The 72,089-nt window shown below is 34.1% G+C and overlaps 3 protein-coding genes across 34 annotated transcripts; 2 read left to right on the top strand and 1 right to left on the bottom strand.

The window, feature by feature from the left end:
* The first annotated feature begins 23,144 nt into the window (after window positions 1-23,144).
* LOC127831969 (hyaluronidase-1-like) lies at window positions 23,145-30,863 on the top strand. Its single transcript, XM_052357066.1, has 6 exons — window positions 23,145-23,400; window positions 24,066-24,316; window positions 25,849-25,986; window positions 26,905-27,112; window positions 27,484-27,898; window positions 29,043-30,863. The coding sequence occupies exons 1-6, from the start codon at window positions 23,167-23,169 to the stop codon at window positions 29,090-29,092; spliced, it is 1,296 nt and encodes a 431-aa protein (XP_052213026.1). The 5' UTR covers window positions 23,145-23,166; the 3' UTR covers window positions 29,093-30,863.
* LOC127831973 (uncharacterized) lies at window positions 30,296-36,375 on the bottom strand. Its single transcript, XM_052357073.1, has 3 exons — window positions 36,197-36,375; window positions 34,681-35,230; window positions 30,296-30,883 (listed from the first exon to the last, which is right to left on the bottom strand). Exons 1-2 carry the CDS (start codon window positions 36,279-36,281, stop codon window positions 34,692-34,694), a joined length of 624 nt encoding a protein of 207 aa, XP_052213033.1. The 5' UTR covers window positions 36,282-36,375; the 3' UTR covers window positions 30,296-30,883; window positions 34,681-34,691.
* Window positions 36,376-49,070: 12,695 nt separating this feature from the next.
* Window positions 49,071-68,011, top strand: LOC127831974 (uncharacterized). Of its 32 annotated transcripts, XM_052357090.1 has the most exons (10): window positions 49,071-49,212; window positions 52,842-52,966; window positions 53,636-53,835; window positions 58,126-58,198; window positions 62,666-62,790; window positions 63,916-66,922; window positions 67,038-67,095; window positions 67,154-67,298; window positions 67,357-67,385; window positions 67,531-68,011. In XM_052357090.1, the coding sequence occupies exons 2-6, from the start codon at window positions 52,855-52,857 to the stop codon at window positions 63,973-63,975; spliced, it is 570 nt and encodes a 189-aa protein (XP_052213050.1). In that variant the 5' UTR covers window positions 49,071-49,212; window positions 52,842-52,854; the 3' UTR covers window positions 63,976-66,922; window positions 67,038-67,095; window positions 67,154-67,298; window positions 67,357-67,385; window positions 67,531-68,011. The 32 variants fall into 32 exon arrangements, with proteins under 32 accessions (XP_052213050.1, XP_052213060.1, XP_052213045.1 ...); XM_052357100.1 differs by lacking the exon at window positions 67,038-67,095 and having other exon boundaries at window positions 63,916-66,893; window positions 67,212-67,298; XM_052357085.1 differs by lacking the exon at window positions 67,038-67,095 and having other exon boundaries at window positions 63,916-66,893; window positions 67,096-67,298.
* Window positions 68,012-72,089: the final 4,078 nt, after the last annotated feature.

Raw genomic sequence — 72,089 nt, 5'->3', positions numbered from 1 at the left:
ACAAATCAAATATAAAACACCAATAACGTGAATTTTACTGAAAAACTGTGCGCAGTTTACACTTGTTTGTGAACTAAACATGATCAACATCACAAATGCTAGAGTTTCTTTTAAAATGGCATATACATTTTATGTTTTCTTTACGAATTGTATAATTTTAAAATGAATTTAAACAAAAAAACTTCGGTGATCAATCGTTTGAATTTCATTTTCATTAAGATCACGTCGAATACCTATTGGTCAGTTTTGGTAAATAACGAGTATATTCCTTGAAAGTTACAGAATTAAATTTAAAGGGGGCAGGTGTGGTCAAGTTATCAAAACATATTGAGTATCACGATAAATGGATTATTCGTTCAGACAAAAATTGAACAAAAGTCAATTGTAATGCGGTCTATCTTCTACATATAATCTTTGGCTTTCGAGAGATGTCTTGAATTGTGCATAAAACCATCGTATTTTTTGCCTCGTGAAACGTTTCACACTGAGATAAAGATATTGTTCACGTTATGATTAGCAAAATAAAGAAAAACATCTATTAACAGTTCTGATTGTACATATATTAACATGTATTTCAATCAACGTGAGGAAACAAAAACATATACTCATTACCAAAATACTAATAGTCCATTTTCTCAAAACACTTGAGATTTTCAATATGTTTACTTTTGGATGACATACTGATTTAAAAAGGACAAGATATGTATATATTTGCCATTATGTACTACTCCTCCACACACATCAATCAAAATGTATTTGTGTGGGTTGTAATTCTTTCATGAAAAATGAACTTTAAGTTTGCTATTTAACACTTTATTTGTTACAACAACAGACAATCACAGCACAATATGAACACAGTATATTGCCTGTATTATCATCCACACACAGTCAAAACTGAAAATCAGATGTTAATCTGGTAAGCTAAGGTTCCACCAGAATCCACAAAATTCATTTTTGGACATCTTTAATTTTTACACAAAAAAATGAATGATTCCTGATCAGCGACCTTTTACAAACACATCAATAATACATCACTACAGAAGTGACTACAGACATTTAAACAACAAATTGAAATTGAAATCTATCTTACATGTTACCTGTGCATATAGTGATATTGTTTAATTAGACATACATGTAATCTTTTGGAAAATAACTAACCTAATCATTAATAAAATTTATTATCAATATAGAAAAAAACGATTCTTGTTTCATACACATTGACGGAGGCATAGTAAATATTCTCAATTAATATACTAATATTAGTTTAATGATTGTTTATTAATTTTGAATACACGTATTCATTGCCAGCACCTAAGTGTTGAAAATATGGATGCTCTAAGCTGGCTACACCGTTTTTCTTCCATTTTATGAGCGTTACCTTTTTTCAATCCATGTACAAAATAAATTTTCTTTAAATACAATATTCTTTTGTATCATCTTAAATGTAATATTTCTATTAATGCATATCACCTTCAACAAAAATTAATTTTGGTTAAAAGACTACCTACATGAGAAGATCCAGTGTGTTGTAATCGCCGGCTACCAATCTGACCCATTACCCAAAAATGCTGGTGTTCCTCAAGGGTCTATCTTAGGGCCCCTCCTCTTTCTTATATACATAAAAGACATTGTACGAAATATTCACTGTCCAATTCGCCTACTGGCAGACGATACTGCACTTTATATAATCGTCGACAACCCGATTGATGCAGCTAACCACCTTAACTCTGATCTTGCAAAAATCCATTCCTGGGCTGATAAGTGGTTGGTTACCTTCAATCCATCAAAAACCGAATCATTAGTAATGTCTAGAAAAGTCAACCGCCAAATCCATCACCTTCGTTTTCTCAACGACTGCCAACTCGCTGAGGTTTCGTCTCATAAACTTCTCGGCTTAATTTGTTCTGATTCATGTCCCATGCATGACTATATTGAATCAATCAAGAAGAAAGCATTACAGAGAATCAATTTAATGCGAACGTTTAAGTTTACGCTCGAAAGAAAGTCACTTCTATTAAACAATATTTATCAGACCAATTCTCGAATATGCTGATGTAGTTTGGGACAACATTACTACACAAGATGAAATAAAACTTGAAAAGATTCAACAGGACGCCTCAAGCATAATCAGCGGTGTAACACGTTAAGCGTTTTTGCAGAATCTATACAATGAAACGGCTCTCTAACCATTACACAAACAGGAGAACAAAACATAAACTTACCAATTTCTATAAAATGAATAATTCAATATGACCCCCCATTTGTGTACACTGGTCCCCTCTAGCGCTGGCGAAAGATCGGCCTATCACGATCTTTCCTACCATCAACTATAAACTTATGGAACAATCTACCGGAATCTGTAAGAACATCTCCTTCTCTCTCAGTTTTCAAAGCAAATCTAAAATAAGATATAAAAAAATAATTCCCCAGCATTCCTACGATGAAGAGCGGCAGTCTAATATTCTACATGCACGCTAACGAATGTATTGTAGCAGCTTAAATGAACATTTATAAGCGAAAAATATTGTACAAAGTCCATATTGTCAATGTTGTGAGATTGAAGACAATATCAATTTTTCTTCAACTGCCTTATTTATACTGTGAAAAGAGTAATCCTTTTTGACAATCTAACCAGTTTTCAACCCATAACTTTGCAACTACTTCTTTTTGGTGTTAAAGACGGATCATACGAAGTAAATTCATTAATATTCAAACATGTTCAGTCTTTTATCTTAGGAACAAACCATGTGTTGCTATTCCCGCAACTACTTCTTTTCTTATCGAAACTTCTCTTATTCTGAAACCCTACTCTTACACTTCTTTCCCTTTCCTTCTCAACTGATTAGCTTTTTATAAATTGTTTTATAAAAAATGTACACGTTGTTTACACCATAACAGCAGCGCTTCTAACTGACAAAAGAGAGACATAGCATAAGCCTCGAGCGTTTTTCTCAATTCTGTCAAATTGAATTCTACAGCCTTTATATTAAGCAATACTGCAATTTCTTCCTGCCTTGTATATTGTTCGAAAATAGTATGGTTGTTATGTATTGCTTATATGTACATTCTATGAACTAAATAAATAGTGTTTAAACCAAAAAAATTAATTAATCATATTACTGACATATTTATTAATGTTGTCACTACGAAAAGAGTTGTTATTGCTTACATGCCATTTAGAAATTTTGCAAAGACATGCAACACAATGCGACTATACACACATTTGAATTCCACTGTGCTTACATGCCATTTGCGTATTGTTTAAAGATTTGCAACACACATTTTATTATACAACCATTTTCTATTCAACGTATTCATTTGTCAACTGATCAACATTTTAACACATACTGTTGAAAACTTAAGGAAAATATTTTTTACAAACTCCACTATCTATACTGTGAATACTTTCCTTTATGAAAAGTTCAACAACAAAGTATATTTTAACAATAGCTTGAGATTTAACTTCCGCCACAATAGTCAAATAAATAGTGTATACAATCTTCGTCATCTCACCCAAAATGACTTATCAACCCATCATGATTGATGGAGTAGATTACATAAAATACTATCCCTACAGACAAACTTTGCCTTTTTTGTATACAAAATCCCAACTGAAAAAGCAGGAAGTTTATTCGAAAATCGACAATGTAAATGTGTGCCCTATCCTACTGTATTGATAATTTTATACGCTGTTTATAATTAACAACATTAACAATATACAAAAAGCTTAAATTTTTGTTCCAAGGACTAAATAATTTCGGTTTAAGTTTTACGCAATTAAAGAAAACTATTGTATGTTTCAAAAAAGGTCGAAACATATACTTCAAAAAAGGTCGAAACATATACCTGTTATTTAATGCTTCTGAAAGTTATATACTTTCTAAAAAGACCATGAGTAAATTTAAAGAACTTCACTCCGAATCGTCAAACTGTATTATAATATAAGCATCATTGGAGCAACTTAATGAATCTGTTCGAATTGGCCCAATTATAAGCATTAACATGATGTAAAACGTTTCCCTCTATAAATAACAATATCAAAAATACTTCTGTTATTTGTTTCTCCAACCTGATGGAATTTTCCTAATTTAGGATGATCTTGTTTCTGACACAATTGAGTACTGTATAATGAATTGAGCTATTTGATATCAATCATGAAATCCGAAGTTGACAGGGATTTGTTGATTTCATCATAATTACAAAGAAAAACTACAAGACCATGGACAGCTTATTGACCATGAAGTCCGGGAAGAAACCGTCCGAATTACCTATATTAATTTTAATAAACCGGTCCTATCCTCTAGGTATGAATAATGGTACTCTTCCATATCCTAATTTATATATATCTTTTCAAATAAGTAACCAATTAATTAAAAAAAATGCAAATACGACTAACACTTTTTACGGCTTATCAATTTTTAAGACTATGTCGTTCAATCCACAACACTGGAGTCGGAACTTGTTTTCATTAACTTTTAAAAATTAAGCTACACTGGCACCAGTTTTCATCGCAACGAATAATTGAATATCCTATAGAACGATAGCAAATGTCTACACACTGGTTCAAACTGGATTTTCAAGTGTTTTTTTATAACATGTCTTGTTTTATTCATGATATGCCTCATATCCCTCTATGCTTATGAATATAGATCTCTGAAATGACATCTAATGTTCAGAATACTTTAACACCATTTAAGAATGAATCGGACCCCGTTTTCAATTGTCGTGTCAAATTAAATTTTTAGCATAGCGGAATATACCGAGTAGTTACGATTGGATGACAAACAGTACTGTGCGATATAATATAAAGAAGTGAAACTTGTCGATCGTCGCTCATGTGCATAAGACATGAACTGCATTAAAAACTTCATGATTATGTGAAAAGAAAATAAGAGAAAATAAAATTAATAAGATACTTAAATGATTGAAATGGCTTCAAATAAGGCCGGGTAAACTTTTCTGCTGTAGATTCGCGAAACAACGGGCAAATTAAAAATAGTACGAATTTCGAAAACAATGGTATTCAGAGACCACTAATAGTTGCCACGTTTGGAAAACTTCCATATTCCTTAATATGTAGAGCTTACCATTGATGGGTTTAAATAGTCTATAGAAAATGTTTTGGTAATTTGTTAACAAAACCAATATATATTTGTCAAAATATTTTCATCATATTTATACTAATCCTAAGCAATATGTTGCAAAGAAGACTCTATAATAACATAAAATAAATGCGACCCGAACCATTGGTATTGTATATTAATATTGGATACTTTACAATATGTTATAGTATTGAAATTTCATCATGATTTTTCAGTGACACAAATAGCACGTTTGACAGAATGAAAAATACCTAACGTGCACGTAATTCGCTTCTTTTCCCGAAATTTTGATTCCGACCGTAATGATATGGCCCAGCCAGATAACACTAAGGCAAACTCATTGGCACATCTTCATATGAGAATTGTACGGCGAGTCTTGCGTTGCCTTCTGGAATTTCTTGTCACAAGAAATAATCCTCACAGGACCTTAGACGAATACATCAAACAGAATGGTGACCAAATTCTAGAATCGGATCTTGGACGACGCCACAGACAAATTTTATTCCCCAGAGGACATGCGGTAACGATAGATATGTTGCCGTTATATCTCATCGAGTTTCTCATATCACATGATTATGAGTCTTCTCTGATAAACCGTGAAATAAAAGATACTCTTCATGAACTCAATCAAAAACGAAAAGAAATGTATTCGGAGATTGTAACAGGCGTCGATGACTCATTCTTCAAAGAGCACTTGGAAAAAGTACAACAACTGTTGACAGCTCTGTGTCAGTTTATGGAGAACGATCCGCTGACAGTTGAATTACAAGAAGAAACAGCCAATATTCAACAGGCAAATGTTTACCACACGGATGATGTTTTGGATGAGTTTAAACATCAACAAGAACTGGAAAAATCTCACAGAAAATCTATAACGTCGTTCGGAGATGGTAGTATTGTTGTAGTTTTCAAAACGATATGTAAATATAAATGATTAAGAACTTAAAGATATAATTGTAACTATATGAATTAAAATGCACAATGAAGTTTCCGTATTATACAGTTGCATATTTAAACAAATAAAAAAAAGCACGTAAAATGCCGTTTTATCTGAAGTACATAAACTAAGAATTGGTTTCCATTTTAAAAGTATGTTCACTATTAACTAATATAAACGATGTAATCGAGCTGAAAAAAATATGTTTAAATTAAACAATTACTTAAATAACTAAACAAAATATGACGAACGAGTTGTAGTGGTTATTTTCTTTCAACAGAATTTCTCAGGCTGCATAGGATGTTTGAAAGAGACGTTAGTATCCGTGAAGGTATCAATCTATTTTTTTCATATAGTAATACATAATATAAGTAGTAGTAGTAGTAGTAGTAGTAGTAGTAGTAGTAGAAGTAGTAGTAGTAACAGAAGTAGTAGCAGTAGTAGTAGTAGTAGTAGTAGTAGTAGTAGTAGTAGTAGTAGTAGTAGTAGTAGTAGTAGTAGTAGTAGTAGTAGTAGTAGTAGTAGTAGTAGTAGTAGTAGAAGAAGTAGTAGAAGTAGAAGTAGAAGTAGAAGTAGAAGTAGTAGTAGTAGTAGTAGTAGTAGTAGTAGTAGTAGTAGTAGTAGTAGTAGTAGTAGTAGTAGTAGTAGTAGAAGTAGTAGTTGTAATAGTAGTAGTAGTAGTAGTAGTAGTAGTAGTAGTTGTTGTAGTAGTAGTAGTAGTAGTAGTAGTAGTAGTAGTAGTAGTAGTAGTAGTAGTAGTAGTAGTAGTAGTAGTAGTAGTAGTAGTAGTAGTAGTAGTAGTAGTAGTTGTTGTAGTAGTAGTAATAGCAGTAGTAGTAGTAGTAGTTATTGTTGTAATAGTAGTAGTTGTTGTTGTTGTAGTTTAAGTAGTTGTTGTAGTAGTGGTAGTGTAATACAAATATACGTATGCTGTCGTTGAATATCGGAGACGATATATAAAGAAATCATTCTAAAGTGATCAATATCAAACACAATATCGATGGATTGAGGAATCTTCGATATGCAGCGTGCTTGACAAAATTCAACGAATAATTTTCAAAACTTATACTTCAAGGTGAGAGATTTTGTTTTTAGAAGCCACCATTTTAAGGACTGCATATTTGGGGTTATAACACTAAATAGTGACTTACAGAATGAGCAATCGAACATGGTTGTGTATGCTAGGCGACGCTACGAAATGTGAATGATCTTCTTTCATATTATTTTCAATCTGTGCATGCGTCACTTATGATTCGACCAGAAGAAATGATATTAATGTGAGAAGCGTATTCTGCCGACCTCGCCATGTTGCCTTTGCAATATATATTGCTCATATGTGTTTAAATGCACTTAAGTGCAAAACCCTCTTAGCAAAGGACGATATAAACCAACACAGATTTACTATACTGAATTTCATTAAATCGTTTTGCATGCGCCAGATGGCCATATACTTATTGACTAACCCGGTACTTCTTTAGGTGCCGGTACTAGACTATTAATATTTCTTCCCAAAATCCCAAAAGTATATGACATGTAAAACTTTTTTTACAAACATATGCACACGTAACAGACTTATGCTGACGATTTTCTGAGTTTTTCGTATATACGAAGTTCGCATTAAACAATTAATCTAAAACATGTTGTATGCCTATATTCGCCCTGTATTATAAGCTGACGAACCAGGTCGTGATTCTGATGTATTGCCCCCTCGACCTGAAGACAAGTACCAGCAGCTGCAAGTTCCAGGTACGGTGCTTAAATTAACTTCATTATAACATTTATAAATGACTTGCAAAGTATAATTCTTTTATTAAACCAGCGTCATTTAATCATGAAAAAGATGAGTTTGTTGCATAGACAACAACTATAAAATTACGGGTGTTTGGACAGGGTAGCAAAGGCAACGCGCAGTAACATACGATAACAAGAAAGTATATCTTCAAGATAGTTCAATAACACCTGCACTATTTTTTTTCAGAGGTTGTTATCGAGATTACAGTACAAAACACTGATCAGACCAGAAATGTTCAAGTCGCGAGAGATATTGTGAATGCAATCAACAGTCGCGAGGAAGATATTGAGTCAATAACTAGGAATGACAATCGAGAGAAAGTCAGAGATACAGTTAAACAAACGTTTTCATACTACGGAGGTAGGTAATAAGAGCTGTATTAAGTTATTTATGTATGTAGATTGTAAGTATAATTTGTATACAATTAATTCCACTAATCATTTGCATAATTCATGTTTAATACTCATGCAATGAACACGTTCTTGTGTACTGTGTATTCGTAACTCAAATGAGGTAATCAAAATAACGGTACGTAAAAATCAGTAGATGTTTGAAAAAAATTGTATTGTTAATCGTTTACGCTTACTCAAAATCTTTATAAATTAAGTATTATGCGCGCCAAGGATGTATACAGATTTGGGTAAAACCCAAAACAATCAAACATTTGCTTGAACTGTTCGAAGACTGTGTGAGTGGAAGATAACGATGCAATTAAAACCAATTGAAGACATAATCCGAAGCATTCCGAATTGCGAAAACTACAGACAGAACGCTGTTCTGAAAAGTGATCACTATGCCTCGGTGATGAATGATATAGGTAGGTTTGCTCTAACTTATGATAAACATACAGCACAATGCGGTAATTGATAAACAGGTTATAACTGGATGCCTGAAATATAACCTAACAATACAACAAATTATATAATTATCCAATAACATACTTTATTATGGAAATATACTTAACACAAAAGCTTTTGAAATTGCACGCTGATTTAATCATGAGCTTCGAATACTCTCTGTACATGCCAATAAATGTCTGACAACATATTGATTAAGCGTATTCCTCAGGTGCAACATGTTTTATTTACATAGATAAGCATGTTTGTCAGAATAGTTAATTTTAATGATGAATACATAGTGCGACTTAAAATTAACAAACATAGGTCTTTGTAATCAACGTAGAAAGTCGTAGACTTGAGTACTTTAGTTTTGTACGTTTCTTTTATTTCGAAACAATCGCCGTGGCATTTTATTTTCATAACAGCTTCACAAATGTGTAAACTCATGAAAGGCAGGGGACTAACATTGCCAAATGACAACACACTACCAAAAGTCAATTTATCTGACAACGGAAACATTCTTGTAAGAGTCGCTTGTCCGTCTATAAATGAACGGGATGAGTATGCAAATGCCATAAAAGATGGAAAATTCAAGTTTTTGTTCAGAACCCTTGAAGACAATTGTCGAAACGCCTTTGATGCTCCCGATATAGTGTTGAATGCGACTGTTGTAGAGAAAACTTTGGAAGAAACAGGTGAAGATAATTTTCTATTTCAAAATATGTTTAATATATAAACACGTTCGTTTCTTTTATCTTACTGATGCATCATGCAAACATAACACAAAGAACATTTGTCTTTTTTGAAAACAGAAGTATTAACCCATTTATGCCTAATGGACTCTCCCATACTACTAAATTGGATCAATTTATTTCCAAATAAGGGATGTCTAGTATATGTATTTCTATATTTAGAATATTTCTTACAGAAATTCCTTTAAGCAAACAGCGTAGACCCTGATAAGACGCCGCATCATGCGGCTTCTCATCTGGGTCTACGCTGTTTGCCAATGCCTTTTTTCTAGACGCTAGGCATAAATGGGTTAAAAACTTGTTTTGCTGCATAATTCACTTCAATCTGATTCGCTGTAACGATTGAGTTTTAATCAGTATAACATGTACACTTATCAATAATATTACAATTATTCTTTTTCAAAGTTAATGTCGCAACACAGATTGAAGTCGCAACACCTGACGCAGTTTGCGTCTCAACAAAACTGGAGCGTTTAACGCGAACATGCTTAGGAAGAGGTAGTTACTCTTGATTGCATGAACCATCATGCGTTAGAAAGATTGCCAATGATAACAATTTAAACTAACTGAAACATATACAAAAAACTGTTGTTTTTTATTCAAATCGGTTCTTACTTTTATGTATGTGTTTTACAACTTTTATTTAGAATTCCGGAAAAGTTATGAATAACCTCATCTCACTGCAATTAACACTAATTATATAAAATGTCAAGGATACTACTTAATCACATTAAGATTTCAGCACGAATTAAGCATTAATTCACTAATTGCATGATGTTTAAAAATACAAAATATTATTATCAGTTTAGAGAAATTACGCCTCGCACACTTAAAATTTCAATATACATAAAGTGTTAATTACAGTTTGTACAAACCAGATCAAAACATCAAAAGGTAACATCAAAATAAATTTACTCTCCATTGTCAATTATTATTGTTAATATACTTGTCAAATCATTGTTCGTGCTTACGCAAATGACATTTCTAATTACCCAAATATTAAGCCAGGGACTCAAAATATCATTGCCTGTTGCGTCTATGGGACGTAGAAGAAAGATCAGAGTTAATTTCTGTAAACTTTCTATAAAAGCACTTTTGCAGACATACTTTTATCATTTTTGATAATACAAGATATTTAGAAGGAAAGCAGTAAGAATGCTTTTTAATCATTAACATAAATTGATGTTTATAACTTGATTCGAATTTTGGGACTCAACCATGTCCGTTTGGTGCTGAACATTTGTTAGCACTTGGTCCAAAGGACAGGAAAGTGCGAACACTTGTTAATTTTTATGACTCGTTTAAATAGCAGTACAATCTTAACTTCTGACCGAGTTTTCTCAGCTCGGGTTACATTGAATAAAATGAATGTAAATTGAACTTAACAGTCGTCGCAAAAGAATTAAAGGTGGAGAAATATGCAACTAATTTCTTTACGCATGCTTAACTTTTTTAGTCGTATGACTAGATTCGAATAATTAAGTATGCTTTTTTACATTTCATACCTGCCGTTTCTAACAACTGATTACATATTAAATTATTTTAAATATTAAATTGTCACCTTCCAGTTGTCATAAGGTTTATGCTTTTTAAAGGGAAAGAAAAAATCACATACCATAATTCATTGACTGTTAATACATTATTTAAAAAAGCATTGGTACAAATAATTCACTTTGACCAATTATATTGGATTGTTTATTGAGAAAGGTCAAAGATTTCGTAAGACAGCGGTTCCGAGATGCAAAACATGTGTGTGTTATTTGTTCAGGTACTCAAGTCCATCTGCCTTTAACATTGGTGAGAGATTATGTTTTTGACTCTGCGAAACTCTTCGTAAATTATGCTGTCGACTTGTAAGTAAAAGTTAAATGTATAAACTTTACACGAGAAATAAGGATCAGAAAGCTGTTGTAACGCTTTTTCGCACACGGTAAACATTGAAACAAGAAGATCGTTTAGGTACCTGTTTGATTTATTGCAAAAACACATGATCTTACTATAAAAGCGCACTGGATTCCGATATGTAATTCGTGTTTTTAGTTTTCTTGCAGGTGGATTTGGAATAAAATCTGAAAGTCTTGAGAACGAGTCTTTTACACCATATGCATCCAATAGCAGATCCTTTTTTTTAATTGGTATTTATTTAAAAACTCTTACTTTTTATATGTGATCTTTTTGATTATTGTGCTAAAGAGGCATGTTAAATCATGTTGCATTAATGTACTTTAATTGAAATAATTACGTAACTAATGTGCATTTTGTTGTCAATGACAAACGTTAAGAGGATTATGCAGTCTTTTACACACTACAAACTGGTCGTAGATGATTATGTGAGTATTGAGGTCTGTATTTTAAAACATATATATCTCATTAGAGGATGCATTCATTGTTCTCGTTTGATAAAAAGATGTACATAAATACTATTAACGAATTTTGTATTGAAAATATATGTTATGTTCTGTTGCAAATATATATAATCTAATTAAGGTATACATTTTGTATACATAAGTATATAGACTTAGTTCAGTTATTTACAGGTTAAAATGCATTTTATATATGTATGTCGACTAAGCCATTAACATTTTTAAGTATCTTTGATTTAATTTCAATGCAAAATATATATTCTCCTTTGTAACGCAAAACTTAGTATAACGTATGTAGTATTTTCTTCAACAACAATCTTATAACATTTTCTAACACTATACATGAAAGCATAATACGTCAGTTGTTGTTAAAAGAAGACAATAATGTGCGTAACATTCCTCACATTTCTATATATTTTTATTACGATTAACCCATTTTAAATGAAGTTTTACATACTTTCTTATCAAATTCTATGATTTTATATTCTATTCTTTTATAAGTACTGTATTTTATAGTTTTTCAAATGTTAACTTATACTTGACTTTATTTAAATTTAACTTAATTTTGTTTCTTTATGGTATTTTTTAATTAAGGGCCTGTTCGCGCTCTAGAATCAGGATTAATGTTTTCGCAGTGTTACGCTATTTAAATAATTCTCGTATCGTACAGAAAATCATTTGGTGTGTTTTATTAAACTGTATAGTATATTAAAATTGTGTTTGCCAACATGAAACGTGTTTTTGCTGTTTGTGTTCAATGTTTTTATAACCAACTTATACCTAGATGTGTCTACATATAAGTTATGACATATTGTTAACATGTTTCTGTAACATGTACCTTGTTTTGTTTCTTTATGGTATTTTTTAATTAAGGGCCTGTTCGCGCTCTAGAATCAGGATTCATGTTTTCGCAGTGTTACGCTATTTGAATAATTCTCGTATCGTACAGAAACTCATTTGGTGTGTTTTATTAAACTGTAAAGTATATTAAAATTGTGTTTGCCAACATGAAACGTGTTTTTGCTGTTTGTGTTCAATGTTTTATAACCAACTTATACCTAGATGTGTCTACATATAAGTTATGACATATTGTTAACATGTTTATGTAACATGTACCTTGTTTTGTCTTGATTTTAAGTTTTAGTTGGGCTTAAACAAATGTAAAGAGAGCAAACATTTTGCTGTACACAGTTTTTAACCTCCTGTGTAACGGTTCAATGTGAAGGCCACCGATGCTCGATAAATCAATGTATACTGTACAAAACTAGTAAGGTGATTCACGCGATGTCCACTGAAGACAAGAAACGTAAAAAGGAAATAAACTCCACTGGTAGCATCAGTGAAATTGAACTGTCAGAATCACCAGAATCACAGAATCACGGCTTCTACGTAACACAGTGCTCATGGAAGGTCGTATTCTCCGCCAATCAGGTATATTTATTAGAGAAGACCTCACGCCTCTCAATTATGAGGTCTTCATGAGTGTCAAAAAATGACTGACGAAGTATCCACTGTATGGACTCGTAATGGGGTTATTTTCTTCAAGAATGTACAGGAATAAGTGACCCGCGTCGACTTTGAGGACTACCAGGCCTGGTTAGACCTACCCTGGCCAAGACGACCTACTAAATAACGGCGATCAGTGTCGTCCTTATTTATCAGTGGACAGTATACATTTGTGTATAATTTGAATTTTGCTTCCATGCGTGACAAACCTTGTACAATGTATGTAGTTTAAACAGTTCATAAATAGTTTGACGTGTTTTATTAACTGTACAAAGTTAACGCTTGTCTTTTAAAATAAGGAAAGTAAGTTTCTTAGTAAATATTTACTAGAATATCTAACAAAATCAACGTTTATATTGTGAAAATTAAGATGAAATGTAAACATAGCTATACATAAATAAGAAGTTATACATTTGGTAAAAATAAATATTGGTCATTTCATATAAATAGTCTTTTCCCAATTTGTATAGTGCAAACTTATTGTTACAAATAAATTAATATGTATTGAAAATATCATATATGTGTTACATACAATTTTACTAATTTTTTTATAGTGAAAATATATATATTATATTAATTAGTTTGTATGAATATATAATAAATAATAAATACAATAACAAATATATTTAGATCACAATGTATACATTAAGTAGTTATAAATATATATAATATATATTTTATAATATAGTAAAACAATACAGTAGTAATAAAAGTACACTCATAAATATAAATTAATACAAATACATAACTTATTGTATATTTTATAGTGTAAATACATCGTAAACAATACCTTAACATGTATATATATATATATATATATATATATATATATATATATATATATATATATATATATATATATATATATATATATATATATATATATATATATATATATATATATATATATGGGTTTCACTGAAAGGGATACATGTTTTAAAATATGCAAATTATTTTACAGTGTAATTTAATTGTAAAACAATAAATAAGTAATATAACAATAACTATAAATATAGATCACTATATAAGGGTTATATATGTGTTTTTCTCTATATTGTAGAGTGTAAATTAATTGTAAAAACAATATATGTGTATGCATAGAAATATCATATATGTGTTTTACCAGATGTATTGAATATTCAAAATGTATAAGGCGTGTATTTATGATATACTTTGTATATATATATATATGTATGTATGTATAACAACATGTGAGAAAGAAAAAAGTGTGTATAATATACACAACATAATATAATGGAAATGTTTCTAATCCAGTATTAATTATATATCTTAATTTTAAATGGTATACTTTCCTAAACTACTTATCTTTTTTCGTTTTCGCTAAAAAGGGTAGCTACGAAAACGATTAATTTGCATAAAAAACAATGTGTAGTATCCCATATGTTTATTCTGTTGGAAGATTCATTCACATTGGGATCCATACATATTTAAAAAAAATATTGATAAGCTTCTTAATCTAATAATATTCATACTTAATATATATCTGAAATTTTAATAACATAATAACAATTAAACCTAAGTAATAGTGTATCGTATTCATTTTCGCGATTTAAAGCCTCACTCGCACGATACATCTACAATAAAAGATATGATAATTTTCACACTTCATTACATGTTGCAATTATTGTTTATCAATTATCCTTTTATAGGACACAATTGAAAGAAGTTATTACAATTCACAAAACCTTCCAATGTTATGCACAACATATTGCAATTATTGTTTTTCAAATATCCTTTTATAGGACACAATTGTAAGAAGTTATTACCATTCGCAAAACCTTCCAATGTTATTCTGTATTCATTAAATCACTGTTAATATAATAAGATTTGAACTTAACTTATACAATGCACTGCATATTGTAATATTATAGATGATATTGTACATTTTCTTGTATTAACACTTGGTATGTTTCCAGCTGCATATATATGCCTATATAGTTATGCATTGTCACAAATTGTATGTAATAGAGCTTTAGGCTGTCTGTCTAAGTGTTTATAGAGCAAATCTATGCTTAGGCTCTCTGTCTAAGTTGTCAGTAGTACTTTTTTTATTGTTTATTGTTTACACTTTTTGTTTCTTCCGTTCCATATATTGAGCTCCTGCTTTTTACGTTTGAATCGATGTTCATGCTTTTACTTATAACTATAATAAAACTGTTCCTATTTCTAGATAATGTGTTCCCTTAAAATATTACCTTTAAACTGCAGAGACATCCAGGGCAAGAAGAAAAGCTTACAAGTTTTTCAATATTTAAAAGATACAAATTGTGACAAAATCCAAGGGAAGTAATAAGCTTTAAAGGGAGATGATTTCTATACCTGCCAAATGATAAATATAATTTTATTTCAAAGCGGCGCAGTAGGGGGCATTGTGTTTCTGACGAACACCTCTCTTTTTTCCATATAAAACGTGGTTGCAGACAAGAGGATCCGCTCAGCTGTTATACCTTCATACTTTGCGCTGAAATATGGTCAATTAAATTAAGATCAAATACTAAGATTAAGGTAATTACAATTAATGACATATAATACAAATGTCACAATTTGCCGACGACACTTCTGTACTCCTGGATGGCTCTGCAGCATCGCTCAACGAAACTTTAGATTTAGTGTCACAATTTACGCTCTACTCAGGTTTAAAAGTAAATTTCGACAAATCGAAAGTAGTTTGGATAGGTCAAAATAAGTTTAGCTCCGAAAGCATCAAAACAAGATGAAAACTAAATTTGAACCAACAAGCATTTGACATGCTTGGATTAAAATTTCAGGTTGATCTTAAAACAATCATAGAATTAAATTATGTTGACAAAATAGTTAAAATAAAAGCCTTACTAAAAACTGGTCTAAAAGAATTTTAACACCGATAGGAAGAATTCAAGTAATTAAAACTCTAGCATTACTTTTGTTAAGTCATCTCTTTGTTTCATTGACAATCCACCCCCTAATTTGTTAGCAGAGATCAATAAACTATTTTTTAATTTTGTGTGGAATGGTAAACCAAAAACTAGCAAACATATTGTAATAAAAGAATATATAGAAGGTGGTTTAAAGATGATTGATATATTTGCTTTTGTAAAATTTCTGAAGTGCTCATGGATCCGTCACTTTATACAACTATGGCAGTCAATATCCTGAAAACCTAATTAACAAGATACAAAACGTATTTTGGAAAGATACTTTGTTTTTTTTATAATTTATTGAACTTTGTAAAAAAGAACCATCTGACAATCATCCTTTGCTTCAAAATCCAATATTCTATAACCCAGACATTACAATTGGTAACAAAAGTGTGTTTTTTAAATCATGGTTTGAAAAAGGCATTCACTTTGTTGGGGATTTGATAAAAAGCACTGAATGTTTAACCTTTTACACTTATGATGAGTTTTGTTAAGTATATAATTTCCATCCAAACTACTTATTTTTCCTAGGAATTATTAAAGCAGTGACAAGATATATGAAGCTCAGAAGCTCTTATGACACAAGTTTTATTTAGCCGTCTATCCACACTAGCCTACGGCCAATCTCGTTAAACAAAAAAGGTTCAACGCCTATGTATGAAATAATTTCCAAAAACGAGTCTTCACCAGTGTGTATAGATAAATGGTTGAACACTTTTAATAATAATGATACAAAATAATGGCGAACTGTTTTGATATGCCTTTTCGTATTACACAGAATACCAATATACAATGGTTCCAATATAGAATTGTACATAGAATTATAGGTACAAACTATTCTTTTTCTTCTTTTTCAAAAAAAGGATATGTCAATTCAGCCAAATGTACTTTTGGTGAAACTGAATGTGAAACCATTGAACATATGTTTTGGGAATGCGAGCATTTCAATCAGTTAATAACTGAATTGTTTTCTGAATGTAATAATATGTCGAACCTTCTAAATATGTCTTCTTTTATACTGGGACATTCAAACACAAATGTGTCTGTAAACTTAATATTTATTTTGATCGAAATATTTATTAATAATTGCAAAATGAACAAAAATATACCCACTCATAAAACTGCAAAATCTTACCTGTCATTGCATTGGCATGTACTAAATGAAATTAACTATTTTAATGATTCGTGTAACAGTCAAGAATGGGTACTACTTTTAACTCTTCTCCATATTTGAGTTATGGGACATAAGAAGTAGTGTACCGGTTACTCTTCTTAAAAGAAGCTATCGTTTATATTTTTTGTGTAAAAGCAATTGATTGTTTAATCTATTGAATGTGCTATAATATGCAAGATAAAATGTAAACTACGTACGGTATGGAGTGGGATGCCCTCGACCCTCACATACCTATTGACGATGAAAAATAAAATATGTTGAACGGAAAAAAATGTTGTTTTCCTTACAATACTATTTCTCAAGGAAAAATAGTACTATACGAGGAATTTTAAGCCTCATTAGAGAACCGACTTATGTTGTCAAACGTTCTTTGTCTTTTAAAATTAACTAAAAGTATCATTACCACCTAGTAGAGCAAAACATTATCATTTAAATATATATATAGAAAAACATCATGTGAAATTAGATAAAAAGTATTACTCGAACACTTGTAAAGAATGTTTATTTATGCTATCTTTTTGGTTTTCGTGAGAAGCTTTTATAAAATTTAACAGTATAGAGGATACTCTTTACTCGAAGTAAAAGCTCATGGCATAATCATGTTTAAAGAAAATAATTTACAAATGAAATTCAGAAACGTGTTTAATATATGGTTATTCATATATTATTTATACACACACGGTTGCAAGGCAAATAAGATCAAATGAAGGGAAACTGTTTTAGTATATGAATATTCAAGTATTATAAAAAAAAATCAAGATCTCACACGTGTTGTTTTTGTTCTTCTACTTTTTTCCTCGCCTATGTCATTTGTTTTGAATGTTTGTGTATTACCGGCGTACGGGTTTGAAATCACTTTCTAATTTCTCTATGAGGAAACAGTAATACTTTTTCCTTTTTTGAACAATACAGTTTATTTGCTCACGTTTTGATTTGGTGATGCATGTTTGTAATGCTTTTTGTTAGTTAGGATGAATATAACATATATGTTGTATTGACTGCGAAAAATGATAATGCCTTTGTTGTATGTCAACGAAAATGTAATCCTTCATATTGTGCAAGTTTGTCAGTTTAAATATTGTATCATACAACTGTTGTAGTCTGAATGATGTTGCAAAAAGATAAGATGTTTACAATTTTTTAAAAGTCTACATGCCTATATATATTGTATATGAGACTGTCGTGTTATTAAGTCAATGGAAAAACAGATTAACTCACTTTGGGATGTCGAATGCTATTTAAATTTTGGCACTTTTCATTGAAGATGAGTATGTTTTCTATTTAACAAATGTTTGACGAGCCTGTCCGTTTAAGTGCACAATCTAGAAAAGACCTCAATACCTAAAAATAAATAAGAATACTTTCACACTGTGCCCTTTTTGTGGACCAAGCTATTAAAGTCCTTTGTTTTATAGGACTGCTATGTTTTATGAAAACTGCTGAGCAAACATTTTATATAATATTGCCTTAAAATGCACATACAATTAACCGTGTCAATCGTTAACAACGAGACACTTTCGTTTTAAATCTTCGACAACTTTTTTTATTTTTGATAAAGCATCAACATAATTTATACCGAGGTAAAATGGATTTCAGTAGATCATCCTGCGCGTAAGTAAAATGTCCAATAACTGTGGTAAATGCACAAACCTTTCGAAAATTCCGATAAAAACATTCAAAAATCATCCGTTAACCGCCATTTTGAACAACAGTTACTATTTTGCTCACTTACGCCACGCTAGTTACTTGCGCACGATCGACCCCCTGCAAGCTGTTAGAAAGACAGATTCAGGTGGTCAAGGATTCTTTCATTGCGACGGTAGGCTTGAGAAGGGACACTGCCAGACTCAGAGATGCAAGTGTTTAACGCGCTAAGACTTTGTAATAGTAGATGACATAACAATCTGAGTGATTGACATGTGGCATTTCACAAGAGTGTACTTAAACACATACACGTTTTAATGATTCCTAAGGGGTACGAAATATGTAGCAAACATTCATTTACAAGTTTTCTATTTTTTTTACGTGACATGTGACCATCTCGACATTGAGAAGTAAAATGAGATTGATCTAATATAATGGGAACTATCTTATTAAAATTATTAATTGATCTTGTCAAAAGCAAAAGCAAAGTTGTACAATTTTATTAATTTAGAAGATATATGAGGTTGATTTATATGAAAAGTTAAATCTTTTGTCTCAATAGTTGAAGTATCAAAACAGTGTGACATATTTTGTTAGAGTTTATATTGATGCAGTTTTTCAAAGGTGTATACTTTTCTGAATACATTAATGACATTGTTCAGTCATTTCGTGAACTTCCTAAAGGAATACGGGATTAAATGAAATCCCTAAGTGGAACAACGATTTCACGAAAACCTGAATCATTTAGGAATTTGGTTAAATTGCTAGTTTCACAGATTTGCTGTAACATAAATCTCAATAAGAGAGCTGAAGAATAATTTTGTTTTAGCATGGGATATTCAAGCTAATTCAAAATGTCAAGAGAAGGAACTACTTAACTGGGCAATACAAAACAATATCGAGACAAATATAATAACCGTATGATAAATTATGTTGCTTTCTTCAAATTTTGAATACCATGGTCATTTTTGTCTATGATTATTTACGGCTTTATAATTTTCAAAGAACCAAACTTTTATTTATATCATCACATGTCGATTGAGAATGTGTCTGAGTTGGCGAAATGTGCCGTTATGTCTGTATAGTGTTATGCATGGATTTGATCTATCTCTATTATAACAATACCAGTATTATACAAAGCCAATTTGAAAAATTGTTAAATAACGCTATTATAAACTAACAATTTAACTTGTAAACTAATAATACAATGTATAAACAATTGATTTGAATAAAACCTACATAACTAAAATAGTAACTTTTCTCATGTTGTTTATATCATAAAACACGATCGATAAGTAAACTAAAAAAAACTTGGCAAATAAAAACCCACCCCGGTTTGAGATCAGCACTTTTGATTGGTAACTTGAAAAAAAAAACATCATTAATATAAAGAAGTGAAACTCCAGTTGCTCCAGCATTATTGCATTCCTATTATACACAGGTTTGTGGTCCTTTATTGATGGCAAGTAACGAATTGCAAAAACAGTACGGCACAGAACGAAACAACATACACACAAAGTTGAATAAAGCTGGGGTCGCCGCCTTGGAACGGTCAATGCTAAGCACTGGGCGGTTTAAACCCGTTTTAGAGCACTCAACCTCACACTTGACCCAACAATATTCATGATACATAAACGTGTAAATGCAATTTAACCTTATAGCATTGCAACTCAAATTAAACAGTAACAAAAAGGAATTAAAACACATTCAATTTAAATCCCATTTAATTACTAAATGGTAGGTAGGAGACGAGAGTAACAGAGCCACAACTTTTTGAGGAACGATGAAATGAAATTACGAACAAGCGTCAACTACATCCGTTCTTTTTAAAAAAAGATTTAAGAATATAGATCTAGCATCATACAGTTAATATTTAAGATCATCATCGTGCAAATACAGGAAAAAGCAGCAATATAGGGTGTAAAAGATCCAAATTATATAGCTTGGTTGTTTATGTGACTGCAATATACTATAAAAATAAATGTAAAAGAAAATGAATGTAATACATTTAAAGAATAACCGTATAGACTGAGGCGATAATTTATCAAAACGAAAATTATACTAGTAATGATAAAAAGCTGCGTGATCTATACAAGCGTATATTATTCAAAATAAATAAAACGAAGCTTACAAATAAATCGATCGAAAAACGCCCGTCAGAGAGAAAATATTAATAAAGTTGAACGATATAAACCCGATGAGCTGTGCATTTAGCTGAAACAGAAAAGGTAGATCGGGTGACGTAATTCAGAAGCGATTACACGATGACGCCACCAGTAACGAAATTAAATTTTATATAAGGGGCAGAACTGTAAAATCGAATTACCAATTAACCCATTAATACCTAGTGGACTCTCCCATCCTTCTAAATTGGATCAATTTATTTCCAAAATTAGGGATGTCTAGTACAGTAGACTCTGCCAATACCGGACTCTCGGAATACCGGAACTCTCCCGATTCCGGACGGTCGGGCCAGTCCCGTATTTTCTTCTTCTATTTCTTTGTTAAAAAATGTTGAATAAACCGAACTCTCTGAAAACCGGAAACCGGACGGGTATCTCCGTAAATTTGGTCATTTTCAACGTAAAATACATTGAGTATACCGGACGGTCTAACTTCTCAAGATGCCCGAGGCGTGAAAATAACAATACTTAGTCAGCACAGCGAGTGCGGTGTCACACATTTTGCTCGCTCAATTATCGATAATCGGATTAAACATACCATTAAGGTGTCAAGTCGTTACCGCGCTATGGGAGTCCGATTAAGTAATGTAAAACAAACTGTGAATGTCTATAATAGACGTGCGGTAACACCAAAAAGTAAAGTGATTGACTCGATCGTTTTATTAATTTATTTATTATCGCCTATGATAAACAATTTAATTAAAAAAATTAATGCATGTCGTTGCGACGATCACTTTCTTGTGATCTTTTTGGGTATTTTAAAAGATCTTATAGCCTTCTTAACATTGCAGGAAATAAGATCGTAAAGGAGAAATGTGCTTTCATGCAGAGAGTGATCTTGGACTTTTTCTTGAAATCGTAAACTTCAAGAATTAGTAGGTTTTGAGATTATGAATATCTAAAAAAAAAATATGACGCTGTTTTTTTGCTTGTGTGTATGTTTTATGAAATGTGGTACATGTATGTATTGAATAATAAATCGTGTATCTACAACAATCTTATATGTGTCGTCACTCGCCTATATGACAAATGCCACGTACGTACATGTATAAAGCACCACGCTCACTTTGGGATTAATAAAACAAGTCGATATGGATTATTTTTTGCTTTTAATCGATTAAAAACACATTTTTAACAATGCAATTAACATCATCAGTACCTGCGTACAGTTATCACATGGTACATGTAAATGTATATGGTTTGTTTTATTTTCATGTGATTCTGTACACAATGCATACCATGTATATTTCGGCAATATGCATACTCTTGGTAAACCGGAACTCTCTGAAAACCGGACGATCAGGCCGGTCCCGAGACCGTCCGGTTTACAGAGAGTCTACTGTATATTTATTTCTATATTTAGAATATTTCTTACAGAAATTCCTTCAAGCAAACAGCACAGACCCTGATGATCAAGGTCTACGCAGTTTGCCAAGGCCTTTTTCTAGACGCTGGGCATAAATGGGTTAAACCAGCTGTGTTTATTGAACATTTTAGAAGCAAAAATATAAAAGGGTCATTCCATTAATAATTCCAAATTTTAAGAGAAGAAAGATATAGTGAATCGAATACTAACAAGCATGTGTTTTTAAATACGTCAGCATCATATACTTTTGATAGAAAACATTAAGTTCAAGACAGGTCGAGAGTAGCTTATATTCTCTACAACAAAACACGAATCTATGCAAAATCGAGCTAATAAAGTTGTAAACATATTAATCTGCTTAGAAATCGAAGAAACATGTAATTCCTTCCAATCACTTAAGTAATTTGCTTTCATTGCCGTCAATAATTTCTTTTAAGTACCGTTGAATTATTATTTCCGTAACCAATTGTTGTTGATAACAGTCCGGAAATAAATCCAATTAAACTTCCGCGAGCTTTCTCGTTATGTCTTCGCCATTTGGAGCTGCAAGCATGAAGTACATGTTCTTAGTGTGTTTTATTCTAAGTGACATGTGTTCTATGTTACAAATAGACTTTGAATCAAAACCGTTTGTAACGATTTGGAATGCTCCGTCAGAAAAATGCCTGCGTTCTTTTAGAGTGGATATTGACCTCAGCGCATTTGACATCGTCGTAAACACTGGTGGTGCATTTGAAGGCGACAACATGGTGATATTTTATGAACTTGGACTGTATCCGTACATCGATGATGATGGGAACTTTGTAAATGGAGGTCTTCCTCAGGTAAGATGAATATAAATATGTCATATGTCATGTTTGCTTTTAGTTTTAATCAATACCCCTATGTTTCCATACACAAGCGTTATCAAACAATCACGTGGCGTAGTGGATATGGTGTCCGCCTAGCAATCGGGAGGTCACGGGTTCGATCCCCACTGTGGGAGCGTTCTTTAGATCTCCCCCGTAGACACCAAGGAAACGGACTCGAGAGCGTTTCATATAAGCTTAGGCTTGTTATGAATCGAGCTTAGATAAATAGGTTTAAAAATAAATCAAATAACCAATTTCCAGTCTTGTTTTGTTTTGTTTTGTTTGTTGTTGCTGTTTGCATTTTGTTTTAAATTAGAGCAGAATAAACTTAGGAATAAACCCGTTAATACTCAATAGTCATAAGAAGAACATTTAAACAATAGGTTTGCTATTGTTAACATTATGTCTAACATGAGATATATGTTGCAACATAAAATATATAAATGACAATGTATTAAACTAATCCTTATTTCTTAAATTTATAATACATTGTACTCTCTTTCACATGTCTTTGATTGATGTGAAAAAAAAAACATACTTACAAATATGACTAATCTCAGAATAACGTTCATATGCATTTAACTAAAATGAATGTAATGTAAACTGCATAGACATAAATACATATTTTACAATATCAGCTTAGCGACCTGGGCAGCCACTTGCTGAAGGTTAAACAGGACGTCACGGCCCTCATACCCGATGCGAACTTCTCCGGGCTCGCCGTCATTGACTGGGAGAGGTGGAGGCCAATCTTTGAGAGGGACAACTACAACAATGTTCAGAGACAGTACATAACGGCTTCCGAAGATCTCGTGCGCAAGGCGCATCCGGGATGGTCTGACGAACGCGTTTATGAGAAAGCGAGGCAAGAATTTGAAAATAGGGCAAGGTTTGTGCTATAATGTTTAATTGATCAGATATTATACCAAAGCAGTAAATGCGGTCAGGTCAGTTGCCAGTTGATATCAGTCTTATCAGTGTTTCGCATCACGTATTTCCGTTGTCAAAATATCTTATTATTCCCACCTCATTAGCAATTTTATCGAATAATGTCAGTTGTAAACGGACAAAGGCATTTTCTGACCAAAAAATGATGATGATGATGATGATGATGATGATGATGATGATGATGATGATGATGATGATGATGATGATGATGATGATGATGATGATGATAACACAAATTAATAAAACGAACGTATTTTTTTAATACAGAAAGGCATTTACAATGTACCAGTAGGTACAATTTTTATTTGGCCTCTTGTAGAAGTTAATAACTTTATTTATGTATTTTTACAATTAAGGAAGACATATCGATTTCGTTTAAATGCATAAAGTACTCCTATGTCTTTGCATGCCGTTTTACTTCCTGTTTTATAATTTCATTTGCTGCACCAAAACTTATTTAAACCGTTTTGTCCCGATTGGATTGGTCCCAGTCGCATTAGTTAGCTCAGTAATCAATAGGCAAGTACAACCGGTCACAAGAAAGTAAACCGTCATAAACCTTCTCAAATATTTGAAACCGGCATAAGTTAACAACCTTATTGCAATTATCAAACTTTATCGTTTCAGTACTTTCTTATATTTATTTTCCCATAGTATAAAGAAAAAGAAAGTTACGATGATAAGTTGTGACATTTGCCTTCATTGGTCTCCGTTAGCTATTGACTATAACTAGATTGTGAATGCGCATATTTAATTTAGAAAATGCCGTGATTATCGAGTGGATGTATTCGTTGAATTATACATTTAATGTGAGATTACCTTATGTGACAATGATGCGAGAAAAGAATATTCGCTGATAAATACGGTGTTTGTTTGCAATACAGGTTTCCAAACTGCCTTTCCAATTCATCGATTGCATTCTAATTGCTTGTGTTTTAAGTTGCAGCTACGTCCTTTTTTGATGGACAGATTGCCGAAATCAGTATTTTGTGCAATCAAATTTTCCCCATGGGTTACAAATTATCATACGTATGTATTAAATATCTACCGCTTATTTAAATAGTAGCAGAAATTTCACTCAGTTATTCGTACGTTATCCATCACGTTGAATGCAAATAACTGAGTTATGCTGGATACCACCAGCCCTGCCCCACCGCGCCCCCCCCCCCCCCTCCTAAAAGTGGCTTTTTAATGTTAACATCATGAGGGGGTCAATAAGGGTCAATAAAGGGGGGCAGTGTCTTATACCTAAACTACCTTTATTACATTTGTCTATAGGTAAGCTTGTTTCAAACGTCCTTATTTTAAGAAACGTTTTCAAAATGAGAAACTCAAAATGAATTGTGTCGATAATAAATAGTCACGCCTAATATTGAGTTAGTTTTGACGGAATATAAACTGTTAAATGGTGCCTCTTTGCTGCTTCACATCAATGACTTTCTTGTAAGATATATTATCTGAATGCCTTTTAAGACAGTTCATGGAGAGAACTCTCGTGCACTGCTCTAGCATTCGTCCTCAAGGAAAATGGGGCTTCTACGGATTTCCAGGCTGCTATAACTACCACAATCAGAGGACATGCGACACTAACACTATGGAACTGAATGATGAGTATGCCAATAAGTGCAATATAACTCATGGAAATTGCAATTACGAAGAACTGCCAATAACTTATTAAACATGCTAATATTCAGTAATGCCTATAACTAATGATTTATACCAGTATGCAATAATGTCATTGACTCATAAATGATATTAGTATACTGTAATGCCAATAACTCCTGAGTAATACTAGTTTGAAGTTATGTCAATAGTGGAGTTGGATTAGCCGGGAGATACAACAACAACAATATGTAGCTAATTTGTCCAAAAAATCGCAATGCGGCTGTGGTACTTCGAATGAATTTCCAGACATGTGCGTACATAACATGTAACATTAAAACTATTCGACGAACCTTGTTTTTATTTAGATGATTAAAGTGATATTATGCGCATTTTTCACTGTTGAATTGAGCTGAAAAGAATGAACAGGTCAAAACAGTTTGTAAAAATGTGGTAACTGACCAATTATCTACAACTCATCTTGCTACCAGTTGTTTATAAACAATATATATTATAATCGATATTTTACATGACTGTCCAGTCCTCTAAGCCGAAATGATCCTAACACAAATTTTTGTCTTTGTGTCATATGAACGAATCTGCACTAAAACTAAATTAAGATTAACATCGTACATCGAATCATTTCTGTCGTCAGTTGTCAAAACGAAAGTATGGTTGATATTCAAATGCATTATTTTTTCTCTTTCCGGGATATTGTTTTAGTATATTGATGCTGCATTAACAAATATAAGTGTATATGAAGTGAAAACACAAAAAATAAACAACGGTTGCGATAGACACCTATAAAAATAGCATATACTGTTAGATGCGTATTATATCACTTTAAACAAAGAAATATAGAACATTTGATCCACGATAATTTTTAAAGATGCCCTAACTTTGAACGTATTCAATTTACGTCCATAGGCTAGACTGGATGTTCCAGGCAAGCTCGGCCCTTTTCCCATCCATCTATCTCCGAGAGAAGTTTGGCAACCACCAGGCACGTTATGACAGGGTTCATGGTATCCTAGGGGAGGCGATTCGTGTGAGCAACTTATACGGAAGTCCTTATCAGCCCCTTGTGGCGTACACACGATTTAGATATGGCGACACTAGCGAGTTTTATGATGTGGTGAGTTATCTATTATTGATAAATTTTAAATTCAAAAACAGCTAAATCATATTCCTCAGTAATCCTCAACAATGAACGCTAGAATGAGCGTCAACTAATGTTGTATTTTCCTTTTTGAATTCTCTCATGTGTGTATTGTATAAAAGGGAAGTTATTTTGTTAAAACTCCGTCAAAAGTAATCTTGAAAATGACTTTAAAGTACAATTCTTATGATAATGTCTTTACTTCTTGACTCCGTTTTTACATTTTTTAATCTACGGATTTCTTCAATAAATTGCTAAAAGATACATCATGTATAATTATGATTTGGAATCGAGAAAAACATGAAGCAGACATCTCCCCCTCACAAGTTTTTTTTGTAATCTTACAGACTGATCTGCATAGCACACTTGGTCAGACGGCGGAAGCTGGGTACAACGGGGCTGCACTATGGGACAGTCACGCCTCGTTTGAGACACGTGACCAGTGCTTGGGCATGCGAAACTACCTGGACACCACTCTGGGACCGTTTCTAAAAGCTTTGCAAGATGCGGTGAACAAATGCAGTCGAACTAAATGTAGTGCACACGGACGATGCAAAAATAGAATCAGAAGTAGGGACAGAGAATATGGAGACAAATATAAAAATAAAACAAAGCCCTCGAGGGCCGTCTTGAGCATTTGGGAAACGATTGTTTCAGTATTAAGGATTCTTTGGTCCATACTTTTGAATTTTGTGAACGGAGAGCGTTCATATTTTGAAAACGTCGGTGATGTATCTTGTGAATGCTTTCCTGGTTGGAAAGGTAATACGTGTAATATTTCTGTTCTGGAATATACTTAATATATAATTAAACACAAAATGCCACTTCATTAAGTACTGCGTAATGTGAAATAACGCCTGGTTTCAATTCTGATTTGCTTATTACAAAAAATTGCAGATAATATTAAAATTTTTGTTTTTGCAATTGCATGAACGAGCTAAATTTTCAGTAAGCTTCAACCGAACTGTAATATAATATTTACAGAAATTTTCGGAAAACGTGTCCGTATACCTAATTGGTTTAATGATGTATAAAGTAGATAGATTAATATATGTTTTAAATTCTTAAGATGTTCTTGAAGCATAATATATTAACTGAGGTCGGCTAAAAATATTAGGTCACTTTTACTTACCGCGTGCATGTTAAACAAGGTTTTCTTACTGTTTTCATGACACAAACGCAAACTTTGAAAATTGTATACTGACTTCTTTCCAGGCACCACACTTAGCTATACACCAATATAAAATTAAGCTTTATTATTTATTATTATACGTTTTTATTTTAGGTTACCCTGTTAGCATTTGTACTCGTGACTTATTTTAACCAAAAGTAGCATTATGTCGCGGAATTGAATATAGCATGGTATACTCTTCATCCCGCGTACACTTTCAGATAATATTCCAGTTCATATATGTATAGAATAAACCCCGAGTAGCATGTGTGTATGGAGTGTACTATAATACCGGGGCGTGAGAGATTATTGTAACGATTGAGTCTATATGACAACAGGCAATAACATGTTATAAAAAAAATAAAAGTTACATACGCAAAGGGCGATTAAAATACATTCCGTGTTAGAAAAAGGTTTCTTCAAACAAGATGTATTGAATAGCAAGCATTAAAGGCACTATTTGTATAATAACACACGTTTAAAACGCATGGGTTTAGTTTATTCTAATATTTCGGAATTTGAAAGAGGTACGGAAAAAGCAACTCGTGCATAACTTATACCATGTTAATTGAACAGCTTGACACATGTTTGTGTCATTTGATCAGTGTTTAATTTTTAAAAAAGTACCATTTTTAACACATGCTGCTAATTTCAAGTCACAGGGGACATAACATGTAACAATACAACTCCAATAGCAATTTAGCAATATGTGTATGCAGACATCATATTTTTCAGTAGCAACAAAACTGACAAAGACCACTGCTGTTAGTGTCGATTGGCCCTGAAGTATTCTTGTGACCCGTGATGTGATCTTAACCTTTAAATATGAGAAAAACCGAAAAGTTGTGTTAATTTATCGGGAACATAAAACATATTAATACATATGTAATATTGAAGCAATAATGATTATTTCTATACTCTGTACTGTCCCTCAGTAATCCTTGAAATAAAAAAAAATGTTAATATATCTCATGAACAAACAAAATTAACTAAGGGCAATAACTCTTAACGAAAGCAAGTAATGATGCAAGTAATTCTTATTTCTCCTTAACCCATATATGATTACATAATGTTTCACATGAATTCCTTAAATCTTGCCGAGTTATAAAACACTGACGAAATAGGTGTGGTCTTGGACTCCGCATTTATGGTAATGTCATATATCAATGAAGAAAGTTGTGTTTAAATAATAAAATAATAATTATTTGATTTATTTAAATCTGGCGATTTTCTTTTTTGTGAGGCGTTAAGGTCCGTCCGTTTCGTGCTCTAATTTATTATTGTGTCTGATAATTTATACGACACGGCCGTTTTACCACTGGCGATTGTAAAACGTATTGCCACGGCAGTTATTTATCTCAGGAACTTTTATTGGATCTTGGTGGCAAAAAATGTAAAAATTAAATGTATCCCTCTTGTTCATGCTTATTGTTGCCTAACACGATTAAAAATTTTGATCTATAGTGTTCTACAAAATTATTTTGTATTGGATGTAAACGGTAAAACATATTGATACAATATGAAACTTTATTTGCTACGCATTGTATAATGACGCTGATGCACTCTTCGTGCACATTTTCATACAATGGAAATGTTGGTTGATGGAAATATACGATTTACTACATATTTTCAATATATATATATTAAACGCGGTGAATGACATGCTTTATCAGCTCTGAGACCGAAATTGTCTGATGTTTGTTGACAATAGGGCACCGGTAAAAACGACGTGCACAGGGATCCTCAATAAAGATGTCAAGAAAAAAGCTTCCACGATGTGTGTTTTGTAAGGAATGTGATTAGTTTTATGTGTGCAAAGATTCCGTTTATGCACTAGAAACAGCACAAACCATGTTCGTTATTACTCTAGATGACAAAATGTGACTACATGACCATCACGTGATCTCCCGCTCGGTTCATTAAGAAACAGAACAAAATGCTTTGCATAGCGAAAGTGATGCTCGTCATTTTAATGTGAACTAAGCGTAGATTTTTTCGATTTTATTAGATAAAGATGAAGGAGTACAATATTGTACAAATATAAACACACCGAGTGTGCCTAGAATAAGAAACATTGTGATATATGTGTGAATAGAATGTGACATGCTCATGACATAAATTAATTAATATAAACGGAATAAAGCACGACCCTCTAAACAATACACTGGTATCGTTATTTGTTTCAGTATTTAAATATACCAGGTCATACTTACATCTTCTGAAATGTTATACTAAGAAAATATATCTGAACCGAGTTCTGGTCTTGAAAATTGTGTTTACATGTAATGAACTCTTGAATACTTAAACAAAAAATACATTATGGTACATTTCAGACCAGAATTTACGAAGTATAGTTCTTAATGTCATTAAACAATGTTTATAAAAATTTGTTAAATATGTTCTACGCCGTTTCACTGTGTAAGTATTTATATATAAACATGTTTTATAATTTGTAATACACTTGATGATGTATAATCGTATATTTCCCGCTGCGATCCAATCTTGTCCGCTTTGTGTTAGAGATGTTCCGATGACAATAAAGTGACCAATCAACGCCGCTGTATTTTGTTTTTCACCTGGAAATATCGAAATACAATATTAAATGGACGTATAATGAAAATTCAAAAAACAATTCATATTTTATATTAACGACCAAGTAAAATAAGAAGAAGAATGACACTCCCGGGATATTTATAGGAGAGATTGACATATGCAGTTCCATTATACAACGCATATTACGAACAGCTGTTCACTATTGGAAATTTCATACATTAAGCCGCCTGCATTACTAAATATCCTACGAAAAAATAAATTACGAAACACTTGTTGAATAGTCATAAAATCCTACGTCGAAAATCTACCATAAGTAGCGATTGAATAACTTGGAGAGTTATGTTGTTATCGTTATATTGTGTGACACTACGAGGATTGGTTATATAAAGTATAAAATACACATTTCACTGAAAGAACACCGATGGCCGAGTGGCGAGAGTATTTGACTTTCACTCCGAGGGCCAGTGGTTCGAGCCCAGATTATAATTACTTGTTTGTCTTTCTTTAATTTTTTTATTATTTTTTTACTGGAGCTATTTAATTCCAATGCTTACATTTATCAATTCAAAGCATTAAATGACACACTTTTATACATGCCAAAATCTGTGAAAAGGTCCCTTTAACGTTATACATAATTATTTTCTTAGCTTTAAAAAATATCAATTTACATGTTTACTTGTTTTATACTGAAACACAGTGGTAATTATTTATTTTTTGCGCTAGATCTTTGACCATATATGGATTTTAATAGTGCATGTATAACAGTACGTTTAATGGTAAACAAAAACATAGACGTATTTCTCCTCATACTATACAGATAGCGAAAAGCAGTTTTCGAGGAACAAACACTTGCTTTAAACTGACAATTTGCATGAAGTAATTAATGGTCGTTTTTAAAGGCTTGACATGTTTTGCAGAGAAGATTAATTGCTTTAATCTTGTTTGTATATTCTTATGGTAATTGTTTGGGATGTATAAATGAAAGACAGCCATGCAATTAACGCGCTAATAGAACAGAGGCACGTGATGTTGTTGTTGTTTTTTACCACTATCGGACATCAATGACATCATATTTGAATATTTAACCCATTTATGCCTAGTGGACTTTCCCATCCTTCTTAGCTGGATCAATTTATTTCCAAAATTAAGGATGTCTAGTATATTTATTTCTATATTTAGAATATTTCTTATAGAAATTCCTTTAAACAAACAGCGCAGACCCTGATGAGACGCCGCATCATGTTTGTCAAGGCCTTTTTTTCTTGACGCTATGCATAAATGGGTTTAAACAATAAAACAATGATAACACTACGATTGAAGATCCTCAAAAGGTGTCAACAGTCTCCGTATTACTTAAATCTAGAACTGTTTGTTACATGTGTAGACGTAATAAAAAGGATAAAACCGCATACTATTTATCAAAACTAGAAACGTTAAACAAACAGTTTGTCCACAGAATGACCATGCTTTATTGAACAAATGAATAGTAATGTATAGTTAAAACGTTTCGGCTTAAACAATTAGCATTATTTTGACTAACAAATCTATAGCATGTATTAATTCCTGCAATATTTGATTGAACACAATCCATTTTTATTTTATTTTTCTTTAAGTAAAACAGTATTTACAATAATTTTTTTATAATAATAATGTAGATATATGTCTGCGTATGTATTTTGAGAAGGAGGTTCAAGGAAAAAACTTTGCATTAATATGTAGGTTAGGTTGCTAACGAATATGCTTCATTGAAAAAGGTATCTTAAATTAAACGACGAAATCAGTTTGTCTTAAATAGTATACATTACACAGACGTTTCTTTATCAGGTTTGTAGGTAAACTATTTGTGTTATATTTTCACAATGACAAAGGATGATCTTTAAAGAAACGTGCATGGTGTACATGCATACATTCCGATCTAAACAAACTTTTGCTGACATTTCAAGATGACATTCATTCAAATGAATTACAAATCAGAGCGCTAGTACTTATGTTGAATAAAAGAATATGTGTTGTTTGGTATGACAGTAACATGTGTCGTATGACATAAAATTATACGATCCGAACAGAGGAAAAAAAAGAAATTATATCTTTTTACAAACATATCTGCATAAATTAAAAAAAATAATAGCCCATTGTTGCGCGATCACAAAAGGTCTGTGTATGAACTTTCACCATTAATATTTCTGTATAGTCTATTCTTAGCACGTATAGCGCTCTTTCGTGATTTCCGTAAAGTGAATATTTCGCTAAAACTGACAGCCGTACAATGGAGTGTCACATTAATATCATGCCTTATACTAAAAGTGTCGACATGTCATCCTTAAAAGGGCGAAAGGCAACCGATTAACATTGTGCATAGATGATTCTAAAAATAGAACTGTTATCAACACCCTGTGGTAGGCGGTACGTGTACAATTATAATTAACTGGTGTGCTACAAATGTCGAAGTTGCAGAATGTTGTCCACCATGGTATAAGCATATTGTAAACGTAAAGCATATGCATTTTACATTATGGGCGATTTGTGCTTTTTTTCTGACAAGATTGTAGAATTTAGGCTACTTTCGCATAAAAAAATGTAAACATAAACACAAGTATGTTTAAGAGTGGGTTGCTGTAACAATTATCTTAAATACCGAGCACTTAAGCAATTGGAACTTGCAATAAAGTAAAGTTTCATCATCTGGTAATAAGAGATTTGTTACTGTTCGTCTGACCGGAGTTTTATTTGTACAGCATAATATCAAATACTTGAAAGGATCGATTGATTTATGGCTTGCACAAGTCACTTACAATATTAACCTAGTATGATAATCTGGATATTTAAATAAATATTTTCAAATTTTCCTTAAACAATTGCGTCAGCATAAGTCGACATTGTCCTACAAATGTAAATGGTACCGATTTTCACAAAGAAAGGTGCTTTTTAATAAACTAGTTTTAAATTCACTACGTACTGTGTCCAGAGCTCCAGATAGAATTTAGTCTAAAGGGTATTTCACCCCCTGATATTATTGTTAAAGCGTATTTTACTCCTTTGTTTCAGCCATAAAGGTTATTTAGGAATATTTAGGGGTATTTTCCATTTCTATAGCACACTTACACATTAAAATGCGTTTTTAATCTAGAAATATTTTTATTTGTTATTTATATTATTAAATGCAAACAGAATGAATTTAAAATGAAGATATGAACAGACTTTCTTTAAAAATATTCCCGCAGGAACCGCTGGTCGCGTAAAACGCCCCTTTTTTGATCCACAAACATGACGGACCGCAATTTATTATTACAAGCTTATTTTGATTGACTTTCTTTTGATTCAAAGGTTAACTTACACTAAAAACTCAACTGGAGTATTGGTTTAACCGGTTACGCACTTTAATCGATTTAACATACGTACCAAGATTTGTATTGCGTATGGTTACGTACTGGGACGATTTTTTAATGCGTTTTTTTTGCAATGCGTAAGTGCGCAGATACGCCTCTTATATGGAGCTCTGACTGTGTCCAATAAGGCGAAATGTTCAAACATGCCAGTTATATAAGAATGAGAAACAACTGAATTACTAAATGGTGAACTTAAAGATTTGAAAACTGAATCGTATGGATATGATTTCGACCAATGCTCTTGACATGTGAATCGGATACTATCAAAATAGAAAAAAAAGCTTATTGATCAACGGTAAATTGTTTTATATAAACAGAAAACGCAATACTGTATTTGAATTTAGGTAGAGTAAGTCAGTGTGACAAGAAACAAGGGTTGCAATTATTGTACTGAAAACAGGAATCCGCCAAGCATAAAATTATTCGTTTTATACCTGCCGATGTTCTATAGGTGTGGCAAACAGCACATGCCACCAGTTCTTTGACAACCGAAATCAAACTCGGACTTCCGGCAGTGAGTGCTCAAAAAGGTCATCATGTTCTCTCCGGGCATAATCCTAGGTACCTCCGCCGCTTCTCCTGGCTCCACCTGACGCTTCTTTCGTGTCATCATGGACCATGTGAGCATTCCCCCCATTCCGCCGAATGGGTCATTAGGATTTGATGGTCCAAACATATTATCAAATATTGAGAAAGGACCGCCGTTTGCGGGGGCGGGTGTTGAGGGAGCGCCAAGCGAAGAAGCACCACCGACGGCGCCTGTATTCGCATTGGCAGGACCTCCGCCGACACTGGCGGGCAGTCGCGTGTGTTGCTGTCCGAGGGAGTTGGGGTCGGGTTTACCGGCGGCGCCGCCGGCGGGTCCAGGTCGGCCGCCTTTACGTGTGCGCGTGCCCGGTCTCTGCGGTACGCGCCGAGGAGGCGGAGGTGGCGGTAAGACATTGATGCAGAAACCACCGTCTCGGGCGCAGTTGTTCATCATAGCTAAAATGTTTAGAATTTAAAAGTTTTTTACGATGCTTACAAATAAGTGTTTCACTGTAAATGGCATTACAAGCGCAGTTGTATTGGAATGTTAAATCCATGAAACACAGTTGTTCATCATAGCTAGCAATGCTTATACCTAAGAGTCTGCAGTACATAGCAGGGCAATCGAACTTGTATAGCAATTTAACAGTTTGGAATTACAGCTGATCTATTATAGAAAATATTTTCTATAAATCTTTATGTTTCCTTGGAACTTGGAACTGCATAACAATATATGTCATAACATATAGTATCTATGTAGTTGCTGTTTGCATTGTCTGATACTGAACTGTTGTTGTGCTGTGTTTGGCCTTTTGTGATGTTCTATACTCTTCTATATGCAATTAAACGTACATGTACACAAACGGTAAGTGTACTGAATTTGTGTTACTATAGCAAGCTGCTTCCTTACTTTTATGCTGCTTTAATGCAATGTGATATTTTTTACTTTTGGTTCTTTAAAGGCACTGTGAAATAGAAATAACACTGTCAACGTGTGTCCTTACATGAGCAAACAAATTTGTTTACAATGTATGCATATTATTAGAGGTTCAACATTTAAGTCACACGGCTTTCAATAACAGCCATTTCATGACTTGACTGACTTGAAATCATTATTTCACTGTAAACCGTGTCTGAATCTATGAAATAAATGAACATTTAAACTATAAATTGATGCAACAGAAACAAATGACTTTCTGGCATACTAACTAGAGAATATGCAACAAAACTTATGTAAGAAGAATTTTACATCTTATGGATTCATCATATATAAATGCACAATTATGAACACGAGTATGTCTGCAAGAAAAAACACGAATAGTAAGGCATTATCCGAGAAAATATACATAAATGATAAATTTACACGCCCAGCGATCATCGTATAATGCATACATGAAAAAATATATATTCAAGTACACTCACAATTGTATTCAGCAACCATCTGGTATGAGACTTGCACCCCGACGGCACAGAAGCACATTAAACCCAGCCATTCCGTGAGTTTCATCTTGCCTTCTTCGCGACTACGACCACTTTGCTAAATCCAAAGAGGCAAGTTGACTGTACTAATGTCTCCGCCGGTCTGAACAAACGTCTGAACGTACGTTACTTTACTCCTCGCGTTAACGCCTGTCACAATAACGTGATTGTTGACGTCTGACAGCCGTCGGAGAGTTCATAGCGCGCTTGATATATACGTGTATTCGTTCATACTCGTCTTTTGTAGACACTTAATTCAGTTGTTGTAACCGGACATTCTTAGCTGCATCATAACGTGGTGATTTACAGCTTTTATACTAGCTTATAGTTTGCAAGTTAAAGCCCTAACCTAATGTATTTCCAATTAGCCTGGATGCATATGTATGCACACAAAAAGATAATGACCTTAATGACTCCTTTTGCTCACTTCTCCTTATAATAATCATAATAATTATATTATAAAATTATGATACTATTGTTTGTATTATTCTTTCTTTATTTATTTTTTAATTTTTATAATTATTATAATTATTATTAGTAGTAGACGTAGTAGTAGTAGACGTTGTAGTAGCAGTAACTACAACTAAGCAATATCATTATATTATATTGTATTATTATAAGTGTTTATTTATAGACATAACCAACTATATAATATCACTAGATCCGTAATATATCTGACACCCAACAGTTATTGTTTATGCAATTTTGTACATAGCACAAACCAATTATCTAATAGGTAGATTGACGTAATGACATATGTATTTGACATGTTAGCTTATTGCGAGTAAATTGAATTGTACCCTTACATGACTGTTTGACATACTATGTCAGTGGCGAAATTGTGTCATTTAAAGGCCTAGCTGGATCCTTCTTACTTTTACCCCCCACTCCTGTAGATTGGGCGAGACGTCTTCAACTGCACTTTTGGTAAGCTACAGTGTGTTAAATGGCAGTGTTTTGTTTGTTTGTTTTTTTTTTTTGAGGGGGGGGGGGGGGTAATAACACATTGTCAAAACTAGGCATGTACGTCCAATCTTCGGAAAGAGATAGTTAAACAAATTGTAGTAGTAGTAGCCAACGAAGAATAACATATATTACAAGTAAATCGTATAAGGTTCCATTAAAAAGTAGAAAAAAACATCCCGAGGTCATTCCCACCTAACATATGCTCATGTATTGAAACAATAAATATTCATTTTTTTCGAACAAATAAGAAACGAGTTTGACACAAGAAGGAACAATATCACGAGAATTACGGTCGGCGAGTTATACGATAAAGGAAGTACATCATTAATGTAGTTGTCTTTGAAACATGTTTTACTCACCTGTGTCAGGCTGATGAGTTACTTTAGGTCCAAAAACATTGATGTTTCTTCATGAAAGAATAAGAAAGAATGTCATAACAGTGTACATGTGTAACCTTTGAAGTTAATAATATTATTAGTGTTTAATATATTCCGCAACTGCCGTTGTATTAATGAAACAAAAAAAAACAACTGTAACATCTTGAGCAAAACAAGGGACATCTGAGATTGATTAGAAAAAAAATAAACTCAATACAATGTAATGATGTCTGTGTACCACAATTCACATAAAGCGAATTATACCAACCTAAATGTGTCAGTCAAAGAAGTGTAACTGTCATATTTCAATAACCATTTAGGTATATGGTTTGAAATGGACCCAATAACTTTCACTGGACGTCGCTAACGATACTCATTATTGCCTGTAAAAACACGTATTATTATTAGATCGCTATTTTCAGTGACGCAACTGTCCATCATGTTTCATAATTAACTTGACAACATCAATTAGTCTAACGTCATACTTCCGAGTGTATAAATAAATAAACGTCAGACTGTTTGCTCCTGTCCCCATTAACGCCCTTGTGGTTTAGTTTCTCAAAACTCTAAAATAATGATTAAGCCAATATGCAAGGCTACAACGAAAAGTTTTTCTTACATAACAAGATTTACAAGTATACAGTTCATCAAAAAGTTTCATCTTTAGCATTAATTCTAAATTGTAAACTATCTTACAAATAACCAATCTCTTAATTCTTGTTTTAATGTATGAATAAAATCCATGTATCTGGACTAACAACTCTAGATTTACAACTCTAGACTTATGTGTGCGTTAAGTGATTTTATTGGTATATTATTGTTTTAATGCTGGTGTTTTTATGTAGTTTTTAAATGTAAAATGCATTTTTACTTATATTCGTGCCATAAAACAATTTTGAATTTTCAAATTTCAAAATCTGTTGGGTTTTTTGTTATTCATTAAAAATAGTTTCCATTTTTCCATATATGAAAATAACATATGCATTTTTGGATTTGGTCAGATTAAACATCAAGCGAATGAAATTATAGCAAATATTTTATAATGTATGTGCAATATTTCCTTGATGACTCATTTTCATTAATTGTTTTATACGGAACAGTGTATCATTAGTAAGCATAATAGACTTTAAACAATGCCGATGTAATACATTGTTCTCAACTGTGATAATAAATTATATTTGCATCAATAAAACGTCTTACAAATAGTAAAGCTGTCGTCCTGAACCTGTATTTCTGAGGAAAGTCAATTTCATTCGGGCATGATTCGTGAAGACGTAATATAGCTTACAGTGATCGACATTTGCTAGGAAGTATTGAATGTTATGCTGCATAATTTTGTAAAGAATATATCTGTTCGCGTTGACGGAAAGTTGCCAGCTGATGACAATTGTGGTAGCAAGCAAGTAATATAAGATTCACACCTTTGTAAAGAATTGATCAAACGTGAAGCTAATTTACAATTTAAATAAGATGTAGTTTTCAGAAGAAATACATTTGGCGTTTACTGCGGAATAGAAAAATCAGCAAGTTTGACAGAAAAAACTATTAAAAGTATTACTGTTTATTTAGAAAGTTTGCTTAGGACCCCGTTCAATTACCTTAACCCATTTATGCCTAGCGTCTAGAAAAAAGGCCTTGGCAAACAGCGTAGACCCAGATGAGACGCCGCATGATGCGGCGTCTCATCAGGGTCTGCGCTGTTTGCTTAAAGGAATTTCTGTAAGAAATATTCTAAATATAGAAATAAATATACTAGACATCCCTTATTTTGGAAATAAATTGATCCAATTTAGACGGATGGGAGAGTCCACTAGGCATAAATGTGTTAACCATTTTTAGAAGCAGTAATGATTCGATGAGTTGGATGGAATCTCCAATGAAATGCGTTAAAAAGGCTGCATTGACTGCATGGGGCAAAAAAGACAGGGGTGCTTCAAAACTAATGAAACAGACTTATGGAGGACATATCTTTCCAGACGTCTCTCATGCTTGATTACATCTAAACGTTCATGTTTCACATTGGATTTTCCTTTGCGCTATATTTTCAATTCAGACTGGAATTTCGTTCAGAAGAGACTCCTTTCAACGAATACTTCAATAAAGCGGAAAGTGTCGCCTTCGATTAGCCTTTTCGGACGGCAAAAACTTATCTGAGGAGACATTTCAAGCACAAGCATTAAGTCCGGTTTTCACAGAGCACAGCATATATATTTGGGATGTGCTCTGTGAAAAACGGGTTTAATGCATTTGCGTAAAGTGTCGTCCCAGATTAGCTAGTGCAGTTGTTATTTTAGTCTCTTCTTAGCAAAAATCTAGTTTATGCGGAAAGTGTCGTCGCAGATTAGCCTGTGCAGTCCGCACACTTTACGCACATGCATTAAACCCCATTTTCACAGAGCACGGCTCATTTTTCCAATTGTGCTACCGCTCACATTTGTCATCAGTATTCCTTAACAGTTTGGCGTATGAGCACTATACCAGATTCTCGACATCTGTGAAGTCATCAACGCGATTCTTGAAGTAACATGGTAAAGTGATACGTATAATGTACAAAATGTAAAACCTTTGAGATGTTTTATACATGTCTGAACTAACACGCATAATATTTTCCACAAATTCCACGCGCATGTTTTTTGACGATTCAACGGTTAACCTATTCAATACTTATAATTTGCTTGAAAATATGCGTACGCATTGACCGAGCCTTTTATAAATAGACATGGCTCGTAAAAGTCGTAACGATTGTGACTTCAGGTCGTTAATTACAATTAAATAATAGAGTATTAATGTGGTTCGTGCCTTATTCATAAAAATGAAATTACATGAACACGTGGCAAACGCAGATTAAAACGGCTGTGATGCACAGACATTGCATTCATATATGATTCGTTTCCGTGTGTCTTATTGCAAATGAGGCCAAAGTAGCTCCAGACCACCACCCACCCCCCTCCCCCATTCGCTTAATCTGGTCATGATGTACCATGCGCGTTATAAAGTCACGAAAGGTTACGTGGCCCCATAAGTAGAAAGGTTAGCTTCTGACCAAACATTGCGGATGCACCTGCTGGGCTGGAGCTACGCTCACCGCATATAATATAAGACCTATTTTCACATGGCGCGGCTCAAATATATTACTATGCTCTTCGTCTAAGGTGGTGGAAATGTTTCAATTCTCAAGAAAGTCAATTTAAGAGTTGCCATGTCAAATATCTTCTGAATTCTAACGAAACGGATGCCCAAACTAACACACCAAACTATGTTAGTATGGATGAGAGAAGGACAATTAATATGTATAATAGCAGTTGTGGAGATAAATAGTATTGCCAATATAATTGATTGTGTTCTTTTATCATTCTTATTAATAACACGGTAACAAGCAATTGACAACATATATAAGAAGCATTCGTTCATTGTCATCTTAATTCGATTACAGAGATGTATGGGGGAAAATGCTATAATAAATGTTGTCAAGTGATTGTGTCTTTGTGATTAACCAATTTATGTTTAGTGGACTCTCCCATCCGTCTAAATTGGATCAATTTAGGCATAAATAGGTTAATTTAAATAATTTACGAACACAACATGGAGTGACACGTGAGACCTTGTCTTCTTTGGACAAATTTATTCCCGGAAAACATTATCTTGCATGTGATTGTCTTCCATTTAACAATTACGATGAGTGACTCATTTATATAGTCGAATATTTTTCGCCATACTGCTTTTGGAATTATTAGCTTATTTCCTTGTTTTAGCACGGTTTTCATGATCGACTCTACAAGGTTATTTATTAACCGTTCATTAGCATTCCTTTAAAAGACTCATTTCTCGGTCTTTTTCGGTTGCATTATTTATTTGACATTGCAATGACGCCTTGTATTCCTACTACCGGTATTTTCATCTCTATACAATGTTTATGTGTTTTACACGATGTTTGTGCCCGCGCAATCAACTGGAAACAGATTTTCTTCTTGCAAAATGAATTGTGCTCAAAAGCAAGTTGACTTAAAGGGAAACAAGATAAGATTCAATCATCAATCTTGTTGATAATTGTTGGCATTGAAGCATGAGAAAATGCCAGCAGATGGGGAGAATATTTAAGTACACCAAATTCCAGTAAGTAATGGACGTACGTCGTGCATATAGGCTTCATGGGCAAGTGAAGTGTATGGCCTGTGGCCAAAAAGCCAGTGAATGCCATCTTATAGGGGCCTTTTCACGTTATGGTAAATTGAAAAAATTAAAAGAAGTTGTTTCAGGTTCGCAAATTTTCGTTAAAGTTATTATATTTGTGAGGAAACAGTAATACTGAACATTTACCATGCTCTAAAATAGCCAATATATGCATCTTTTTGACGATTTAAAACCCTGAAAGTTATAAACCGTTGCAACGCGAAACGATAGATAAAGAATAAAATGCTTTCTACATTGCATGAGCTCAGATGGCCGAGTGGTTTAAATGGTACATACTTTGTACTCCAGGACTCCAGGGGTCAGTGGTTCGAGCCCAGTTGAGGGTTACTTTTTTTTCTTTTTTTTTAGTTTTATTCTCGATTTTTTACTGGAGCCTTTTATTTCCAATGTTTACAATTATCAATATAAAGCATTTAATGAAAAACTTCAAAACATGCAAAAATCTATGGAAAGGCCCCTTTAAAGACAATAGCAAAGCAGAAGTTCAAACCACTAAAGTTAATTACAAATAGTGATAACTGTGGGAAAATGCTGAACTGGCTTATTCTTGTAACTTTTAAAACACATCCCCCGATCATTTTAAATCGCAAGTCCTGTGACCGGTTTAAACCACAATGCTACTGCATGGACCGTTTATAGACGGTGATCCCAGTTTCAATCATTGTATGTTTATAGTAAGTTTTTTGTTCTAAAAGAAATTGTAAGAACAAGAATTTATCTCCTGATAGAGATTCTAGATTTTTATTGTTTGATATGTTGGCTCCCTGTGAGCAATTGGCCCTCATTAACAGTGTACCATACATGTGGCATAACGGGCCACTTTAATTAGACATTCTATCCAACCAATCGCATAAGTTACACTGAATATCCAATTAACACCAGGTTAATGCCTGATTAAGTTCAGGATGTTTATGAAAACGTCAAACTATTCTCGGATAACACACATGCTTAAACTTATCCATTCTATGTTTCCAATAAATCAAACCGAATACCAAGATATTATTAGCAAATACAGTGACGTTTTTGAAGGAATTTGATGTATACCTGTGAAACACACAATAAACGTTAGCCCAAATTGTGAATGTTTATTATATGCACCAACAATAACATTAATGTTATAGGACAACGTAAAAGCAGAATTGCGGCGAATGAAACCAAAAAGACCCGAACAATCAGAGCCGTTGTTAAACGAAGAATTCAACTTAACTAGAAAGTCTATTGTTGTTACCCTACCTAGAATATTTGATGCAGAAATGTTGACTATGTGATGTGCTGTGGGTTTACAATTCCTGTCCGCACGTCTTTGCTAATGTTTGCGTACGTTCTATATGGCGTTTATTAATGAAATGTCACTGTGTTTTGACGTTAACGTCATTTGCTTTAATCTCGCTCTACATAAGTCATCCGCGCCATGTCAATTAAAGAAAACATAACACAAAAGAATATACATTAGTTGTGCTGAATATAGGTTGACATGGTATATATATATTTTGGGAAAAATGAAACATTTAAAAATATATTATACTCATTAAATTGCAACAAATGCAGACAAAGACGTATCATGGCTTTCAATGTTTGAGAATATCTATGTTGGAGTGTATGTATTGTTTTCATCGTCTAAGTTTAACAGATGACCAAGACTTTCCGCAAAATGGAGCGCTCTCAATCTTCAATATTATATTACAATATTATAATACTATATTGTTAACTTTACCATAGAAGTTTTATTCATCTCTTTGTTATGCATTCTTAACCCATTTATGCCTAGCGTCTAAAAAAAAGGCCTTGGCAAACAGCGTAGACCCAGATGAGACGCCGCATGATGCGGCGTCTCATCAGGGTCTGCGCTGTTTGCTTAAAGGAATTTCTGTAACAAATATTCTAAATATAGAAATAAATATACAAGGCATCCCTAATTTTGGAAATAAATTGATCCAATTTAGAAGATGGGAGAGTCCACTAGGCTTAAATGGGTTAAAACGCGTTGGTTGACCTTTAGTGTCTGCGTTCTCCTTATGGGGAATCGCAATCTGACTTCATGGACGGTAACCAATGGCATGCATGAATGTATGCAAAAAAAACACGTATTTTCGGTTACTGTGTACATCTGGGGACGTATTCAACAAGCCATTCTTAGATTTGCGAATGAAGAATAGACGTGGAACCAAGAAAATTACGTTTAGCCTTTGAACATATACATTCTATACAAGTTTCTTATGTAACAATTAATTGTTCCAAATAAAGAATCGTGTAATTAAAGGGATTAAAGTTCATATCGTGTTGAACGGTACACTACTATTTAAAAAACAATTCAAAAAATATTCTTTTTTAGACATAAGTCTTAAAATGTATTGGTTAATTCAGACGCACAACATATCAGAAGACATGCTTCATGAATTATGAGTACGCTCATGTGTTGGTTAATTCAGACGCAGAACATATCAGAAGACATGCTTCATGAATTATGAGTACGCTCATGTGTTGGTTAATTCAGACGCAGAACATATCAGAAGACATGCTTCATGAATTATGAGTACGCTCATGTGTTGGTTAATTCAGACGCAGAACATATCAGAAGACATGCTTCATGAATTATGAGTACGCTCATGTGTTGGTTAATTCAGACGCACAACATATCAGAAGACATGCTTCATGAATTATGAGTACGCTCATGTGTTGGTTAATTCAGACGCACAACATATCAGAAGACATGCTTCATGAATTATGAGTACGCTCATGTGTTGGTTAATTCAGACGCACAACATATCAGAAGACGTGCTTCATGAATTATGAGTACGCTCATGTGTTGGTTAATTCAGACGCACAACATATCAGAAGACATGCTTCATGAATAATGAGTACGCTCATGTGTTGGTTAATTCAGACGCAGAACATATCAGAAGACATGCTTCATGAATAATGAGTACGCTCATGTGTTGGTTAATTCAGACGCAGAACATATCAGAAGATATGCTTCATGAATTATGAGTACGCTCATGTGTTCGTTCCATTCCTTTACAGACCAGGTTAATATTGTTTATCATATGCAAACCAAAATACATGTTTGCCAGTTTAGTAATTTGTCATTGTCATTGTTGACGTCCGTGATGAAAGTTGCGATGATACATGTGTCGAGATGTGGGATGTGTATTGCGAAGTTTAGGAGAATCTTCCTAGTAAGTCTGATATTGAAACTCCTATACTCCGTTAAAAGAGATATTCCTATCCATTACTTTTATTACTGACCACAAAATATTATTTTAAAAATGATAAAATTGCGTTACACTGCTATATGGTTTCATTTATATACATACATTATACATTTCCCGTTATAAGATTTTACGTTAGACCATCAGAATCTAAATTCTGTCCACTAATGGGATCGGTTAATTCTGCTTTGTTAATGAAGCAAGATACATAAAACCTGATATAGATATAAGACAATATGTTACCATCTAAAATCAATGCATGCATCACTTACATATACATGCTACTTTGTCTGTACATTGTATTTTGTCTGTACAGTGTAATTAATTCGATCTAAAGATTTGTGTCTTTCTGTTCAACGCATTACCCGAACGAATTGACCACTGATAACTTGTGTTTATGAACACTATTTTCTAGATTATGTACTCTGTATTAATCTCGAATACAACGCTCGCCTTGTCTTGTAATTAAATATCTTGTCTTGATATAAGTGCGTGTGTCAGTATGAATGATCTGAAAAAGTACTTGAGTAGTATAGTGTATATACAGTTGGTGAGAAATTTCATTTTTTTTGGCAAGTAACTATGTTTATTCATGCCACCTTGCCTAAGAATATTTTATGAAGAAGCATTTTTTTCGTTGATCTGTAGTTGATTCGCAGCTCCTAATTAAACGTCGTTCTTAACGTTCGTAAACGTTGCATGCGGCGTGTATTAATTGAATGTCACTTTGCTATGATGTTTACGTTATTCACTTGTTTTATGTCGTTTTACATGTGGTGTGTGTGGTGTATCCAGTACGTGTTGGCAATAAATTAAAGATACGCTACGCGTTTTCTCTATCAATACGAACTGAAGTAAAGAGAACGTACATAAAGGGTTGACGTGATTTCGAATACATCGCCACTTTAGAACAAAAGCCTGTATAGTATTTATCAAAGAAGTGGATAGGCCCGTGTAATACTGAAGAAAATATACGGTATAAAAACATAAGATAAGTATTGGATTAAACAATTTTTTGACACAACATGCGTTTTATGATATGTCATTACTAACAAAGCATATTTTTGGCTTATTCAATCTATTTGCTCTAGACTTTGTCTTGCAAAGTTGATTTGTTAACTTGTGCCCACATAAAGCTGGCGTATACACGTCGGTCTGTTTATAGCTGTCTACTTAAATGAGTCGTGTTCTGAGAAAACTGGGCATAATGCAAGTGCGTAAAGTGTCGTCCCAGATTAGCCTGTGTAGTCCGCACAGACTAATCAGGGACGACACTTTCCGCCTAAATTAGATTTTTGCTTAGAAGAGACTTAATTTAAACGTAAAATGCCATAAAAAGCGGAAAGTGTCGTCCCTGATTAGCCTGTGCGGACTGCAAGGCTAATCTGGGACGACACTTTACGCACATGCTTTATGCTCGATTGTCTCAGAACGCGACTCAAATAGTTGATGCTGTAATAACATCTCATCAACGTACATGCTAAATCGATGCTGACACCGTCTGAAATCGAACAGGTTAGAGTTTTGATAGCATTAAATTACACAATAAAGGCAGTCATTAAGAGGTTATATATGTCTGAATATTGCGTTGGACTTTGCCCTAGGTCCTCTAATTGTTCTCATGGGCATGTAGGTTACACACCTCTCTACTTATTAGTTAACATCCCAATGCAGACTGTTCGCACATCAATCAGAAATATGTGCAGGTGCCTGTTTGTATATTTACCACCCCTGCCTGCGAAAATTCCAACGTTTACCCTCGTAAATGCAAGTTGTTGAAAACAACAAAGCAACAAACGCAAAGTGTCGCCCAAGATTAGACTTTGCAGTCCGCAAAGGCTTATCGGGGACGACTCTTTCAGCTGTTATGGATCTTTTGGTTTAAATTATGTCTGTTCTAATTTCAAACTAAAATACGGGTAGTGTCGTCTCTGATAAGCCTGTGCGATCTACGCAGGCTAATCTGGGACGTTCCTCTACGCACATGCAGTAAGCCCGGTTTTTTCCAGAGCGCGGCTCATAGTTAAAGTGAGAAATATTTGTCCGGTCGCCCACATGTACTCTACGCCCACATCCTAACTAAACACCGGTATAGCCATACATCGCAGTAGAGACGCAGGTTGGTTCAGACTATAGTGCGTGTATATCGAAATGTAGGAGGACCTCGCTAGGCGCATTGGGCTGTATTATGTGAGGACCCGGAGTGCGTCCCAGCACTGCTACCTATTTTGATTGCTACATTCACGAAAGTTGGGACGATTTTTTGTAGCTGCAATTACCAGTCATTTAATGGTTACTGAAATGTATTTAATTTTGGTGTGATGTTGTGTTGTTTGTTGAAGCGGGGGTAAACCAAACCTGTACCAGTCGGGGATCTTGCCCGATTGGGAAAGTTGAGGAATCCCCTTTTGACTTTCCCGATCGGGAAATATTGATTGAAAAATTGCCCGATCAGGCAAGAAAACAACCATTTTTCATATATCTTGGAAAAACGTGTCCGGGCATCTCACAACTCATCCAAGGAACAACTTTAATAACTGAATCCAATATTAAAACAATTATCTTCAATTTGACCGTAGCGATTAAAAAAAAAATGTCGTTGATCGTCAGATATTCAAGCCCAAAGTTGAGCAACTTTTAGCATCTATCAACATTTTCCGCACTTGCCTGTTTTGAACACAAACTTGCCAGAAGGGGGAAGTCACCGAAGAACACGTGTCTTATCTCATACACAGTATTTTGAGACCGTCCCACCCAAGTGAGATCATAATTTGTTTATCCACGCAGGTGGAAACTGTACAAAACTATTTCTTGAACTTATCACCCTTGTTCAATTACACATCTGTTTGTCAATCGCTCAAAAATGGATTGGTAAATTATTAATGACCCTCGAGTGGGTGCATATACTACACCATGGTGACCACCAACAAAACCCACATGTACCGGAAACGGGCACCTTTGAAGTCCGCTCGGGCTATTTAAACTGTAAGCCAAACCATTATTTTCGCTAAGAATGGACGTTTAAATACTAAACAATTAAAAATACTATAAAAGTGAAAAATGTCGTCCCAGATTAGCCTGTGTGGACTATACTGGGACGACACATTACGCACATGCACCAAGCCCAGTTTTCCCGGAACGCGGCTCGCAGTACATTTAAGTTGTTATACATTGAACTTATTATACATTGGACTTGTTATAATTTTCATAAGCCATCGCCGTGTGTTCACGAAATTTTAAACAAAGAAACATTCAAAGTTGGTATATATGTTTGCGTCGATCTGTAACCCTCAATTTTGTTTCCAATTCAAACGATGATTACTCATTAACAAATAAATATGTTCAGTATGTGTCTATGTCCAAATTGTTATTTCTCTCCATGGTGTACGCTTTTTTTCTGAATTTGAATCATCAAGCTTGAAATATGACTTACTGGAAGATACATAATTGGACTAACGTGTCAGCAATGTAACACAGTATCGCTTGATTGTTAATGAATATCTTTAGATATAAGACATGTTTTATAACATTTATTATGAATAACTGCATATTAAAGTTTATTACTTTACCACATACGTTTATATAAGTTGGTATTTTAAACATGAGCACGATAACATATTCTAGCTGATCAAAACAATTTTCTCGCTTATTTGTAAAGGCTTTCCATTCGCGAGATCACAAAATCGCTTATATAAGCAAAACTTACACACACGAACATAATACACGTTTTGCAGTTTTTTAGATCTGTTTCTCTTATGTCAGTGTCAGTGTTACTCTACAATGCAGGTACCAACTTATTCCAACCATATTTTTATGACAGCATTATCAGATTGGAACGTTAGCCTTACTTGCTCCCTAAGGGAAACACACATATACCGGTAATCATAAACAATAAACATAAATACCAAAACACGGTGTAGGAACCCTTAAAAACAGTAACATAGTTGTTTTGGTTTAAGATCGTGGGGAAATTTCTACCCCCTACGAATAAGGAAGCATTTAGAATTTCACTCACCCGTACTTCTGTTAGCCCTGAATATTCTGTTTTTATCGCCTCTTTATTCACTGGGTTGATGGAAGCTGGTGTTCAGTTTTTTACGTTTTGAAAATCTAACGTTTCGAATAAACAAAAGAACCGATTTTCTGTGTGACCGATCCGACACATAGTTCTTCAATAAGAAGTGTATAAAGCTATTTCCCGCCATAAGTCAAAAAGGTAAACCACGCGTTTTGCGTTTCTGGTGCAGTTTTTGTTTATAATGGGAAGCTTTTCAGTTCCTTTTAATTCAATTTCTTAAATGAATCACACTGAATATAGTTTACACTAAAACACAAATTTTTCAAACGCATCTTATTATCAGAAATTTTCTTCAACATTTATTCACAGGTGGTTAGCGTGTGGCTTAGCTGAAATAATTCGCGTTCAGAATAAATCTGAACGCTGAAACTCCGGTCTGCAAAAACCATAACGAAAATTAAATACAATACTATTTATATATCAATATGCTTAAAATTGCAAAATAACATAACCAACTCATAAAGTTTTAGTTAATTAGTCCATTTTTACCTCAAATAGCGTCGAATTGAAGTAAAAAGGCATAATTTGTTTCAGTTAAACTTCTGCTTAAATCGCAATACAATCACTGACCTCTCGCCATGTTATGAAATATTTAAATATCAACCAATCAGAAGAAGGCATACGGTGAAATAGGCTGCGTTATCGATTAAAATCTACCTGCCGTATACAGCGGGCACAGCGATTGGAATTGAAAATGTGAGTAGTGTGTTGATTTAAATTGGTCAGGCGTGCAAAATTGAAAGAGTCATTACATAATTCTTACGGAACATTATTGAGAAATGAATTATCTACACAGGTATGTAAATATTATTGCAATCCGTTGATATTAACTGTCTGATATCGGGGCTTGAATGTTGCGCACCAAATTCCTAGCGCATCAATATAGACAAAGAAGGAAAACTCTCGCTATTAAAAAGATAGAGTGGACTATTGACGCCAAGAGTCTGCCAAAGAAAAAATCATCAAAAGACTCTTAAGGCGGCAATTTATATTGACTAGCGTGTGGCTATGACTATGATATTAGTTAGTGAAAACATCATTTTGAATGTCCCTGCAAAGTTCACAAACCTCGATACCATAATTTAATAAAACGTATGAAAAAACATTATTACCGTGCTTGCCCGTACATTATGCATCAAAACTAACTTTTCAGCGCCGTTTGAAACCTTTGTTTACATACATTTCAACTGACATTTTAAACACACGATTGATTTCATTGGTCCAATGCGGAGGTGTGTCTATACAACTAGAGATTCCATTCATAAATACTGCCTGATCAGTGTCAACTGAGTCATGCGCAGGTTTTTTCTTTTAGACAAAGGGGAAGACGCTGGACGCAGGGTGAAAGGGGAAAATAGAGGGTGAAAGAGACATAGTTGGGGAAAAAATATAAACTGTTTTAATCAATGTCTATAACTCATCTACTCTGATTTCAGGAGTTTTTCACCACTGTCTGCGTCTCCGGAAAATGGAGGCATTCCCAAAGCAAAAAAAACAGCCCCATTCCCAATCAAATCTAGATGAAATTTTTCCAAATTACAATAAAGAAGTTTTCTGTCAAAATCATTAAAAAAACGTTAACAAACACAAATGACATTTAGAGTGACTTCCCTTTATCCATTACGTTATATAGCATGCCCTTAACGACTCAGATGTAAGCATGTTTAGTTTGAGGATTCTTCTACCAACATTAACAGGATAAAGTGCAAAATGTTCCGCATAACTTTGCAAAAATTAACAGGAACCGCAAACTACACATTCTAATCCAACTCCGTAGATGCTTATTTCTATTTTAATGTGTTTTGGCGACCACCACCAATGAGCTAGTATTGCGATGGATAATTAAGCAATCAAAATTATCAATAATTGGTTTAAAACTGAAATACATGCTAAACAACGGTATGTTTTGGTAAAAAATGATATTATTACAGGGGAAATTGTATCCGACTATCGGCGTCACTTTCTTAGTAAAAAAACAACCTGATGCGAGTTGTGTATTGTTTTATTTCTTAAAAATTGACCCAGCATTTGTAAAAATATTGCAAGACATATTCATTTACAGAAAGGAAACTCATTTCTGCGTTGAATAAGACCGAGATCGTGAAAATCGCTGCAAAATTGATAGAGTAATGGCTGTTCAAAACGATGCACCCCGTTTTCGGATGATTTCGAGTTGTATACCTTGTTATATATATATTTGATGGTGAAATTATTTTTGTCAGAAAAGATAATTTTTTGTTATAATATGATTATTTATCATTCAAAATGATGTTTTCACTTATTAATATCATAGCCACACGCTAACCACCTGTGCATTTATCATGATGACACTAAAAAGTTGACTTGCGATCGGCTATTCTCGCGGTATTGAATATGATGGTGAACATAAATGTACTAAAAATCCATCTTGAAATAAATAAAATGTAGTCAACTTTTTTATTTTGTTTTTGCTTCCTTCTGCTTGCAGTCGCTTTGCTCAGGCATTATTATACAGTCAAGTTATACCATTACCGGATCATTACCCAAATCGGATCACTTTGATGTTCACGAATGCGTATCGCGACAAATAGTTGACAGTTTAAGATGATTTTTTGCACACAGCATCTTCAAGGCCTGTTCTTTTAAACAAATTGATTGAGGTGTAATAGGAGCTACTCTTTGTCAAACATTTTGATGTGTTTTGCTGACATGTAAATACGACTTTGTTGACTTCCATCTCGTTTCCAAATCGAGGTTGAACATTATTTGCGGCCACATGCTATAAATCTGTTTGAAAGTAAGAAGTTTACGCATTAATTTAAAGGCTATTTAGTAGTCATTCTGCCTGCAAAAGTCCATTTCAGTTTTGATTTGTGTTTAAGCTTTTTGCAACACCTTAAATGAAATGAAGAATAAGGGCAATAACGGATCAAGCGTGATAATATGCGTATTGATAATATATGCAAATCTTGTTGATTCTTTCAATAAATGATTTCAATCACAATGTTTTATTTATGTTCCATGTTCAATATCGATGATTAGATATGATTAAAACAAGTTACATGGATTATAAGATGCATATATCTGTTTGATCTATTTAGGAATTTCAACAGATAATTCACACAAGAACGTCATGCGTAAAGTGTAGATACAATAATACATATAGAAAACATTAAATAACAAATAAAATGAATATAATTTATAACTGGCAATGTTACTTGGTCATTGTAAACAACACAGTTCATGTTTCAACAGTTCAAATAGTGTGTTAGATGCCCTCCTGAATGGTTTCAATCACGTGATCCGTTATGGCTACAACTGATCTGTTAATGCATGAATTCTGAGGCGAACGAAGGTATCACAAAAACGCTTAAAAAAATACTATGCGCTTAATTAGTAAGCAAAGGTAATATTTAATCAAACAGGTGTAAAAGAAGTCTCAAAACATTTATTTCTTTTCACCAGAACAACTTTATTAAGCTACTGATCCGGTAATGGTAACATGACTGTTATTGTTTTACTTTTTTGAGTTGCAAACCACTTTTTTTAATTATTGTTCAGATCAGGCACTTTACTAACGTTACAATATTTGAATTGGTTTAGATTTGAATGATTATTCCTTTAGTAGCGCGAGAATACAGTGTTTGGGCTAAAATCTGTTTGATATTATTTTGTCCCACACGTCAGTGATTCACTGATTAGCTGCACATGAACAACTTACCAACCTAACAATCTACTTGAGGGTGTTGTTTACAAACACTGACGAGCATGTTATTTCTGTATTGCAGGACCTTGTTCAAGATGAGCTTACATCCAGGTACATACAAAGGGCCATGTGGTCGTGGCATCTTTGCACTGAAAGACTGGAGCACCCCTCTGAAGAGACCAGAAGCCTTGCGTCAAGCTAAAGCAGGTGTCAATCTTCATGGTCTTCCTGCTTAGGTTAAGGGTCGGACAGAGATGCTTTGCTTTGTTGGAAACTTTGGACAGAAAAATGGGAAAAAAATATGCAGATATGAAGAAACCTTTTTGTAGGATATATAGTCATTTAAATTTAAGATTGGGGTCTGTATTCAGCCTGTGCTGTACAATGTTCATAATACCTTATGATCACCAGTCTATGCAAAGTTTAAGTTATACAGAATTTACTGAGGCTATACAAGCCTTGAAGGTTAAACCACCTTTCTTGAAAGTATCAGAGGCTATGCAAAGTAAAAAAAAACAACCTGTCTATATATTTTCAGAGTTCGTTCAATATTTAAAAGCCATGTTGATATATCTGAAAAGGCCATTCAAGTTAAAAGTAATAAAATATTTTCAAACATTAACATGTCTTTTTTCTGTATTTTTTACTGCGGTGTTTGTCCATCAATTTGTGAAATAAAATAGGTCTCCAACTTTTCAAAATTGTTAGAAAATCAGTCTTGAACTCTGAAGATTTTGAACATTTGAATCGTGAACTTTACAAATTGTGAAAATTTGAGTCGCCAACTTGTCAAAATTGTGAAAAAATGGCCATTCTGTAAAAAGAAAAAATGCTCTGATTAATTAATAATTTAGCGTTCTTTTTACAAATTTTCAGAGGAAGTGAGTTTCTGGAAACCTGGCCAGAAGCTGATGATGAAGTACAGTTACCAAGGCAATGTTAACAGCCCCCTGGGTAAGGAGTTGACCATCAGTCGCAAGTCGCTGGTGGTGTTTGTCTCGAGGTATGATGAGCATTGGATCATGGTGAGAGACGAGACGGGCCAGGAGGGATATGTACCTGACTCGTATGTCATGGTAAGTTGCGATCAGCATTGAACACCACATAATGTGAATTTGGAAAAAGACATCCAACTTGAAATGGACATCATTTATTTTCTCATAGTGTATCAGGGCCCTTGCTACACTTTGGGGGATTGGGGCCGGGGCCCTTAGAGGGGGGAATTTCGCATCGTATTGGGCGAAAAGGGGAATTTTAGAAGATCCTTTCACCAACCATTCAACACTTAAAATTGCTATATTTTAATGTAATTTACATAAGTATACATTTAATCAAAGGTTAATAGTACAATACCATCTGGCAACAAAGGTATAAAAAAAAAAATATTTTTTGGAGGGGGGAATTTTTAGCTGAAAAAGGGGAAAAAAGTATGCCAAGTATTGATGTCTTATTTGAGCTTCAAATAATAGTGTGTTATTGGAATGTTTAGTGCTATGTTTCATGCCCTGTAGGTGGCCATTTTTATTTTCCCCCTTTTCTCTAATCCCATGTGTTATATTCTTGTGGACTGGCACCATGCTGTGATCACTTTGAATCCCCAGAGCATTAATGTTTCAATCTACGTGTCCAGTCAGACTAGTGCCATAAAATATCACTTGCTTTGACCAAAAAGTTATTCTTCCTGACAATGATATGTAACTTAATATTTAATGTAACCTTTCAGTAATTCTACAACATATATATAGTAAAAAGAGCACCACTATAAGGGTGTAAATTTATGTTGTCCCTCAAACTTCCAGTATAAATGAAACTAACGAATGATGCAAAATGACTAATATTGTAAACTCTCATGTACCCTCAGTGATTTTTAGCTCGGCTGTTTTCGGAGAAAACCCGAGGTAATTTCATAGCCAACTCGGTGTCTGCCGTGCTAAAACCTTAACATTGGCTCTGAAATCTAAGTGCTTCCACCTACAACTTTGGAACTTCATATGTAGCTGCACCTTGATGAGTTCTACATGCCACACCCATTTTTGGGTCAAAGGTAAAGGTCACTGTGACCTCTAATATAAAACTTTTGACAAGCTTTCATTTATTCAAAACTGCACCCGCAGCCGAGCGTTGGCGCCCGCTATAAGGTGCTCTTGTTTTCTCAAAACTACAGCCTGTAATATTACAGCCTTTTACAGGCTGTCTCCCAATTGCAAAAAGTGAAAAAGGCTGTTTCCCAATGGCAAAAAGTAACATTTTCCCAAAAAAATCAGACCAAAATTTCCCAAAATATGCCAAACTTTTTCAATAAATACAATAATTGGTTTATTGAGATTATTTTACATCAATTTAATTCTCTATCACTTTGTAATAATTTTAGAAAGAAGTGAAACATGCACTTATAAACAATTGGAACACAGTTATTTATAATCATATCATTAATGTTTAATTTTTCCCAAGTTCATGGTCTATCGCGCTTTTTTATCCCCGCCTCAATTGGGCTTGTCAGTCCATCCATCAGTCTGTCTGTCTCAAAACTTTTTAGGGCCATATCTCAGAAACTATATATGTAAGATATCAACATGAAACTTCATATGTGTATAGATATCAATGAGGAGAAGTACAATGCACAAGAACCATAACCTTACACTTTATTTAATAAGAGTTATTGCTCTTTTTTGTATGATGGTTTGAAGATTTTTTTTTCAGGGCTATATCTCAGATACCATGCAAGATTTCAACATGGAACTTCATGGGTGTGTTGATATTAATGAGGAGAAGTGCAATGCTTAAGAACCATAGCCTTTCACTTTCTTAAACAAGAGTAATTGCCATTTGTTGTGTATGTATGATGAAACTTTTCAGAGCTTTATCTCAGATACGCTGTAAGATTTCAACATGAAATTTCATGGATATTTACATATCAATAAGGAGAATTGAACTTCATAAATACAATTATCCTACACTTAATAATTACCTATTAATTATTAGCCTTAACTTAATGATAATACTGTATATTAAGGGATTTGCACCAAGCAATAAACAAAGTTTATTTGGCGAGGGATATCAATTCAACAAATTTGCTTGTTTCCCAATCAAAAAGGCACAGGCTGTAAAATATAAAGCAAATAAAAAACCAATTACTCTGTTAGAGATCACAATTATTGTACTACAATTGTTGTAAGAGCATTAAAAGTTAAACAAAGAATTTAGCATAACAATCTTACTAGAACTTCAGAATGAGTGCAAGAGATTAACAGTGTAAAAAATATGACTAAAATAAACAGCAATGGAGACTTATGTTTTAAAAAATATAAGGGAAATTACCGCAACAGTGTTGTGTATGGAACTACAGTAAAAACTCTCTAAATGACCATCCAGTCATTACAATCAATTTGCTACAACGACCACCATTTTTGAGTAGTGAATTTTTCCTTCTATATTTCAATGGTTAACTTGTACTCTAACTGATCTCACTGATCTGACTAACCCTCTAACGTTTATTAAGACCTCTTTAATCAGTACCAATCAACGAAATTGCTCTAAATTGACACCCGCCAAACGACCATTTACTTTCACAACTTTCTTGATCAGGGGTTGTATTTCAATAGGGTTTGTGAATGAATGAAGCCATCCCGACTTAATCGATGACAATGGTATTTGCAACTACTGCAAATTTAACCCTTGATTGTTTAACTAATGAATCTGATCGAGTCTTTAATGGGTATATTGATTATTGTTTGGTGCACACTTTACAGATTAAAGACAGCAAATCATTTAATGTTAGAATAATTTAGATAGATGGTTTTGTTTGTGATGGATATGGAAACCGACCTGTATGCTATATCGTTATTCAAAATGGTCAATGGAAAATGGAAAAAGTAAACAGCACTTGTTTGATTTATTCAGAAAAACGCAAGTGTGTTTATTTTTTAATTTTTCCTTTCCTCCAAAATGTTATTTTCTTGCCTCTGTTTTGTCATTTAACATGTATTTGTTATTGAAACTTATTGATTAAAACTATGTTTCAGTTTTTGTTTGAAAAGCTTAAAATACTATCTTTGTACGATACATTGATTGATTACTGTTATATTCAGGGCTCAACATTAACCTAAAATCTAACTTGCCCTGCCGGGCAAGTACTTAGAAAATCTACTTGCCCTGAACGTAAAGCCATTTGCCCAAACATGAAATATCACATTAACTGTTAACCTCATATTTTTTAATGAAGATCAAAATGATACACCACAAAACCTTTTTTTATTTTTGCACATTTAACAAAATAATTACAGCAATAAAAGTCCAAATTAAATGCTTTGTTCTTTTTTGCACTTGCCCGGGCGGACAACTAGATTATAAAATAACTTGCCCGGACCCAACTTTTACTTGCCAGGGGCAAAAGGACAACTGTCAATGTTGAGCCCTGTATATTGGATGCAAAAAAGATTCAAGGTCATTCAATATTTACTATTTGTAATTATCTTTCCATCAATATTCATGAAAACTCAGCATTAAGACCACCTTGCTATTAAGACCATTTCAAAAGTCCCACAGGTGGTCTTAATAGTGAGGTTACACTGTATGTGATATAACTCCCTTGTTAAGAACAAAGTTTAGTGTGTATCTGTATACTTAATGGTTTATCATTTTAATGTCAACCTTTGCTAGTAAATATCATACAAATTATAGGATTGTTTTTGGTAGTTTATTAAAGAAAAGAACCTTACATTTTTGCACTTCTTCCGTAGGACTAGCAGGTTTTTTTTCACTTTACTGGAACTATATTTTGGTTGTCCTTGACAATCAGATTACCATAAGCATCAAATTTTCCACCCCCATAGAGAATTTCAATAATGCATTTTTCTCTAAATTTCCAGTTTATCTAGCAATATTTCTTCTTTTTGTCAGTTTTGTGGATATTATTTTTAAAAGTTGGAAGGCTATGCCCTACCCCAAAGAAAAAAAGCCTTTATCTTTAATCATATCTTGTGAACTGTAATGAAAGACATAAGTGAGTTACCTCTTCTGAATAGTCACTTTAAATAGATAGTTCCTTATAGTTTGTTTACTCTGTTTATATCTTTGATCATGATTATTTACTACATACTGCATAATGTACATGTTCAAGTATTTCTTACATCTTTGCAATTTCTGGTAATATTACTGTTTGAATAAGACAGTTCGTTTGGATGCATACTTTTCAAACTGATCTTTTATTCAGTATCTCATTGCTACAAGCTCAAGATATAAGTATAAACTTGCTCACTGTCTTTATGCTTACTTCATTAAGGTTTTCTTTGTTCAGTTTTCCAAGAACTAATATTGATGTTTCTACAGTGACTACTTCTCATGACAAGCTTCTTGTAAACTTGTAGGCCAACCCTGAGGAAGTGAAAACCTTGCCGTGGTTGGAGGGGCAGCAACAGCAGGCTGTGAAACAGGAATCAGGTATGCGCAGTAAAAATGTACAGCAATCTGTGAAAACAGGGCTTAATGTATTTGTGTAAAGTTTCATCCCAGATTAGCCTGTGCAGTCCACACAGGCTAATGAGGGTTGAAAATTTCGGCCTAATTTGGATTTTAGCTAAGCCTAAGAGGATACTTTCTTCAAACTAAAAATACCTCTTAAGCAGAAAAGTGTCAATCTGTGTCCCTGTGTGGACTGTCACAAATAGTTTAAACTCCTTAATAGCATCTGATAAAGAATTAATTTCCATTTGATTGTTTGAAATCTCACAGAAAAAAAACACTCTTTTGTTAAAAATGGTTCCACCAATCAACAAATGATTTCTACAAGCAATGAATGAGAAATATAAAATTTACTAAGCAAAAAAAAAGAAATTTAAATAAGAATAATGATTCACTTAAGGATTTGTTTTTATGTTATACCTAATGATAACATATGACATTTCTGCAGTAAAATACAAGCAGTGAAAATAAACGAATTGTAATTTTCACCAGTGAAAATAGCACATTTTTGGACCTACTTTTTCTATTTTTAAATTATATAAACTAATTAAACATATATTTTTTATGATCAGTGAATTAAAATCAATATTCTATCGAATCCAACAAATTTTCTTTTCTTTCTATGCTTTTTTAGCTCATCTATTTTTTGAAAAAAAAATATGAGCTATTGTCATCACCTTGGCGTCGTCGTCGGCGTCCAGTTAAGTTTTGCATTTAGGTCCACTTTTCTCATAAAGTATCAATGCTATTGCATTCAAACTTGGTACACTTACTTACTATCATGAGGGGACTGGGCAGGCAAAGTTAGATAACTCTGGCTTGCATTTTGACAGAATTATGTGCCCTTTTTATACTTAGAAAATTGAAAAATTTTGTCAAGTTTTGTGTTTAGGTCCATTTTATTCCTTAAGTATCAAAGCTATTGCTTTCATACTTGCAACACTTACTAACTATCATAAGGGGACTGTGCAGGCAAAGTTATGTAATTCTGACTGGCATTTTGACAGAATTATGTGCCCTTTTTATTCTTAGAAAATTGAAAATTTTGTTAAGTTTTGTGTTTAGGTCCATTTTTTCCTAAAGTATCAAAGCTATTGCTTTCATACTTGCAACACTTACTAACTATCGTAAGGGGACTGTGCAGGCAAAGTTATGTAACTCTGACTGGCATTTTGACAGAATTATGGGCCCTTTATACTTGAAAATTTGGTTAAGTTTTGTGTTTTGGTCCACTTTACCCCTTAAGTATCATAGATATTGCTTTCATACTTGGAACACTCGCAAATTATCATAAGTAAAAGACAAGTTGCATAACTCTGGTTGTCATTTTACGGAATATTGGCCCTTTTTTGACTTAGTAACTTTGAATATATGGTTACATTTTGTATTTAGATCCACTTTACTTCTAAAGTATCAAGGCTATTGCTTTTAAACTTCAAATACTTTCATGCTATCATGAGGATACTGTACCTGGCAAGTTGAATTTTACCTTGACCTTTGAATGACCTTGACTCTCAAGGTAAAATAATTAAACTTTGCTAAAATTGCCATTACTTCATTATTTATAATTAGATTTGATTGATACTTTGACAAAACAACTCTTACCTATCATACCTCAATAGACTCCACCCAAACCATCCCCCACGCCCCCCCCCCCCCCGAATCTCCCCCCCCCCCCATTATGTTTTTTGTAAATTAAAGATCATCTAATAAATGACCACCACACCCTCACACTATACCCCCCCCCCCACCCCCTAAAAATAATTGTTATGCCCCCGGTAGGGTGGCATATAGCAGTTGAACAGTATGTCAGTCAGTCTCTCTGTCCGTACGGAAAAAAAACTAACATTGGCCATAACTTTTTCACTTTTGAAGATAGCAACTTGATATTTGGCATGCATGTGTATCTCATGGAGCTGCACATATTGAGTGGTGAAAGGTCAAGGTCATCCTTTAAGGTCAAATGTCAAATTTATGGTGTCTGTCCGTCCCAAAACTTAAGCATTGGCCATAACTTTTTCAATATTGAAGATAGCAACTTGATATTTGGCATGCATGTGTATCTCATGGAGCTGAACATTTTGAGTGATGAAAGGTGACGGTCAAGGTCATCCTTTAAGGTCAAATGTCAAATATATGGCATCTGTCCGTCGGAAAACTTTATAATTGGCCATAACTTTTTTAATATTGAAGATAGCAACTTGATATTTGGCATGCATGTGTATCTCATAAAGCTGCACATTTTGAGTGGTGGAAGTTCAAGGTCAAGGTCATCCTTCAAGGTAAAAAAAAAATTCAAAATTCAAAGCGGCGTTCTCATGAAGCTGCACATTTTGAGTGGTGGAAGTTCAAGGTCATCCTTCAAGGTCAAGGTCATCCTTCAAGGTCAAAGGTAACAAAAATAATTCAAAGTGGCGTTCTCATTAAGCTGCACATTTTGAGTGGTGGAAGTTCAAGGTCAAGGTCATCCTTCAAGGTCAATTTTTTTTTTTTTAATTCAAAGCAGCGTTCTCATGAAGCTGCACATTTTGAGTGGTGGAAGTTCAAGGTCATCGGTCAAGGTCATCCTTCAAGGTAAAAAAAAAATCTAAAAAATTTGAAAGCGTTGTTATCATGAAGCTGCACATTTTGAGTGGTGGAAGTTCAAGGTCATGGTCATCCTTCAAGGTCAAAGGTCAATTTTTTAAAATAAAATTTCAAATCGGCGTTCTCATGAAGCTGCACATTTTGAGTGGTGGAAGGTCAAGGTCAACCTTCAAGGTAAAAAAAATAATAATTCAAAGTGGCGTTCTCATGAAGCTGCACATTTTAAGTGGTGGAAGTTCAAGGTCAAGGTCATCCTTCAAGGTCAAAGGTCAAAAAAAAATTGAAAGCGGCGTTCTCATGTAGCTGCACATTTTGAGTGGATGAAGTTCAAGGTCGAGGTCATTCTTCAAGGTCAATGTCATCCTTCAAGGTCAAAGGTCCAAAAAAAAATTCAAATGGCGTTATCATGAAGCTGCACATTTTGAGTGGTGGAAGTTCAAGGTCAAGGTCATCCTTCAAGGTCAAAGGTAATTTTTTTTATTTCAAAACGGCGTTCTCATAAAGCTGCACATTTTGAGTGGTGGAAAGTCTAGGTCAAGGTCATCCTTAAAGGTCAAAGGTAAAAAAACAACAACAAAAATTGTTTTTCAAAGCGGCCCAATAGGGGGCATTGTGTTTCTGACAAACACATCTCTTGTTTTTTTCAAACATGGTTAAAAAACACAAATATTTATTTTCATTATTTTATTTTTGAAATACCGTCCAACCATCCCACCCAAGAATCCCCCCCCCAAAAAAAATATATTTAAAAAAATGCATTTTTTTTTGCATTTTTTGAAGATAATGTAATAAATGACCACACCCCCACACTATACACCCCTCTCCACTCCACCCCTCCCTCCTTTGTGATTGAAATTGAGATAGGTCCCTACACCTTTAAAAAGAAAAATAGATTAGCGGTCTGCATCCACAAGGCGGTGCTCTTGTTTACCTTTATTAACATAGTAAAAGAGTTAACCGGATAATTTCGCTGACATGACGTCATTTTGTGTATTGAAATGTATTGAGGCACGCCAGGGAGGAAAAGGGTAACTTTTCAGCGGAAGGGAAACAGCTGTTATTTTTTTCTCGAAAAAGGAGCATAAAAGAAACAGAAAATGTGTTCATGTCAGTGTAAGATCATTGTTATTTCACTCGTGATCATAGACAAATAATATTTTCTATGATCACTCGTGAAATAACAAACAAACTTACACTGACATGAACAAATATCCTGATTCCTCTATATGTTAAAGCAGCTCCAATTAAGCAAAAATATGTTCAATGCATTTTGAAAAAGACTTAACTAAAAAACAAAAATATATGTATAAAAACTATTTTATTTAATAAATGCATGGGAGTTTAAATATGTTAATATTCAAATCCACGTTGTGCAAATTTCAATAATACTATCATTACACTGAAAGGAATCACCAGCTACTGGATGTACTATATGATTAATGTTTATAGGACCTTTTATTTACCAATTTAATTGCAGATTTTATATTATAAGATGTCGATTAAATATGACTTTTGCAAAGTTTATTTCTTTGTAAATATTTTTGGAGTTATTGTGACGCAACTCCATGTACTGACACAATGTAAGGGACTTATGAAATAAACCCTGCTGAATTCCATAATTATAGTCTCCCACTTTAAACGAAATGTTTGCAAATAGCTCAGGCCTTGGCTTTTGCAAAATCGATATTTGGTCACAGTACACATTATCATATATACAATATACAAATATTGGGCAATTGTTCAGATTTCCAGTCAACATTACATCATTACTTTTTGACCAATTAAGAGCTTCCAGTGAATCAGTTATTAAAAAGTGCAAAATTGTTTAACCAAGTAAACTACGTAAGCTCCTTGTTTCAGCTGAGTTCAAGCCCTATAGATCGGCATATGCTACCAAGGAATCTAACAGTACCCCAGCTCAAGATGCTAGTCAGTTTTACTGTAGGGTGTGTGATAAGCAACTGAATGGACCTATACCTTACCAGGTAAAAGCTACATGCTACTAATATATAAAAATGCAAACAGTCAATCTTTTCCAATATATATCGTTATTATAGAAATGCATATATTAAGTTATCTCATAAGGAATTTCAATGTTTAAGTGTAGTACATTTTCTTATTGACCCAATAGAGCCTGTAGGTGCTTGCCAAAGGAGTCTTGGGTGCCCTCTTACGCATATGGATTTTAGTCATTTAACCCTTTGCATGCTGGGAAATTTGTCGTCTGCTAAAATGTCGTCTGCAGAATTTCTAAAATTAGCATTTTCTTCGATTTTTTTTCCAAGAATACTATCAGAAAAGCAAACAGTTTGGATCCTGATGAGACGCCTTCAAAATTCGGTTCCCGCACTGAAAGGGTTAACATTGCTTGTGGCTCTATTACTGTATCCTGGTTTATTGCAATGCATTATCTAGAAGAATAAGCATACATGTATTTTTAGCTCGGCTGCTTTCGGAGAAAACCCAAGGTATTGTCATAGCCAGCTCGTCGTGTCGTCAGCCGTAGGTGTCGTGCTAAAACCTTAACATTGGCTCTAAAATCAAAGTGCTTCCACCTACAACTTTGAAACTTGATATGTAGATGCACCTTTATGAGTTCTACATGCCACACCCAGTTTTGGGTCACTAGGTCAAAGGTCAAGGTCACTGTGACCTAAAAAAAATAATTCTGACAAGCTTTGGCAGCCGAGCGTTGGCACCCGTTATGCGGTGCTCTTGGTGCCTGTCAGGTTGAATTTAAAAGGTAGTAAAAAAATTTTGGTTCCAAGGATAAATTTTGTAAAAATCAATGTTGAACAAATCTGAGCTTTGCTGTTGAAAATCAGGGCTTAATACGTGTGCATAAAGTGCCATCCCAGATACTTGACTCAGATTAGCCTGTGAAGTCTGCACAGGCTAAGGAGGGACAACACTTTTCCTGTAAGAAAATATTTTCTTTTAACGAAAAACTCCCACAAAAGCAGAGAATGTTGTCCCTGCTCAGCATGTACAGACTGAATGTGCAGATCTGGGACAACACTACCCACACTCATTAAGCCATGTTTTGCTAGAGCAAGTCTGACTTTGCAGGATTTCATGTTAAACGAATGTGTATGTTATCATGTATACAGGTGCACATGAACAGCAAGGCACACAAAGAAGAAATGGAGGTACAGGCAAGCTACAATTGAAGAGTTCTATTGGAAGAGGCTACATGTGCTACGTGCTTCAATTCTAGTCAGGATATTTACCAAGGATGTTAAGATCATATTGATCCTCATTTTGGATGCATAATGCATGTGCATAAAGTTTCAGCCCTGATTAGCCTGTGCAGTCTGCAAAGGGTAATCTGGGATGACACTTTTCACCCAAACTGTATTTTTACTAAGAAGAGACTTACTTAAAAACAAAAATGCCATACAAACGGAAAGTGTAATTCCTGATTAGCCTGTGTGGACTGCACAGACTAATCTGGGACAACACTTTAGACCATGCATTAAGCCCAGTTTTCCCAAATAAGGCTCATTCTGAAAACATGACAGCTGTTAGATCTTATTATCAGTTTCAAAACTTTTTATGTTTGATTGTATCTCACGCTTAGTATGTTTCTCCAGTTTCTTTTTATGTCCCCCACTATAGTAGTGGGGGACATATTGTTTTTGCCCTGTCTGTTGGTCTGTTGGTCTGTCTGTCTGTCTGTTTGCGTCAACTTTAACATTTTGCAATAACTTTTGCTATATTGAAGATAGCAACTTCATATTTGGCATGCATGTGTATCTCATGAAGCTGCACATTTTGAGTGGTGAAAGGTCAAGGTCATCCTTCAAGGTCAGAGGTCAAATATATGTGGCCAAAATCGCTCATTTTATGAATACTTTTGCAATATTGATGATAGCAACTTGATATTTGGCATGCATGTGTATCTCGTTGAGCTGCACATTTTGAGTGGTGAAAGGTCAAGGTCATCCTTCAAGGTCAGAGGTCAAATAAATGTGGCCCTAATCGCTTATTTTATAAATACTTTTGCTATATTGAAGATAGCAACTTCATATTTGGCATGCATGTGTATCTCATGAAGCTGCACATTTTGAGTGGTGAAAGGTCAAGGTCATCCTTCAAGGTCAGAGGTCAAATATATGTGGCCAAAATCGCTCATTTTATGAATACTTTTGCAATATTGATGATAGCAACTTGATATTTGGCATGCATGTGTATCTCGTGGAGCTGCACATTTTGAGTGGTGAAAGGTCAAGGTCAAGGTCATCCTTCAAGGTCAGAGGTCAAATAAATGTGGCCCTAATCGCTTATTTTATAAATACTTTTGCAATATTGAAGATAGCAACTTGATATTTGGCATGCAAGTGCATGTCATGGAGCTGCACATTTTGAGTGGTGAAAGGTCAAGGTCATCCTTCAAGGTCAGAGATCAAATATATGTGGCCCAAATCGCTTATTTTATGAATACTTTTGCAATATTGAAGATAGCAACTTGATATTTGGCATGCATGTGTATCTCATGGAGCTGCACATTTTGAGTGGTGAAAGGTCAAGGTCAAGGTCATCCTTCACAATGTCAAGGTCATCCTACAAGGTCAAACATCATATAGGGGGACATTGTGTTTCACAAACACATCTTGTTAAACTTACATACCACAAATGTTAGTGTGTTATGCCACTTTTTTGTTTTACTCAATTATCGTTTTAGTTTAATACTCAGAATCAAGATCTCAATTTTCATAAGTATGATTATGTTTGTCTATAAACTCTACCAGTTCATTATCATCCCCTTCCAACAAAATCAAAGGGGACTTGTGGATTTTGCTCTGTGCGTCAGTTCGTCACACTTTTCTGGATCCTGTGATAACTTTAAAAGTTCTTCATATTATTTTCTTGAAACTTGAAACATGGATAGATGGCAATATGGAGATTATGCACATCATTTTATTTTTTTCCTACGTGAAGAATTCTGATTGCTTTGGCAACAAATCTACTAGAAATATAAACAGATAGACTAGAAATGTTGCTGAAAATAGTAGATCATGGATAACTTTAAAAGTTCTTCATATTTTTTCATGCAACTTAAAACATGGAAAGATGGCAAGTTGGAGATTATAGACATAATTGCATTTTGTTCCTACGTCAAAAATTATGGTTGCTATGGCAACAAATATACTAGAAAATATTGCTGAAAATGGTGGAGTTTTGCAGGAAGGGGACTTATATTGTTTGGCAATAGTCTTATTTTACCCTTCATCTAAAAAACAAACAGTAAAGCTAGAATATATTTGAGCCTCGTTCTTGGAAAAAGGGGTTTAATGAATGTGCGTAAATTATTTCACAGATGAGCCTGTGCAGTCTGCATGGGCCAATCAGGAACGAGACTTTCCCTTTTATGGTATTTTTTTGTTTAAAGGAAGTCCATTCCTAGTAATAATCCATTTAAAGGGAAAGTGTCATCCCTGTTTAGCCTGTGAGAACTGCACAGGCTAATATGGGACAACACTTTCAGCACGTGATTAAAGCTCTCTTTTCCCACAGCAAGACTCATTTAAATTTGGAAGGGGACTTCTCCTGCATCAACCTTCTGGAGCTTTAAAAAAAGGTCACTATGTCAAGTGAGAAAAACCTTGTAAACACAGAAAAAGTGATATTTTTTCTAATCTTCACAAAACTTGGTCATAACACTCATAAAACCAGAATCACAACTAATTCTGAAACTGGTTATAGTGAGATCACCCGACACTTGTATTTTTGCTATGGCTCAGACCATCAATAATATTTGGACCAAGTTATCCCCTGGGCCCAACAGCTTAATAGGGCCATTGTGAGGCTCTTGTAAACTAAGATTAGGCGCATCTTGCTAACATGGGTGTTATTCCATATGCAGCCAGCATAGTTTCCAAACCAGTCCGCATGTTTGCACAGTCTGGTCATTGTTTTGTGTCCACTATGCAGTTTATACAAGGTTTTGTGTCCATTATGCAGTTATGCAAGGTTTTGTGACACTATTCAGTTATGCAAGGTTTTGAGTCCACTATTCAGTTATGCAAGGTTTTGTGTCCACTATTCAGTTATGCAAGGTTTTGTGTCCACTATTCAGTTATGCAAGGTTTTGTGTCCACTATGCAGTTATGCAAGGTTTTGTGTCCTTTTTGAAGTTTCCAATATTTTGTGTCCACTATTCAGTTATGTAAGGTTTTGTGTCCACTATGCAGATATGCAAGGTTGTGTGTCTACTATTCAGTTACGCAAGGTTTTGTGTCCACTATTCAGTTATGCAAGGTTTTGTGTCCACTATTCAGTTATGCAAGGTTTTGTGTCAACTATGCAGTTATGCAAGGTTTTGTGTCCAATATGCAGTTATGCAAGGTTTTGTGTCCACTTTGCAGATATGCAAGGTTGTGTGTCAACTATTCAGTTATGCAAGGTTTTGTGTCCACTATTCAGTTATGCAAGGTTTTGTGTCAACTATGCAGTTATGCAAGGTTTTGTGTCCACTATGCAGTTATGCAAGGTTTTGTGTCCACTATGCAGATATGCATGGTTGTGTGTCAACTTTTCAGTTATGCAAGGTTTTGTGTCCACTATTCAGTTATGCAAGGTTTTGTGTCAACAATGCAGTTATGCAAGGCTTTGTGTCCACTATGCAGATATGCAAGGTTGTGTGTCAACTTTTCAGTTATGCAAGGCTTTGTGTCCACTATGTAGTTATGCAAGGTTTTGTGTCAACAATGCAGTTATGCAAGGCTTTGTGTCCACTATGTAGTTTATGCACTGTTTTGTGTCTACTATACAGTTATGCAATGTTTTGTGTCCACTTTGAAGTTATGCAAGGTTTTGTGTTCACTTTTCAGTTATGCAAGGTTTTGTGTCCACTATGTAGTTATGCAATGCTTTGTGTCCACTTTGAAGTTATGCACGGTTTAGTGTCCACTTTGAAGTTATGCAATGTTTTGTGTCCACTTTGAAGTTATGCAAGGTTTTGTGTCCACTTTGAAGTTATGCAAGGTTTTCTTCTCTCATTAGCGGACATTATGAGTTCTCAGTATAGAGTTTACGCATGAAAGGCATATCTGGAACTTCACTGTTTGTACAATGTCATACATGGCAGCTCACTTAACACTTTTTGGGGCTTCTTTCTGTACACCATATAATGTTCATTACTTTGTTTTGTAAAAAAAGGAACCATTCTGTTAGTTATAAGTTCATAAAGTATTGAAGAAAACACATTTTAGTTATGTGTTTTTTCTAGTAATACATTGTTTATAGATACATTTCAATAAGACATGGGAGTATATTGGTTTGCACCTGTCTGCCAGATAGTTCCATAGACAATTTCATTTTGCACCATATCTAAAAAACTTGTTTACAATAATACAAATTGATATTATAATCAAATTCTTGACATTACATGAGCAAATACATTCCATGAAGAACCCATCAATAATAACATTATGAATGACAGAACCATAAGCACTTATCTAAAGATTAATTTATATGATTGTTAAAACTCATTATAACAGAGACTAAAGGAAGGTCAACAGGTCAATGTAATAGGAGGTTAAAGCATGAATGTATGCTTTCAACACCATATTACCCGGCTTGAAAACTTAGGATAATTCACTAAGTATGCCGGTTAGATTTAAAGGAATGAACATCCCTGATTTTTAGCTCGGTGTTTTCAGAGAAAACCCGAGGTATTGTTATAGCCAGCTCCTCGTCTGATGTCTGCCGTCTGCGTCGTGCTAAAACCTTAACATTGGCTCAAAAATCAAATTGCTTCCACCTACAACTTTGAAACTTCATATATAGATGCACCTTGACAAGTTCTACACGCCACACCCATTTTAGGGTGACTAGGTCAAAGGTCAAGGTGACCTCTAAAAAAAAAAAAATTTTGAGAAGCTTTCATTTATTAGCGAGGCTGTTTTCGGAGAAAACCCAAGCTATTGTCATAGCCAGCTCGTCGTGTCGTGTCATCTGCCAGCGTCGTGTTAAAACCTTAACATTGGCTCTAAAATCAAAGTGCTTCCACCTACAACTTTGAAACTTCATATTTAGATGCACCTTGATGAGTTCTACACGCCACGCCCTTTTTTGGGTCACTAGATCAAAGGTCAAGGTCACTATGACTTCTAAAAAAAAACAAAAAAATCTGACAAGCTTTCACAGCCGAGCGTGGCACCCATAAAGCGGTGCTCTTGTTTAGATTAACCATTTCCCCATCAGAAGCAAAGTGAAAATGGCTTTTGCAACCAGCATAAAACCAGAACAGCCTGCGAGTAAGTCACGTAACCCACAGTCTGTTAAGGTTTTATGCTTTTTGCAGCTTATCAGTATCTAAGGGTTGGACAATTAATGAAGCCTTTAAAACTTGAATATAGTAAGAAAAGTATTTTATTAAATTTAACTTTCTAAGTGACTACAAGTGCTTCAAAATACGTATCTAAGTGGTAAAGGGTTAATGGTCAAGGTGACAAGAGGCATGCAATCTCTGCACATGATGAAGACTTGGCTGAAAGTATTAGTACACATAGATACAGATCTGTAAGGCTCGGGAAACCTTAACTTCAGTTTTATTTCTCTTAATCTGCGTAAGATATAAACATTTTTATTATGTCCCCCACCACTATAGTGGGGGACATATTGTTTTTGCCCTGACTGTTGGTTGGTTGGTTGGTTTGTTTGGTCAAACTTTAACATTTAGCAATAACTTTTGCAATATTTAAGATAGCAACTTGATATTTGACATGCATGTGTATCTCATGGAGCTGCACATTTTTGAGTGGTGAAAGGTCAAGGTCATCCTTCAAGGTCAAAGGTCAAATATATAGCTTCAAAGCGGCACAAAAGGGGACATAGTGTTTCTGACAAACACATATATTGTTTGAAATATTACTAATTGCTTAACAATTAGTACTATACTGTATATCAAACAATTGGGGGGTATGGAAAAAAAACTGTTTGCCCCATCCTTTTATTTTAGATAGAATGTATACACGGTTGCTCTTGTCAGTCCGTTTGTTTTCACCAAAAATGCTCTTAATATACTTATTACTTGAAAAAAAGTGAAGTGCTCAAAAGGCAAAGATGCCCCTATATTCCACTCTCCAAACTACTGTTTGAACAAGAGGGCCATGATGACCCTGAATCGCTCACCTGACTAACCTTGCTACATCAACTTAAATACTATCAGACCCATAAACAATCCCAAGCCAGATTTCATCAATTAATACATTCTGACAAAATTTCATTAAGACGTGATGAAAACTGTGACCTCTTTCATCTACACAAGGTTTTACTAGAATTGGCCCGGTGACCTAATTTTTGACCCCAGATGACCCATATACGATCCAAAATCAGATATTTTCAAGATAAACATTCTGACCATATTTCATTAAGATCAGATGAAAATGATGACCTCTATTGTCTACACATGGTTTTTCTATTATTTGACCTAGTGACCTAGTTTTTGACAATCCCTACCAAGATTTCATCAAGATTAACATTCTGGCCAAATTTTATTAAGTTTGGATGAAAACTGTGACCTCTACTGTCTACACAAGTTTTTTTAAACTTTGACCTAGTGACCTAGTGTATGACCCTAGATGACCCAAATTTGATCCCGACCCAGATTTTAACAAGGCAAACATTCTGACCGTATTTCATTAAGATCAGATGAAAACTGTGACCTTTATTGTTTACACAAGGTTTTTTTATGATTTGACCTAGTGACCTAGTTTCTGACCCCAGATGACCCAAATACAATCCCAATCCAGATTTTATCAAGATACACATTCTGATCAAATTTCATAAAGATTGGATGAAAGCTGTGACCTCTATTGTCTGCACATGGTTTTTCTATTATTTGACCTAGTGACCTAGTTTTTGATCACAGATGATTCAAATACAATCCCAACCCAGATTTCATCAAGATAAACATTCTGACCAAATTTCATAAAGATCATATTGATTGACCTACTTGCTTTTGCAAGTAAAGGAAATGCGACCAATCAGCGCCAAGTTTTTAAAAAGCAACCAACCAATAGGAAATCGTCTCTTTTAGCGTAGTCTTATATGCTTAGATTCTTGAGTATCTCGTTTATATTCAACGTTTTAAATTGTTAAAAGAAAAGCTTTTTTTAAATTATTATATTTTTATTAGAGCACCGCATCAACACTGCAAAGTACCCTATTATGTTTATGGTTCAGCCCAGTACAAACGGGCTGACCATATGGCTGTTTTCAACCGTATTAATACACAGTATATATGTTAAGCAGTGTGCTCGGGCAATGGTTTTTAACGGAAGTCCAGAGGGTGAACAACCCCATTAGTCAGTCAGTCATAAAGATTGGATGAAAACTGTGACCTCTATTGTCTACACAAGGTTTTTCTATTAATTGACCTAGTGACCTAGTTTTTGACCCCAGATGACCCAAATACAATCCCAACCCAGATTTCATCAAGATAAACATTCTGACCAAATTTCATAAAGATTGGATGAAAACTGTGACCTCTACTGTCTACACAATCAAATTGTTGACGGACGCACGCATGCACAACGGACGCCGGAAATAACACGGTCACAACCTCACCATGTCACTTCGTGACAGGTGAGCGAAAAAAGCTAGACATGTGTCCATATGGCACAGATGTCCCATATCCCGCTTAACCCATTTATGCCTAGCGTCTAGAAAAAAGGCCTTGGCAAACAGCGCGAAGACCCAGATGAGACACCGCATGATGAAGCGTCTTATCTGGGTGTGCGCTGTTTGCTTAAGGAATTTCTGTAAGAAATATTCTAAATACAGAAATAAATATACTAGACATCCTTAATTTTGAAATAAATTGATCCAATTGAGAAGGATGGGAGAGTCTACTAAGCATAAATGGGTTCATGTCAAAAGTTTTACTTTGAGCTTTGAGGTAGGGAGATAGGTGTTAAACGAGACACATTGCCTTATGATGGTAAGTCATCAATTTACGAGTCATGTTCTGGGAAAACTGGGCATAATGCATGTGCTTAAAGTGTTGTCCCAGATTAGCCTGTGCAGTTTGCACAGGCTAATCAGGTATGACACTTTCCGCTTTTATGGTATTTTTAGTTTCAAGGAAGTCCCTCTTTACCAAAAATCAAGTTTTTGTCGTAAAGTGTCGTCCCTGATTAGCCTGTGCAGACTGCACAGGATAATCTTGGACGACACTTTACGCACATGCATTATGCCCAGTTTTCTCAGAACACCCAGTTTTCTCAGAACACGACTCATATAATAAAGATATGGCTAATATAGGAATTTTCCAAAG

Source organism: Dreissena polymorpha, chromosome 5, assembly GCF_020536995.1.
Source record: "Dreissena polymorpha isolate Duluth1 chromosome 5, UMN_Dpol_1.0, whole genome shotgun sequence".
Classification (NCBI taxonomy): Eukaryota; Metazoa; Mollusca; class Bivalvia; order Myida; family Dreissenidae; genus Dreissena; species Dreissena polymorpha.
This window is presented reverse-complemented; position numbering and strand designations above follow the sequence as displayed.

Bases quoted from the DNA above. Each gene is read 5' to 3' on its own strand.
- LOC127831973 (XM_052357073.1), bottom strand. From the start codon at position 36,281: ATGAAACTCACGGAATGGCTGGGTTTAATGTGCTTCTGTGCCGTCGGG. The intron at 35,231-36,196 runs GTGAGTGTACTT...TAAACATTTTAG, and splicing joins GATGGTTGCTGAATACAATT to CTATGATGAACAACTGCGCC.
- LOC127831974 (XM_052357105.1), top strand. From the start codon at position 52,855: ATGAGCTTACATCCAGGTACATACAAAGGGCCATGTGGTCGTGGCATC. The intron at 58,199-62,665 runs GTATGCGCAGTA...TCCTTGTTTCAG, and splicing joins GGCTGTGAAACAGGAATCAG to CTGAGTTCAAGCCCTATAGA. The intron at 62,791-63,915 runs GTAAAAGCTACA...TCATGTATACAG, and splicing joins ATGGACCTATACCTTACCAG to GTGCACATGAACAGCAAGGC.
- LOC127831969 (XM_052357066.1), top strand. From the start codon at position 23,167: ATGTGTTCTATGTTACAAATAGACTTTGAATCAAAACCGTTTGTAACG. The intron at 25,987-26,904 runs GTATGCCAATAA...TTACGTCCATAG, and splicing joins ACTATGGAACTGAATGATGA to GCTAGACTGGATGTTCCAGG. The intron at 27,113-27,483 runs GTGAGTTATCTA...GTAATCTTACAG, and splicing joins CTAGCGAGTTTTATGATGTG to ACTGATCTGCATAGCACACT.